The 72089-nt window shown below is 45.0% G+C and overlaps 1 protein-coding gene across 1 annotated transcript; it reads right to left on the reverse strand.

Moving 5' to 3' along the window:
- Window positions 1-960: 960 nt before the first annotated feature.
- Window positions 961-37270, reverse strand: LOC146834933 (prolactin receptor-like). Its single transcript, XM_085600151.1, has 6 exons — window positions 37109-37270; window positions 35094-35172; window positions 30177-30294; window positions 23742-23914; window positions 19846-19994; window positions 961-1187 (listed from the first exon to the last, which is right to left on the reverse strand). Exons 2-6 carry the CDS (start codon window positions 35170-35172, stop codon window positions 1026-1028), a joined length of 681 nt encoding a protein of 226 aa, XP_085456277.1. The 5' UTR covers window positions 37109-37270; the 3' UTR covers window positions 961-1025.
- Window positions 37271-72089: the final 34819 nt, after the last annotated feature.

A 72089-nucleotide genomic window follows, 5' to 3' on the forward strand; every position in this document is an offset into this window, starting at 1 on the left:
CGAGTTCAGCGCGGGGCTGGCCGCCTCTCCCCAAGGCCCCGCTCCAGTGCCACTGCGGCCCGCTCCAGCCCCAGAGAGCAGAGTCTGAGAAAGTCGGGGGTGGGGAAGGCCGTCTGACCTCCATGGCACGCTTCATCCCCCGGCAGGCGGTCTTGTCAGTGTGCGGGTATGGGCGCCGGTGGCGTGGCGGGCAGACTGCGGGCACCATCGACCGGTGGATCTCACTGCTCTGTTTGGGCCCTCTGGTCGCATAGAAATGCCTCAAGCTCACCACGTTAGTGAGCGATCGCCTCTTCCCCTCAATGGCAGCACCAATGCAGGAATAATGGAGCCCCCGTCGTCCCCCAGGCCGCTCGTGCAACGTGGGGAGCCCCCGTACCTCTCTGCAGCAGTTGCCGAGAACGCACGCCCGCCTGGTACACTCACAGCAAATGGTGTCAGGCCCCAGGGGAATCGCTCAGGGGGCGCCCTCTGCATGTATCGGTGTCCTCATCGCACTATCATGTCCCACGGCGTTGCGGGTGTGCATCTGTATCTCCCCCGCACCCGGATGGCTGGGGATGCCGATTCCTGACAGGATAAACGAGGGCTTTGGTGCGGAGCTCTAACGGCTCACGTCCACAATGTTCGGCTTTTTAGCCATGCCCCTATCTGCAGACTTCCTTTAAGGTATATTTCAGCAGCGTCCCTGACACCTACAGCGCCACCCGTCCTTTTAAGCAGCACCCCGGTCATCCTGGTGCACTGAGGAGAAGCCTGGATCATTATCAAGGGAATCAATCAATCAGTCAAGCAATCAATCAATCAGGTTGAACCTTTCCTGGCAACTGATTAGGGCCCTATATCATGTATGTTCTTGCCCAATTAATACCCATTGCCGCTGAAAAGCACATGCAAAACCGACCTCGATTTTCTTTTAAATTGAAATCTGTTTATTTGAGACTATGACACGCTGTTTTCACACAGAGTAAAGCTGGCAGTCCATGGGCCTTGGCATCCTTTCACATGAGGAGACCGGTGTTCTTTCACTTTCGTTTCCTGGCTGAGGTCAGTGTCAACGGCCGGCTCCAGTCACTCCAGAACCCTTTGTGGTTGGCGTTTTTGCATCGAACCTGTACCGTGTACGTCAGTTCTGGGGCCACGTCATAGATGCTGTAGCTTGTTTCCTCCCCCACATCCAAGTCGAGCTACGAAAAGAATATAGTAAATATTACACTCTGAATTAGATATGTGATGTATGTATAATGCATTGAAATTTAAAATATATTTGCTATTTAAAAGTGCACAACAGTGGCCTAATTTCACCCAAATCATCGAGATAGTGGAAGTGATGGTACATGCATTGTGGTGGCATCAATAGAGCTGGCATCGAACAATAATCCCTGAACTCAGATGTGGCACACCGGGAGCACCCCTGGTGGAACATTTTGCCACTATGAACCACAGTCCTGATGATATACGTTGGGTAGTAATAGAGAAAGCATCCCGAGGGCCTAGGGGTGGGAACATTGGTGCCATCCTTAACCTCAGGGAATGTAAGTGGATGTCTCAGCTTGACTCTATTAGAAATGGCTTGAACGAATCTGAAATTAGCCATGCTCAGTTTGCTTGTTTGACAATTGACTAATTCCTCTTCTGTAATCCTTTGCCTTTTAACTTTACAACGTACACTAGATTGATGTAACAGCCAGTCATCCAATGTATGTTTTTCCTACACACTATGACAATGCATTGTCTCAATATTAATACTCCATCCTGGCAAATATCCTTCCTTTGAACTATTTCATACGGACATTGCTATTTATTGCCTTATCCTTGTGTCAAGGATTGTACCAGACACAGTGTGATAACGTTACAATCATGTCCCTTCAGCCCACTTCACAAATATTCTGCGTATGATGTCACTTTTGTTAATCCTATAACTGTGAATGCTGTACACATTACTATACTGAGCCTACTGCTTAATTACTGCACCTGTGTAAATATCGATAAAGACGTCACTGTATCCATGCGTTACCCATCTGCACTTAATGTTTATGTCTGTCTTAGAATGTTTTTAATATTGCATCAGAATCGGTTTATATACATACATGTGTGTGCCAGATTTGGGTCTCTTTCTTTTTGAGAGGCTGTATTTACTATAACATGACGGGAGTCTTTCTTCTATGACTCCACCTGTCAATCTTCAGTTACGAGGCATTCAGCGCCTGCACGCGCGCTGTCAGCACGCTTAATCTCCATGCATTTAAGCAGCTGCCTCTGCAACGTCTGGATCCGCTTTATTCGAACTGATTTATTCAGAGATACTCCAACATCCACGAGGGTGAGTCTCTGCTCGACAACCATCCCGCCCATAATTATCGGTCTTCATAATCCACTGATCATTGTAATTTCCCATTTAATATATTTTCCCCCATCTCTTTTTACAGTAATTTACCATTTACTGGAGGCATGTACGCATACGAAGCCCGTTATTCACTGAAACTGCCGGCTTACTATGTCCAGACCTGCTGGTCTGTCTTCCGTAAATTTTGTTTGGCCTTGAAAAAGTCCATAGGACGAAACACGTGTCGGCTGACAGTGTTTTTGTACTACTTCAAGAAGAAGGAAAGCAGAAAATAAAGAGAAAAGAAAAATTGAAATGGACTTTATTGTGATTACTAATATGGTCACTGCCTTTTAAACAGTATGGACTGCCTTTTGTGTAGTGGCATTTGTGTATACATGTGTATCTCTATAGAGTAGCTTCTCTTTAGAGTTTGTCTCCTCCAAGGTGGCAGGAGGATTATTGCCTCCATTCATCTGGCAACCGTCCCATCGTCCTGGAAGCACGCCATGGTCAGCCCTCTGCTGAAAAAGCCGTCGGCTGATCCAGAGGTACTGGCCAATTATCGCCCGATTTCCCTGCTGCCAGCATTCTCAAAAATACTGGAGAAGCACATCCATGGTGTACTTTCAACTTACACAGAGAATAACAACCTACTCCATTTTTCCCAATCGGGTTTCAGGGCAGGCCACTCCACCGAATCTGCCCTCCTGGGAGTCACGGAGAAGATCAGGGGACTCTTGGACGACGGGCAAACGGTTGCTCTTGTTTTGCTTGATTTAAGCGCAGCCTTCGACACCATCTCACACAACAGACTGCTTGTCAGGCTGAGTGAGGATGGTGTCGGAGGAGCAGCGCTGGACTGGATTAGATCTTACTTGAGCAACAGGACGTTTCAGATCTCGTCCTCACAGGCCCAGTCGGACATTTTTCTGTCACCCCATGGTGTGCCTCAGGGCTCAATTTTGAGCCCGTTATTTTTCAATCTGTATCTCCGCCCCCTCGCCGACTTGGCAGAACGGGTAGGTCTAGAACTTATGACCTATGCGGACGATTCGCAGATTATTTTTTCCCTTACCAACTCAGAATCTTCATCCCCCTCTGTGCTGAAACTAGGCCTCCAGGAAATCTTCAGCTGGATGTCCACGAACCAGCTAAAGTTAAATGGGGAGAAGACAGAGATTCTTCTCCTGGGGAAAAATAAAGATCTGTGGCAGGACACCCACTGGCCAACATCTTTGGGCGCCTTCCCCACCCCGGCTACCCAAGCTAGAAATTTGGGGGTGTGCATTGATGATTCATTATCAATGAAACAGCAGGCCAACAAAGTCGCTGGTGTCTGCTTCACGATCCTTAAATGGCTGAGGAAGATTATCTGGATGCTGCCTGTGGATACCCAGAAGACCGTAGTCAATGCACTAATTACATCTAGGCTTGACTACGGTAACATCTTATACCTGGGTTCCAATCTAGCCGTGATCAGGAGATTGCAGCTGGTCCAGAACTCCGCAGCCAGGTTGCTGTGCAAGATTCCTAGGACAGCAAGGATCTCGAAGCATCTGAGGAACCTGCATTGGTTGAGGGTAGAGAACCGAGTTCGGTTCAAAGCCCTGACATACATGTTTAAGATCAGGGCAGGAACTGCACCAAAATACCTGCAAAAATTGGTTAGGCCTCATGTTCCTGCACGCAATCTCCGTTCTTTAAATGGAGCAACTTTCGTGGTTCCCAGATTCAAACTGGCCCGAATGGGGGGGAAATCTTTCTCCCATCTGGGACCAGTTCTTTGGAATTCCCTCCCCTTAGCCTTACGGAAGGAGGAGAATTTTGCCAGTTTTAAGAAAATCGTTAAAACTTGGCTTTTTAATAAATAATTGTGGCCCTTGACAGTTACTGCCTCTATGTTTTGCCCTCTTAGCCCTGGCGCCGGGAAACCCTTTGTGGGTATCTGTGCGCATTACAAATGCAAAAAATAAATAAATAAATAAATAAATTGCCTGGAGGGCACCAGACTACATGGTAGAATTTTGTCATACTATGATCCGGATGACCCTATAGATAGATGTGCATTCGTAATTAGACATTGGCATCATATGTGCGTGTGATAACCGCAGTAGCTTCCAGTGCTTGTTTGAGTTTGAGTGAAAAGCAGTGATTTACGATTTATTTGTTGAATAATTTATATCTCCGGAACCCTCAGGTGGACTTAGTTCATTTTGGTGTCATAAAATTCATAAAAATAAGGTCTATTTTTATAAATTGGTGTTGGATCCTCTTTGTGACTTGTTTCTTTCTTATTCAATTGTTTTGGTACTTCAAGATGATTTGCACTTGTTCTTTTGTTAAAGCTTTACTGCTCGAAGCACAGCTACCCAGGGTTGAGCTGAGGTTTTGCAAACAAACCTGACTGCACGATCCCATCATAAATAAGCCACATTTCCTCACAAAATCAATTTTGTTGACATCCCCACATGACACCTTAAAGAGACTGACAAAAATGCATGATTTCACTATTCTCCTCTTAGCCTCCTGTGATTTTCTCCCAAAACCTGCCACTGTATAACCAGTAATATTTCCCACAACCCCAACATACATGTACCCTTGGATAATGGTGAGATTGCTGCTGGAGAGCTGGGACAGTTCCCACTCAAGGACCCCCTCATGGTACCCCAGTCATGTGATTCCTCAAGACATCCATGTCAGATAACAGAGGGAAAATCACAGATCAAAAGGCCATCACGGAATTATAATCAACTACAAAGAATAAGGACATGCACGTATAAGCCTACTTCTCCTACAGGTATGTGTTAATGTGCTTGCTGGACCTCTGCAACTTTAGCAGATGTACTGACAGCTGCAGAGCCTAAAGCAAGACTGTTTGGATGCCTGATGCAAGTGGTAGTATTGTGGTGTATTTCTTGATGACTCACAGGGAATTTGCTGAGAACTGTCTGGATAACAGTGCAGGCATGGAAGTGAAGGATGTTACATCTCGCAGGAGGATGCAGTGGCAGTGATCCAGAGATGCAAGTCTGGCTCGCCAGAAGACCCATGCCCCCTAAATTGTGGGAAGAGTTGGCCAATCCGACGAGCCATGTGCTGTCTACAATTTGGAATACCTCTCTTTCCTCCGGCACATTCCCTGATTTATGGAAGCATGCCACTCTACTTCCCCTAAAAAAGAAACCAAATATGGATTCAGGGGAACTGAACAAACTACAGACCTATCTCTGTTACCTGCCCCTGCAAAAATGCTAGAAAAGGTAGTGTAGCGGCAATTGACCAACTTCATTGAAAATAACAATATCCTGCACGTTACTCAATCCGGCTTTCATACAGGGTTCAGTACAGAGACTGCATTACTGGAGGTAGCTGATTCAGTTAGAATGGCATTGGACTCAGGAGCCTCAGCTATGCTTGTGCTACTGGATCTCTCTGCAGCATCCAATACTGTGGACCATGCTATACTGACTCAGCGCCTTCTAGCCAGCGGGGTTACTGGCTCCGCTTTGGCTTGGCTGAAGTCCTTCCTCGACTGGCGCTCTCAAAGGGTGGCCTTACAACCACATCAGTCCACTCGCAAGCCTTTGTGGTGCGGGGTGCCGCAAGGGTCAGCCCTTAGCCCGCTCCTATTTAACATATACTATTACTATACTATTTACTTTGATATCCAACTGGGGACTGAAGGCGATTTCTTACGCCGACGACACCCAGCTGGTCTTCCCATTTAAGGATCAGACTGAAGACTCGTTTAAGTGCTTTCAAAGGCTGCTTAAAGGACATTGCAGGCTGGATGAATAACAATAAGCTTAAGTTGAATGCCGACAAAACCGAAGTGATGTTTTTTTGGCAAATCCCAGCCACCGCCGGCCGCCCTCTGGTGACCTGAGGAAATGGGTCCGCCACCTGCGGGCCAGGCATAAAATCTGGGTGTAAAATGGCAGGTTGACCTATCCTTCTCGGCTCAAATTCAGCAGGTCACAGCTACCTGTTTTCATAGCATGAGAAACCTGCGGAAATTCATACATTTGCTGCCAGAGAGCTGTCACAGGACTGTAATCCACGCTACAGTAACTGCCCGCCTGAACTATGCTAACGGCCTTTACACTGGCTTACCGGCCTACCTTGTAAAGAAACTCCAGATGGTCCAAAATGCGGCTGCGAGATTAATCAAACATGTTCCTTTTCGGCAACACATCTCTCTGCATATTATAGACCTACACTGGCTACCTGTAGCCAAGAGAATAAGATTTAAGGCCCTGACACTCGCCTTTCGGGCATTTCACGGATCATGCCCTGCCTATCTGAAACAGAGGTTGGGTGTTTACACGCAGTCACGTGTTTTGAGATCTGGCTCCCAGAATTTACTCTGCACCTCTCGAGTGAAGAAAACCAGGCTGGGCTGCAGATCATTTACGTTTGAGGCGTCTAAATTGTGGAATTCCCTCCCCATCTCCTTACAACAGATATCCTCTGAAATTCAATTCAGGAAGGCAGTCAAAACCTGGCTTTTCAACCTAGCTTAATCTATTCACTCTTTGTTTACCTGTTGCTACAGCGCTGGGACACCTCTTCGGAGGTAGCTGTTTCGCGCTTAATAAATGGCAGTATTATGATTATTTTCCTGACTGTTAGTGGAGCCAAGAGTTGGTCAGATGTGGGTGCTAGCCTGCCATCCACGGTCAGACATAATATCTTGCAAGATGAAACCTTAGGGGTGTGCTGTTTGTCCTCAGCTGGCTGTTTGGTGTTTCCTGCTCTACCGGGGCTGGGCTTTGCTCCACCGGACCACAACCCCCAGCATTCCTAGGGGCAGGACGCCTCACAATCCCGCGCCAGGAGGCGCTTAAAGGCGGGCTCGGTGCTGAGTCCCTTGGTGTGCTGTTTGTCCTCAGCTGGCTGTTTGGTGTTTCCTGCTCTACCGGGGCTGGGCTTTGCTCCACCGGACCACAACCCCCAGCATTCCTAAGGGCAGGACGCCTCACAATCCCGCGCCAGGAGGCGCTTAAAGGCGGGCTCGGTGCTGAGTCCCTCGGTGTGCTGTTTGTCCTCAGCTGACTGTTTGGTGTTTCCTGCTCTACCGGGGCTGGGCTTTGCTCCACCGGACCACAACCCCCAGCATTCCTAGGGGCAGGACGCCTCACAATCCCGCGCCAGGAGGCGCTTAAAGGCGGGCTCGGTCCCTCGTCCGGCGAGGACCCGCGCGGGCGGCGCCGGGCTATGCCCGGGCAAAGGGCGGGCCCTCTGTGGCCCTCAGAGGACCGATTGAGGCCGGGCTGGGCCATCCCCTTTGGTCGTCGCTCCCAGAATCCAGTAAGCTCTTTGTGATTGTTTGATAGTTCCTGTGAGCTGTGTGTGCCTCCAGTTTCAGGGGATTGGCGTATATCAGTTTAACAGCCCTGCAACACATAGCCTGTTGTTGCGCAGTAGTTGTGTAATCCAATTAATGCCACTATGACCAAACAAAAGTCAACCATGGATAACTATCTGGTCAAAGTTGTAAGCAAGATAAACAGTGACCGCAGAAAATCCTTAGGGCGAGATAATTTGCCTGCTCTGCCCCTGTCCTTGGAACCCCGTGAAGAAGAAATAACTGACACTGTTGAGTCCGTGGTCACCCATTGTGATTCCGAAGTTCTACCTGTAGCAGTTTCTGATCCCCCAGCGGTTTCTGCCTTGATTGAAGATCTATTGGTAGTACCGGAGCTTGTCCCACAGCAATGCCCGTTGGCCCCGCGTGCAGTGAGGGCATGCAGAAAAGTAACTAACAAACGGGGAGGAAATTCTACTAGAAGAAAAGCTGAACCTGCATCCAAGAACTTTGTTTGTGAAAAAGGGACCTTGGCTAAGGACAATTCAGTTACCATTAATACCGAGCAATTTAATCTACTAGTTGGTAATATCGAGAGTAAATTTGAGCTGATTGTTGAGCCATTAACCACCAAAATAGACGAACTTACAGCCGAAGTGTCTAGATTGGGGAGTGCCCTAGATAGGCTTATGACTAAGATGGAACACCATGGGCCTTCAGTGAAGGATGGTAGTAGAGCTGAACCTGCCATAAAACCGACTAATAAAAGCACCTGTTCTGTGCAAGTAGCCACACTAGGTACACGAGCAGGTGGTCGGACAAAGCAGGTCCAAGTAGTACCTGCACCGGCAAGTCGGAGTGAACTACAGGCTTGTAATACAAGCACTACTGTGCAGGAGCCTGTTATGACTGCTATACCAGTTAGGGAAGCTGCACCCAACAACAACCGATCTGTAGACCTCCCACCTGAGTGTGCACCTTATGTTGCTGTCCTATCCAATGTCCCCTGCTTAGATCTTGGCCGGACTAGATTCTCTTTAGAGTCGCAGGACTCACTAAAAAATAAAACAACCTTCTGGCTAAATAAGCATTGTGGGTTCCCGGTAAAGTTCTTTGATCAAATTATAACTACAAGAAGGGTTAGCTGGATAGGAAACACAAGGAAGTCATGTAGGGGGATTGTGTTATTGTTAATTTTCAACACCCTCAGCATGTTGCGACGGTCCTGCTAAGAGCAGCCTCTATATCACAGAATGAGACTGACATAACTGTACGACCTTTGGGTTATTTTTACAACCATCTTAGTAAGCCGCCCCATGCTAGTAACAGGGATAGAGTCCCCCCTCCTAATCATACCATAAACAGAAATAGATTATTATCCCCCAATCACGGGTTAGTTTTTGAAATCCCTGTTCAGAATAGATACCAATGCCTGAGCTCCTTAGATCAGAATGACTGACATCAGAAGACATTCAGGTCTCAGGCGACCGTTATTCCTAGCGGTCTGTCTAAACATTCTGATGTGTTTAAGTTAGCTCATGAGGATCCCCAGTTTAATGATAACCTGGGAACTATTAACAGTGGATCAGTAGTAGCAAATGTTATTGGGGGTAATTTGGAATCGATAAATGATGTAGCTAGCAGCTTGGGTGTGCCTGTGATTGATCTATGCTGCGATGGAGACATCCCCAATACTGTTCAAGATTAGCTTAATAACTGCTCACATAGGGGTATCTCTATTGCTAGCTGGAATATTGCCGGTTGGGCCTCTAAGGAAAACAATCCGGGATGGGAGGTCCTGATTAGATCACATGATATTCTTTGTCTTCAAGAATCCTGGTGTACTGCTCAACCTTGCTTTGATGGTTATATATGTTATAGCTTGGATGCTACTGAGTCTAGACATGGAAGAGCAAAGGGGGGACTGCTTTTTCTTATATCAGTAGACCTTAAGTTGACGGTTGTTAAACATCTAACAGTTGGTACCCATTCCCAAATTCTCTGGGTGCGACTAACAGAAGGTTCTGAAGTGCTTTTAATAAATTTCTATAATAATATTTTTAACAATTCCCGGCACAAAGTAATAGCTGAGCTTGATAGTGCCCTCATGAAGCTTGTAGCAGAAGCAAAATGCATTCTTACTCTTATTTGGTTAGGTGATTTTAATTCTACAATATGCAGTTTGTCCTCCTCTAGGGCTTGTGGGGTACAAAACAATAGTGGCGAAAATACGCCTCATTTCCCACATAACACCTATGGGGAGGCCATTAAGAATATAATGGCAACCTATGATTTAGAGCTGGTGAGGCCTGATGTAGAGGCTAGTGGTTATTTTATCCCTACATTTACTGGGAGGAACGCTAGTTCTAGCATTGATCATATTCTGGTTTCATCTAGTCTAATGCCCCAGTGTTCGATCATGATAAAGGATGTTTCCAGCATGAGTGATCACAATTGCATTACCATGCGAATTGAGTCATGGAATTGCAGAGACCAGAAAGCGCCAAGAACCATAGCTAATATTGAACCGCATAGAGCTAACGGAACTAGGCTTAGGTGGAAAGGGGAAACATCTGCAGTAGTAGTGCCTATAATCATATCTAAAAGTTTGGAAGATATAAATACCATTCTAACACCAGGGTGTTCAGCTATCTCCGTTGTGACTAATTTTATTAATATCAATTTGATTATTAATAATATATTTACGGGAAATAAGCCTGGTATGAGAGGTAAGGGTAAGGGTTGGTTTGATCATGCTTGTACAGCCCTTTTTTCCCAACTTAAAAAAGCGCTAGCCCTTACCCCAAGGGACAAGAATCTAGTCGCACTCTTACGATATGATTGCAAAATGGCACTAACTAGAAGGAAAAAAGAACTACAGCAGGAAGCCTGGGATAACTTAACTCAGGCGGCAGAAACTTTGGACAGCCGCTTATTCTGGTCTACTATTAATTCCCACTTCCTACTTGATGATACAATTCCCCAACTCTCTTCTCATGTGGGAAGTGAGGCCTGGGTGTCACATTTCTCATCTATTTTTCAAGATAGTGTCTCGACTGATAATGAGCAAAGGCATTGGCCCATGCTTCCACTAGACATCTCCCTCGGTGAGGTGGAATGCAGTATTAAGGCTAGCAAGGGGGGAAAGGCCCAGGGGCCCGACGGAGTCCCTATTGATGTCTATAAGGCCGAACCGCGGATTTGGGGACCGATACTTACTTTGGTCCTCAATGCAGCGGTAACCACTTTGATTCCGCCCACATGGGGAGACTCAATTATTGTCCCTATCTATAAAAAGGGGGATAAGGCTTTAGCTTGTAATTATCGACCGATTAGCCTGTTGGATTCATCGGTGAAGATTATGAGCAGGGTGTTGCTGTTTAGATTGGAAGCGTGGGCAGAGGAGAATGGGATTCTTGCCAACTCCCAATATGGTTTTAGAAAGGGCCGTGGGACCTTGGACCAGTGCCTCAACTTAGAACTATTAATCGGCAAGTATACCAAGGCTATGCGTGGCAATTTGTATCTTTGCTTTGCCGATTTAAGTAGCGCTTTTGATCTAGTTAATCATCCGCTTCTCTGGTCAGTCTTGTTAGAATTAGGTGCCCCCAAGGAAATTATTTTCTTCCTTGCTAGATTATATAACAAGATGCAAGCAAGCGTTCGATATGGGGTCAATGGGGAGTGCACCCCGAATTTTAGTGTGAAACGGGGAATTAGACAGGACTGTGTCCTTGCTCCTTTGTTGTTTATTTTATTTATTAATGGGGTGGAAACCATCCTGAAAACAGTTAAGGCTGATGCTCCTCAGGTTACCGGGATAGGTGTGCCGGTTCTGCTTTATGCGGATGATGCTGTGCTCCTATCTCGGACACCTATTGGTTTGCAGCGCCTGATGGATCGGTTTTCCGAATTTATAGGGGAGAGGAAGCTATTGATAAATAAAAGTAAAACTCATACTATGATTTGCGGGCCTAAGCCCAGTAAGAACCACGCCTTTTTTATAGAAGGAGTGAAAGTGCAGCAAGTAAGAAATTTCTGCTATTTGGGTGTCACTTTCTCGGACGATGGTAGCTGGGCCCAGGATTTAATAAATGTAAGAACTAAAATGACCAAAAGTTCCTACGGCATATTTAAATTTGCCGCAAAAATAGGGGATAGACGAATAAGAGACATGATGGAGATATATAAGGCCAAAAGTGTCTCCATTGCCCTATATGGGGCAGGGTTGTGGGGTTATTCTAACGTTGGTTGTCTTCAGAGGGAAGAAAACACCTTCCTCAAGAAACTAATGTATCTTCCCGCTTCTGCCTCAACAGAGCTAATTCATAAAGAGGTCGGGGCTGCCTATTTGAGTGACCTTGTTTCCCTTAGACCCCTGTCACTTTACAAAGCAATTTGGCTTAAGGAAGAGACTGAGTTCAACCAACTTGTTATCAAGGACTGTTTTAAATTAGATAACTGTATGAAAATCCCTTGGCTTAAGTATGTTGTCGAGAGCTATCAGGCTATTTTTGGGTTGAACTTGTTATTAGATTGTTATTCCCCACGAGTTCTAGTCAAACATGATATGAAAAAATCCTTTTTGTTGTCTAGAACCCAAAAACGTTTAGTTGAGTCTGGTCCCTCTATTACTGTTGAACTATATAATAAATTCACTGAAAATGAGGGTTTTCAGCAGTACCTGAACATGGTAACCCGCCCAGCGCATAGATTTGTCCTAACCAGATTAAGGCTAGGAATGGTGCATGTCTTGGTGGCCTTCCCCCAACAAAAAAGATACCCTGTTGGCCCTTGCCCGTGCGACGGACACTCCAAACAAAGCAGTATGCACTTTATGCTTTTTTTGCACTCTGTTCTTGAATGTAAGGATTACATTTTTAAAACCCATGTTTTTAAAATATGGTATTTTTAATACAGAAGATGCAATGAGGTTGCTTTTTAATATGAATTCCCCTGATATATGTTTTTATACTGCAAGGTTTATTTGTAAAGCTATTTATTATAGGAAAAGTATGATTTTTTAAATGTGTTTCTTTTTAGTCTGTATCTTTGTATCTCTGTGTTTTGCTGTGTGCTTTTATGGTCATCACATGTTATGAAACGAATAAAGCTTCATGAATTGAATTGAATTGAAACCTTAGGGTTGGGCCTCGACTTAGTATTAAGCACTGTACACGAGTTTGCCCAGTGAATTCACAACTAGGTCCAAGTCCTTGTTGACCCACTGGTGAGCAGATTCCCTCATCCTGTGTATGTCGTTCAGCCCTTCCTTGCAAGGCATACCAAGGCACAGAGGACAGAGAGGAATTCTAAGATCTGGACCCAACAATTCCATGTGTAGGTTGCAGTAGGGTATGTGTAGAAACTAACAATTGGTACCACTAAGGGCTGCTGAAGACATGTGTTAGTTCAGAGCACCACATGGGGACCTTAGTTGAGAGAGAGGAAACTGGCATTTTCTGGCAGGGACTTAGGCATAGTCTGACATACTGGTGGACCCATAAAGGACAGCGGGAGGCATCATGCCACACATGCTCACAAGATTAGTTGCTGCCTTAAAGTTGAATGAGCTACAACCCAGAGTAGGTGGGGAACACATATGAGTAAGGGAACATTAAGGAGTAAGGAGGTGGCTCTGTCAATGATGGGGGCATGGGCAGGGATAGGTGGGCACTCACCACCACACTAGTGTGTGTTTTAGCCATTAGGGTTTGCAAGATCCATACGCAGATTGAAGGTTTATGTGTACCCATATCCGTAGCTGTACTTCTCTTCCAAGAGCACCATAGTTGTTCCTTATATATCTAGTTTAATTTAATTAGTATGCATTTTGTAAATATATGTTTAAGAGGAAACCAATTTAAAGAGCGGACTACCTTATGCACCAGGCAGACACATGGACTTGACCGTAAACTCCTCCTTCACGGGTTGCTAGTGTAAATGTGACAAGGCCAGGGCTAGTGACATATGCACTCTTCTGTGGAAGCCTAGTGCTACTGTCGCTGCATTATTGTAACTTCTGGATCAGGTAGGCTGGGAGGTCCAGATAGATAGCATTGCATAATTAAAACAAGCTGAGATAAAATAATGCAAAATTAACACTCTTAGCTTATCATTGAGGAAATCTGAGAGTCTAAGATCAATCGAAAGTTGATATTTACACCCAAATTGTCCACAATTCTTGTTGGGGTGAGTCAGAACTTAAAGAGTTGGGGCAAACATGTAGTTCCCAGAAAAAAAGAAGGGTTAAATGGGCAGAGGATTTCCATCTTGTCACCCTTAAGCTTCAGTTGATAAGAAGTCATCCAAAAATGGGTTTCAGAGAAACAATCCTACAAATGAGACACCCCTGACTGAAGATCTTCTTCTAACTTGATGATAATTTAAATATCATCAGTATAAAGAAAGAAATCAAACCCCAAGACTGAATCAGGTGAACCAGAGGAAATTGTGCAACGACTGGACCATAACAGTGACAAGATGGAGCCCAGGGTGATAACACAAGTGTACAATGTGGTGGGTGATTCAAACGGTGGAAGAAAAATTCAATTTGCTCTGTCAGTGAAAAAAATTGGCAAAACAGGAGAGGGCAAGATTTTGAAACTCGAGCACAAGTTTAGACAGAAGAAATGAGTGACTTCTGGCCTCAAACGCTGCCAACAGATCAAAAGAATCAAAACATTGAGCTCCATGGCAATGTAAATCATAAGGAAGGGAGACAAACGTAAACTTCTTACAGTGTCCAGAGCAAAAGCGCATCTGGGCTGGATGAAGAAAATAATTGCTTTCCAAGATTGATTTCTGAGAGCCAGTGAAAAATCTGCCTTTCCAAGTAACTTTGTAGGATACGGCAGATGAAAGACAGGCCAATAGTTTGACTAATTGTTGGGGTTCAGCAAGGGCATTTTTAGGAAGGGGCTACACATGCCAATTTGAGAGGAGCTGAAACCACACTTTCAGTAATTGAGGCATTTGTTATGGCTCCAGGCCTAGTGGGATCTAGCAGTTCATATTTCTTGGGGAGCTGAGTAAGTGCAGCGCCCACGGGGAACCCGAAGTTTTAATTGAGGCAACCAACGTAACAAAAACGCATTCATTCAAGAAGGGAAAACTGGATAGGGTGAGACCGCTTAGTACCCATAGATAAAATTACAGTGGTGGAGAAAGGTAAATGGGATAAGTAGGCTATTTAGTTATAATCTTTCCTGTAAAAAAGTCAGCTATCTATTTATTTCTCAGCAGGTCCATCTTAGGTGACTCAGGCAGCCCCTTGTTAATAGAGGTTATTCAGGAAGATGGATTAGGCGCATTCAGAAGTTTGTTTGAGTAAAAAACAAGCTTAACTTGCCAACTGGCATGTTTATTTGTATCATTAGCTTTTTCCCATCAGTTCAGGTGGCAGAAGCACAATCCAGTTGCCAGTGGTGGCCAGTGGCACGAAGGACAAGTCTAAAAGCCCTTAGTTCTAGAGAGAACCTCCTACTAGATTCACTGAGCTTTAACCTGGGTACCCGGTTTAAGGGTCCTAGGCAGTCTGCAACTGAATTCAGTAAAACAGAACAGGAGTATGTGAAATTAGGTTGTTGGTTGAGAGGGAGAAACCTTACTCAAGCAACAGCCACAATCCTTGTCAGAGTGAACAACAAAAAGTCACTAAATTAATCTGTGCTTAGCCCTATGGTAGCTTGGCACAAAAGCAGTCAGGTTTACATTACAGACAATGTGTAAAGTATGTATGCAGCACTTAAACAGTAATAAAGTAATAAAAAAACACAATTAAACATCCTACACTAGTTTAGAAAAATAGATTATGATTTAATAAACTATTTGAGACCAAAAGGACAAAAAACCAATCAGTAGAACTGGAGATATGCAATATTAAAGATTTTCATAAAAGTAGTGGCAAAAGGTGAAAAGTGCCAACTCAGGATATCAGGTCGTGCAGGACTGGGACAAAGTTACAAATTCAGGCCGACCGCGATGGAGCGCAGGCCAAAAACATTGTAACTTATTTACTTGGTGCGCAATCTGTTTGCTATTGTTTTGCGAGGCTTTGCATTGTCTGGTTTTGATTCTGATGAAGCTATGCGTTAAGTCTTTGCGGGGCTTTGCGTTGCTCTGCATCAGTTCCGATGAAGCTGGCAGCTGTGCGGAGAAACTTTGCAGAGCTTCATATCGTCCGGAGTTGGTTCAGGTGAAGCTTGCATCTGTGCGGCAAGGCTTTTCGGGCTTTATATCATGCTGGTTTCGGTGGGACCTTCAGTTAGGCCAGCAGGAGTTCTCTCTGATGTCAGCCAAGGACCCAGGACCTGAAGAGGCACCACTTGGGGATCAGGAACTTACTTCAGCAGAGGCCAGCAGAGCTCAGGCAGGCCCAGTAGTAGGTCCATTCAGGTCCAATGCAGCAGATCAGCTGGTCAGTTGCAGGGAGACCTCAGGCGCTTGTTGTGTCCCTGTATTTCAGAACAGGAAGTCCATCAGCTGACCCTTGGAGTCACTCAGTCTGAGATGAAGGGAGTAGGTCTAGGCTTCCTTCTCAGCGAGCAGGGCAGGCCTCAAGCACCAGGGCAGGAGAGGGTTCTTCTTCTGTCGTATCCACAGATCTGAAGAGAGGGTCTGAGTGCCACTTTTTTTATACCTGGGACCCCCTTTAAAGTGGGAGAAACTTCTGGAGGCTTCTTGCCTCCCTGCCACGGCCCTAGTCTGTCTGCAGGCACAATAGACTAGTGTGAAGTGTTTTGTGTGAGAGCTGGGTCTCAGTCTATTGAAGTGTTAGTGGGGCTGTGCACAGGTCCACCCACCACATCCTCCCTGAGATGACCCATCCAAGAACACCTACGTCCTCTATTGTGTGGCTGTCTGGGATTAATACACAAAGGCCAACTGCCAACTACACCTAGTCACGTGACCAAAGAACAGGATGCAGGCACCAAATTGTTAGGACAAGAAAATGGCAACACTCTAAAAATGAAACAACATAAGGGGGGGGGGGAACAGAGGGCCTTTTTCCACTCAACAGGGAGTAGAGAGGTCCAGCATAAAAAGGGAGGGCCCAGAAACTGAATATGAAAATGGATTTATGCTGTTCCTCAGTAAGAGATTAGTTAACAGAGTCATGATACTCTCAGTTCCACTATTGCCCTGAAAGGATCAATAGGTGGGAATCCATATGTTGGATTCGAATGCCCTCACACACCTTTGCAGGTGTCATGCTTCATCATATGGGCTGCTCCTCGTGGAATCGGCGGTGTAATACCCCACGGGCTCCCTATAGGTGGGGCTCTTTGTCGGATTGGGAGTACCTAGAAGGGCAATTTTATTCTGGGGGTCTCCTACCCTAAGTAAAAACAGTGAACGAGGCACTCGTTTGAGTATTAAATCTCAACCTGGCTTATGTGTTTCTGCTTCAACAATGTTTGTCCACAGGGGCTTATAGTCACATTAGCTCACTGTGGAAACCCACCACTTGTTTTAATTTATTGTTATTAGTTGTCCTCTCAACGCCGTTGCGTTCACCGCATAGTTTTATAGCTTAGTTTCGATCAGTCACGATGTTACCTTGTTATAAACTTGTGATGCATTGCATCCCCATAAATGATACCTCTACAATGTTTTTTGTCTCCCAAACAGGTAGTTCCAGGTTACCAACAGGTACATTTAGTAAGAAACACTAATGTCATGAGCAAAACCTGATGCCACTAACAATAGATGTAGATAGTTCACTTAATTTTGGTCCTGAAGAATCGCAAGTTGATTAAGACACATAGCGAGAAACATGTTGACCATCAAGCTTTGAAAAAACGAGGACACGATCACTTGAGATTTATTACTCAAACGAGTGCCTCGTTCACTGTTTTTACTTAGGGTAGGAGACCCCCAGAATAAAATTGCCCTTCTAGGTACTCCCAATCCTATTTTAAACACCACACTACGTCTACACAGCCTTGTCCCCATACCAGCGCTTCACCATACGGCTGTTGGATAAAAGATCTCCGACAAAGAGCCCCTACTATAGGGAGCCCGTGGGGTATTGCACCGCCGACCCCACGAGGAGCAGCCCATATGATGAAGCATGACACCTGCAAAGGTGTGTGAGGGCATTGATTCCCACCTATTGATCCTTTCAGGGCAATAGTGGGACTGAGAGTATCGTGACTCTGTTAACTAATCTCTTACTGAGGAACAGCATAAATCCATTTTCATAAACGCTCTAAAAGTGCCATTTTTCAGAACTGTGACTTACAATCCAACTTTACCACTAAAAAGGATTTAAAATTACAATTCCTCAGACACCTAACATGGCTTCCAGCCTGCTCCCAATCAAATGTTATCACTTATTAAATGTAATAAGGTAACCCAGTGTTATCCTATGGGAGAGGTAGGCCTCACAATAGTGAAAAATGAATTTGTGAGTTATTCACTACCAGGCGATGTAAAACATAAAAGTACATGTCCAACTTTCTAATTACAATGCACCCTGACCTATGGTCTGTCTTGAGCCTACCTAACAGGGTATTTTGCCAAGTCAAATGTACAGTTTAAAACTGCCATCAGTCTGAAATGGCAAGCCTCAGACATGTTTAAAGGGCTACTTAAGTGAGTCACACAATCAGTGCTGCAGGCCCACTAGTAGCATTTAATGTATAGGCCCTGGGTACACGTGGTACCACTTTACTAGGCACTTACAAGTAAATTAAATATGTCAATTGGGTGTGAGCCTATTTTACCTTGTTTAAAGGAAAGAGCGCAGGCCCTTTAGCACTGGTTAGCCAACAAAAACGGGTTCAAGAAAATAAGAGGGGTGAAGGCAAAACATTTGGGAGGTGACCCTGAAGAGAGGGCTAAGTCCAACAGAGTCCATTGGGTATAATTGAACCAGATATGCAACAACCAGTAAGACCACCAGAGGGAAACCAATTTCCAAGTTGCCCAACTTTGGCACAGGTTTGTAAAACATTTTCGATTATGGCACCCAGCTTGTTTTGTGCATGTATATATTATTGAGATGATATACAAAGGGGTGTTTCCTGGACCCACAATCAAGCTGGAGGAACTATGACCATTTAAATAACGACTGTTATATTCCTACAGCACATTCTACATACAGACTAGTAAGTGTAGCGCCAATTAGAACCCACGACCCCCTTCTCTGGTGGCTAATAGTTGCTAAGGGGCTACTGATAACACAACACCTGCCTTCCTGCCATTGTCTTCCAGTAGGTGGGTCATTAACAAGTCAGCCAAGAATGTGTATGCAGTGTCTGGTGCAGTGCTGAGAGACAAATCAGTTCTCAACCTGTTCATTATCAGGCATCACAAAGTGCACTTTTCTAAAGATACTTTTCCAATGTCAATAATACCACATTTTTATATATTAAGCACTTAGGCTTTTGGGCTTATCAGGCCCACTTTACCAGTGAATTAGTTTAAACATAAAAGTAGTTTTTCTACCTGGAAAGGCAAGTTTCATTGCCACGTGACACTGCAGTGCTTTTTTAAGCCGCAGCCTAGTCAGTGCATAAAGGTGCTCTTTGGAGCCATATATTTTGTTATATATGCTCACTGCTCTTTCATGACATTTAATTTTTATGCCACTGATTAAATTCCTGCACCAATTTATTATGCCTTTAACTTGAAACTTTAATAACCCAACAGTGTGAAAACAATTTCACACAAAAGTTTAAGGGGTACAGCACACATTATGTGGCACTGAATGACGGCGTCACAGTGCATAGCGTCATAATACCAGCACAAAAAGGGTCCATAAAAAAGGCATAAAATCTGGGGTGATCATGCAGAAAAGGCAAAACTCCTGCAGTGCCCCATCTCAGTTTATCTTATTTTAACAGACAAACTGGCCTCTATTGTTTCATGGGCACTATTAACACACAGGCAATACTGTTTATTGTAATCTTCGACTTGTCAATTTGTGTCTGCCGCCCGCTGACATGGAGCAGCTTGCTTACGACATATGTAAACCAATAATCACACCTTGTTTATGTCAACTGTCCGGTTTGCCTTATGCAGCACCACTATTCTTATGTACAGAATTTCTGCTGTTAGTGTTAAACCTATTGTTTTGCTCAATAAGTTTGCTAAACAAAAAATCCTTTATGTCACATTGTGTTGTTTTTGATATGCCCAAAGGACAGTGCTTTAGACAAACGTTACCAGTGTAAAATGGAATGATAATCGAGTGACTCACCAGCCATTCGTCAGTCCCATGCTCCAGATAGCGGAGTTCAAACATCAGTGGGAAATAGGAGCTATGAATACCCTCAGGGTACCCCCATTCCACCTGGAGATGGTCAATGAAGTCGGTGCCAGTCAGATTCAGGGGTGGTTCCGTTTTGGCTAAAATAAAAAGTATTTTAATCAACATACGTAATAGATACTGATATTATCATGCAGCAGCCTCCCACCATATATATTTCTCCAGCACCTGGCCAGACTTCTCCAAAAAGTACTAAATTATCTCCCTAGTGTGCTTATTCATTATAACACCCTCCGCCCCCCCAGTATTTTCCTAAGCACAACACACTTAATTGTGGAAGAACATATTGTCTGTCTGTCTATCGTCTGTCTGTCTGTCCATCTATCACTGTTTTAGGCTTGTATGACAGTAATTTAGGGTTACTGAGTGATTGGTCGTGCTGTGCGTTCTTTCTGGTGTATTTATGAGGCTTCAGGCTATGCTGGGTGGCAGTACCAATGGTAAGGGGCTGACCCAGGGCTCTTCACAGGGCTCTCATCCGAGCACATGGGAGAGGCCCAGCTGCCATTAGGTTAAGTTTCCATGAATCCAACATAGCAGAACTGCAGTATTCATTACATCAATAGGGTTACAAATAAGATCAAAACAAGCAAAAGCTTGCAATATAGTAGGATTTTTGCAGAGCTACTCACAGGTAGCTAGAGAGCTGCCAGTCGCAGACGAGCTTCTCGTTGGAGAAGCCTGCTCTAGTGATAAAATTGTCAAATATCTCAAGCATACTTGGAATTACCTCTTGAACAGTCCTACCTTAATAAAGCTCAAACCCTTAATTGACTTTTCTGTGTTATTCCTGTCCTATCAGACTTTCTAGACCCTTGTATTGGAAAGACCTGGCATTCCCTCGGCAGGCATCAAAGCTTGGTTAAACACAAACAACACAGCTCTGAGACAGACCTGCAAGAGCCTGCAAGGCCCAGGCACATTGACTTTGAGTCATTGTCATCCATACTGAAAGACGCCTCCGCGGGTATCGTTTACTCTATCTGCCTGCTCTATTTTGATTTGAACTGAGACCCCTGAATACTTAACTCTTGTTCATGTCCAGCCTCATTGAATAACTTCCAATAATTTAGAAGCTTTTTGTTTTAAAGAGCATGCTTTCCAATTTACCATCACAAACCCCTTTGGACAATGTTCTCTATCCCCCCTCAATCCAAAGGAGTTTCAAAGTTGTAATGGTAAAATGGAAAGTATGCCCTTTAAAACTGTTTTATCTTTTTTTGCTTAAGCCTGGTGTGGACCTTTATACTTTTCATTTCTTAACTGTATTGTTGTCTGGTTGAGCCTTTTAAATACAACAGCTCAGTCATGTTTCCCAGCTGGGGGTGCTGGTCTCCTAGCCTAGGTAGCCAACAGACCCTTAGAGACTTCTGTTCATATTATCTGCATTCTGTGCTGGACCAAATACTGTTAAGCCCAGTGTCTGCACATCTAATCTGAAAGTAGCCAAAGGCCTGCTGAGACGAACTCTAAGACTTGTGAAGAATTGACAACTGTATCTCAGACATGCAATACAAAAGGAGGTAGTAGTGTCTAAGGGGTCGCACCTCAGAAAAGTATGCAATTAGACTGGGCAATCGCGAATGTGGTTAACTCTCGTCATAACTCTAAGCAATGGAACAATTAGTTACGGTGCCACTAAGGGTAAGGACTGTACCCTACTACCTTGGGTGCACAAATACACAGGTACTGCCAACAGTCACTGTGCGATACAATGCAACATAGTTATACACCGGCACTCTAAAAGTTATATTCCTTCTAATGTAGAACCTTAATACGTTGACTTCACAAAAATATATCACCAATATGTCACAGGCAAACAACAGAGATGAGTTTGTACAAAATACTTTCCTTTCTTTAATTTATGCAGATATCTTGAAACATAACAATTTCAGTCAAGACTGTAAAAACACCAGTTTCAAAAAACATACAAGTGGGGAGATATTATACAAAGAATTCAATGCTACACAGTCTTGATCAAGATGCGCGAGAACAGCCGACATGTGTTTCATCACATCCAGTGATTTCCTCAAGGCTTTCTAGAAAAGATTTAGTACTCGTAATAGTGGCCAACCCTACTTCTTCATGGACTTTGCAGGACGCGACTACAGTGTGAAACACAACAGTGTTTTTCGTATATTTCCCAAAGAAACTTCGACCTGTTTCACAAGCTGGAGTTCCGGAGATCAACCTAATTAGTTGTCTCAAATACTTATATCGTAGATCCTAAATGTATCTGATATCAGGACGCAACGTATATAACAATTGTCCAGACCGTGTTGATAATTGGAAGCCCAAATACAAATTCCAAAGTATGTTTGTCCCTGTGCGCTTGTCGTAGTTCTAATGTTCAGTACTAAAAGGCATGTGTATCCTCCAAATTTTGTTTGTGAAACCGCATCAGTATTCAGAATTCCAGATCGGGCTATAATAGGCCCCTCATAGTTGCTCGAGCGATTGGACAGCATGGGCTTCCAAATTCGTATTCAGACATGTTTGCCCCTCCCGAAAGGCCTCCCCAAGCAGGACGTGGCTGCGTGGTAGTGTCTTCCCAAGCTGCTCCCCCCCTCAAGCCTCACCATGGTTCATGAGTATCACATAAGGCCCCAGGGCTGGTGGGGGGAGGGGAAGGCGAGGTGTGGATTATGAGGAGAAAGGGCTCCTGTGGAAATAACTTGTTTTATTTTCATATATTGAGTCAATGATTTCACAACTTCCACAACTGTTCTGTGCTCCAGTTTGTGGCATTAAATATTATGCAATTTACAGGGAGCTGAACTTTCAACCTCAAAATGATAAAAGGCTGATTTTGCCACACAGAGTTATGGCAATTTTACTCACAGCTGTGCAGAATGTGGCTGTGACTCTTTTTTCTTTGTGTCCTCTCCCATTGGACCGAGCGCCAGTGGAACAGTCTACTGCTCATACTGATGCCTTTCAAAGCCTTCACATCCCTGGCATATGTGACATTTTAAAGAAGACTTTTTGGCTTGTTTGGTAGCCGGTTGTTTATTTATTTAGTTCTGTGGAAGGAGCCCATATGTTGAGTGTTTGATGGGGAAGGAGTGATCACTCAAACCTGCAAGGCACGCTCAGTATTTTACAATCATTTTTCAACCAATCCTCTTCTGCGTTATGCAACCTCCATTAAACTCCATACAATGCATTTTTTTTTACATAAAAAAGTGTAAGGCCAGACTTATTTTTAGTTTTAAAAAAAATACAACTTTCTGTCTATTCTCCATTTTTTGCTTTAATCCAACACATATTTCCCCCCAAAATTATTTTGATTTAAGATATCAAACATGTATCGGTATATGACATTCTTTTACCAACACATTACATTATAAAGTGAGTGAGAGAGGGCGACCTCTAAATCTTTGAAAGGTTGTGAACCAGGCAGCAGAAGGGGCACCTGTGAGGAGTGCTTTGAGGGGGCTGGTGGTTTGGGGGGGGCAGGAGGAAATTAAAGTGGCTGGAGGCCTAGTGTTGCTGCTGGGTGGCTAGCTAGTTGGGGTATCTGTTGGGTTGCTCTGTCTTTTAAAATGCGTATTCTGTATTATGGGCGTAGCTTGTCAAATGTTTAACTGGCAATGGCTCTGTAAATAAGTGTAGTGTATTTAATCAAGCAACTTTGGGAAAAGAAACACGACACTTGTAAACTTCTCTTAGGGTACTAATCCCTTAGTGGCATAGGCTACCTTGGTTACTAGTGGCATTTCATAGGACATGATCCCATATGAATATTCTTTTCTGAAGTTTTCCCCTCCCTACCCCCTTAAGGCACTAGTTATAGGTACAGCAAGAGAGAGGTGTGAACTACTCACAGATGTCTTCAGTGTTAACCACAAGCTTCCTAGATTCCTCGGATCCGAACTGGTTGGAGGTTTCAATCCATATCACATAGGTCCAGTACAGACAAAGATTCTCCCGGCTGAAATAGCAGGAGTTTGGTCCAGCAGTGATGTAATCTTTGCACTCGTTGACTTGCATTTCCTTCCTAAAGCAGTTCAAAGAAACAGGGATATAAAATAATAGAAAATCATGTTACTAAAGCCGAGCATGTGCTTTTATTTGAAAATAAACCGCCTTGGGAATGAATCGGTCATAATGACGGAGGGTGGCTGAGCACAGGTTTCTACAGGCCCCTCCACCCAGACAGACCATGAGGAGCATTTTTGCCACAAAATAAATACTACATGTTCAGAATCAACGGTATGTATTTTTTTCCCAATGCTCACTCAATAGGTGTGCATTCATAATTTATATTTCACTTTATTATAGGTCCTGCACGGAGTGGTACACAAAGGGCTGGTCCCTTTGTTGTCGTGAAGAAGAGGTTTAGGGGATGTCGACACAATACTAGGGATTGTAATTACATAACAGTTACTTTTCCCTTTTATTAACCCCTTTTTATCCTTACCAAGTAGGAGCAGGAATAAAACATTAGCTCACTAGTTAGGTAAATTTTAAACATCACTTACACCACTCCCCCTACACTGCATTACACATATCCTCACAACGTAAGTGCTCCTACGTAACTCCGCAAGTCGCAGCACGCCCCAAGCAGTAGATGTTTGGGATGGCCCCAATGATGAAGCATGTCACCTAGGGGCAACCCAGGGTGAGTGAGGGGACTCAAGAAAATACATTTTTCTTTTCTACCAGTAGAGGTGGTCTTTCACCCAACTGGTGAATCCCTTGTTTTTTGGCTAGGTTCTTTTGATCCGTCATCTACGGATTCTTTTTGCTGTACTCTGATCACACAGGTGGGTGAACCTAGCCCAATCCTCCTCCTCCCCCTAATTTTGATTGGTTTATTCGAAAATGCACAAAAGTTTACCTGACTGGAAACGTTTTGGTTTTATGTTGCTAAACATAGAGCAACTCAGTGAAAAAGAAATTCTTCAAAGACACAGGCCAGACGTCCTTTTCAGCTCTGGAGATATCCAGCACGTTTGGTCATGAAGTAGATCAGACAGGGACTTGGGCCTGTCCACTTCAGCTCGAAGTGATTTTCGACTAGCTAACAAGAGAATTGTGCAAGTTTATCAAATCTGTTAGAAATTATGGGCCAGATGTATTAAGTCATTTTCCGTTCGCAAATGAGCCGATTCTGCAAATCACCCATTTATGAACGGAGAAAGGCCATTTCTAATGTATCACAGGCTTGACATTCGCAATTTAGGTAATCCCAATTTTTTGCGATTACCTAAATTGCGTATGCAAATAGGGAATCGCAATTTGTGATTCCCTAATGCACATGCAGAAAGCCTTTCCTAAATGCGAACTGTGCATTTAGGAAATGCTAATTACCATCCACTTCAAGTTGATGGTAACCATGTGCATACTATGTAAAATGCACAGATAGAAAGTGCCATGTAGCGCACACATGCATCTAGGGCATGCGTGTGCTTTACATGTGCACACTTTCCTTTTTGGGGGTGATTCAGGGGGGGCCTTAGGCCCCCAGGCACCCATGGTTTTGCATTCGACCAATTTGGTAATCGCAAATTAGCAAATGCATAACCATTAATTCCTGAAGGAATGAATGGGGTCATATTACCTAATAGCGATTCGCTATTTACCGAAACGCTATTAGGTAATGTTAAGGAATTGCAAAATATTTTGCGATTCCTACATGCATTGCATTTTGCGATTCCAAAAATAGTGCTTCTGTAAAAATGTCTATTTTAGAATGGCAAAATGTATGCTTGCTGCATGTGCCCCTGCATACCTATGCAAAGGGGTCAGTTGTTTTCGAATACAGAATTATACGTTTTGTGCAAATATTCAGCTCTCTGTACCAAAGAAACCCGAGCCATTCCTTCCAGAAAGAAACTTCAGAACTGCTGTTCAAAACCTTGTACTCTTCCATTAGGATAGTGGCAACCATCTGTTCCACAGCCTCACAAACTCAACATTGACCTCAATTAAGGGCATCCTACATGCCACAGTGTACCCCATCAAGGGCTTGAGGAAATAGGACTAGATGACTCGCACCCGGATGAGACTTCACTGGCCCTCATTAAAAACCTGCACCATACTCAACACCAACCACAAAGTACTCATGACTTATTCCCCGCCTAAGTGGCTGACAAGCTCACAACTTCTGGTGGCCAGTGCAACACCTTCAGCCAGGAAACTATCAGTCCAGAGGCAAAGATTAGCAAAAAAGGAAAAACAAGAAAAACAGACTTTCTCCATTTATGCATCCAAGATCTCGAACGACATATCTGCATCTATTAGGACCATCCCAAGCCTTCTAAAATTTAGGAAGCAGCTGAAGACACTTCTTGAAAGAACATTATTTCACAACAAAGTAGCAGTCCACCTCCACTCTGAGAAACCAGCTTCTACTCCACTAATGCTTGCCTGTATCTTTACCTCAGGCTCTACTGAGGTATTTTGCTGCCTTTTGGTTAGGTTTGTGCTGTACAAATACCACCTATATGCATACGTAATCTATAATATTTGAGGATTATTGCCTTCTCATTTGCATGTCAACAATAAAGTAACACCCTCCTCCGGGGTGCTAGCTGATGCTAATTACATGCCAACAATTATGGGCCTGAGCCAAAGGCGAGGACACTTGATATGATTAAGGACAATTAACAATTCTTACGTCCTAACAGAATGCTGGAAACAAATCATATTATTTGAACCTATACCCCAGTCTCACTCAACAGAGGCAGACCCTAATTATTTCAATTAGAGTATCGACTTCTTGGCCAAAAGAAATATGATCAGAAGCTTTGGACCAATACCCAACACCTACCTTGAAGGTAACAATTCTTGGAATTTAGATGCACCATGAATTGTCCATGAAGGACCTAATCTTATCAGTAATGGGGCTAGGCTTTTAGCACCAGAAATCAATCAAACAAACAGGTCAGAACCCCCTTTTAGCTCTGGCGATATCCAGCACCTTTTGCCCTGAAGTAGATCTGATGAAGAAAATGTATATATTCTTACATTTTCCACCAAAGTGCAGGTAATTCTGACAGTGATTGCTTTGCCGTTAGATTTTGCTAAGTGCCTATGTGGAAATCAGTGACTTTCTTGTAACAAAAAGGCAATATCTTCAAAATACTGCAGTGGATGTGCTCTGTGGCTTTCACTAGTACAACCATGTGGCCAGTGGTGTACCCATAGCCCCCGCGGTGCGGGGGGTGGGCCCCGAGCTCCAGGGGGCCCCTCTGGCACTGTGCAGAGATGGCGAGCCCCTGGCTTGAGAGCCCCTGACTGGGTCCGGAGTGTGGGGGGCCCCCTCCATGTACTTTGCAGGAGGGCCCCCTCAAATTTCGTTACGCTACTGCATGTGACTCCAATTTGCAAGAGTCACCATTGGCCCCGGTGAAGGAAAATAACCAGTACAAGTGGCGCTACACCCCTCACAATACTCTCTGGCCCAGATGGCTCTCTTTTACTCAAGAACGTTTAATAAAATATCCCCCCGCTAGGATTCTACATTCTATACATCAACTCCTTCTTCAGGTCCCTTCATTTAAACATGCTGGATGTGGTGGATGCTCTTTTTCAGTGAGTGCAGCAAAGCTGCAGAGCTCTCTTTCAGCTCCACTTCAAACAAATATATAATCGTCAGCATTGTAGACATGATCTTAAAGCACACCTGTTTCATCTAGTTCGGAAAGGTCTTCACTAAATATCCTACTGATCTTCTCAGTCTGACATGTGTGAACCTGTCAAGACCTGTGAGACTGCCTTTGGGGTGTTTGTGTTTAACACAATTATTTTTTCAACATGACATGGTCCGACGTCACACTCTTGCTGCACTTAAAATGCAGGCAAACAACACTAAAGGCATGGGGCCAGATGTACGACCCACCAATTTGGGACTCGCAAATTGCATCGCATTTGTGACTCGCAATTTGCGACTCACAAATTGGGATGTATAACAGTGTCTCAGACACTGTTTGCGATTCCCAATGGGGTAGCAAATTTCATGAAACATGAATATTAATGAGGCTGTCGCAATTTGCGACCCCATTAGGAATGGCTAGCACTCCCAGGGATGGTGGCCTGCTGGGGTCAGCAGACCACCATGGCTGAGTCTGCTTTTAAATAAAGCAGTCTTTTTTTTTAAATGCACCCCATTTTGCTTAAAGGAAAACAGGATGCATTTAAAAAGGAAAATGAAACTTTACAGTTTCATTTTATTAAGGGCAGGCAGTGGTCCCTGGGATCACTGCCTGCTCTTAAAAATATTTTCTCACATACTCAAAAGGGTAAGGGGTTCCATGGGGACCCCTTCCCATTTGTGAGTAGTTTACCATCTAATTGAAGTAGGTGGTAAACTGCGAGTGTTTTGCGGTCGCAAAACAATTGTACATGGCTTGGTGACTCGCTCTTAGGACGAGATGCCCCTTCCTCATAGAGGGAGTCGCAAATGCTATTTTGCAAGTCAGTGACTCGCAAAATAGCATTTGTACATGCCATTCCCCTTTATTGCGGTCGCAAACGGGAGGATCTCCAGTTTTCAGCCGCAAAAAAGGGTCATGCATCTGGCCCTAGATGTAGTAACACACTGGTCTCTAAAAACTGGATGTAATTTGCAAACAGTACATTTGCAACCAATTTTGTGTACTGTACAATTTAGCAATAGGTCGATTTCCAAAAGTTAGAATCAGAGTGGGTCGAAATCTGACCTATCTCAATTAATATTCATATGGTAGTAGGTCGTAAAATGCGACTTGCTCCGATTGGTGGCGGTCACAGGGGTAGGAGCCTGCAAGGACCAGCAGACCACAATGTCTGTGAATGCATTTCAATAAAGATAGGTTTTTTTAAGTAGCCTGTTTTCCTTAGAGGAACCAAGGCTGCTTTAAAAAAAGTTTTCTTTTTCAAAAGTTTCTTTGAGATTTGGAAGTAGTCCCCTGATCTACTGCCTCCTCTCCCAGAAACGTTTTTCAATGTTCACAAAGGGGGAGCCGTCTAATAGGGATCTCTTCCCTTTTGCAAATAGGTTATCTCCCTAACTTGGGGGTCAGTCACTATTCACTGGTTTGCGACTTGAATTATGCTTGCAAACCATTGATAAGTTGCATACCGAACGGTATTTGGAATGTATGTCCACAACATGCCCCTTCCAAATAGCAAATCAGTATCCAGTCGCAATCCAATTTTAGGAGTCGAATATTTCACTGACTCCTAAAATGGGATTTGTCTCAAATTGCGACTCAGATTGTTTGCGCCCGAAAAAATGGTTTGTACATCTGACCCAAGATTTGTCAACCTTCTGAGGATTCCGATTGGCTGAACCAGTCTCACCATATGGGATGCTGAGTTATTCAGGCAGCCTCCCTGCAGAAAGCTCCATTAGTGATGAAGAATATACCTAGAAAGGTTTAGGATTGAGATCAGGAGAGAGGACATTAGCTTCGAACTGAAAAGTGGCCTTTAATTTATGCGCTGCAGCACATACCCGAAGTCGTGGTGTTTAAACGTGACAGTTCAAGCAACGCACTTTTTTTGGATGCAGAGAATCCTGCCTTCCTTGTACAACGAGCACCTGCATTTATCGCCAGACGCAGGGCTCCTGCACCCACATAACCTTGCGGCCGGGGCAGACAGCTCACTGCTTTGGTGACTTGACTGGATTGTGACTATAGTTGTATACTTTGTACTTCTGTGCAAGATGTTGCTTTTTAATGCTATTTAATGCTATTTAATGTTTTATGTGAGTCTGAAACAACTATATAAATGATTGATTATTTCTTTCTTTTGAAGAAGTGTTTTATTTTGTGTCATGGATCCAACCATTAAGGCAGTTAAAAGCATAACAAAAATAAAAAAATAAATCAAGTATGCCTTTGAGGCCACCCATATTCACGAAGAACACTTTCTCTATGACTGTTAGGTGCTTTAAAATTATTATATGTAATTTTGTAAAGAGCTGCTGTCCAGTGACTGAGGGTCTTTTTTGCTAATGTTTTGCATGGCGCAAAGAGATGCAACGCTTTATGCGTTGATTTACTCATTAGAGAGGTCCACAGACGCAGCACCGTTGGAGCGCCCACACTACCCTTAGTAAAATCCAGGCGAAATCAGGCAATATGGATCAATGAGACTGTCCATTAAAATCCTAGCCTCCATACTAGATCACATTGTGTGATCCTGGGAAAGTCACTCATTCACCTTATCGGTCTTAGCTGGGAGTGTTTCAAACTAGTCGATCCTGACATTAAGCTCCACCCAGATTACTGGACATTTCTGTGGCCAGGTGCATTCACATTACTCACTTCAACTGATACATGAGCCGGTAGCTTGTATTGAGTGGATGGTCAACCAGTGGTCTCCAATGGCATGTCATGCTCTTAGGGTGAAGTACCAGGCACTGCAGGTCGGGAAATGTTCCTTCTGGAAGTGAAGGTAAGAACAGAAGGGTGTCACACACAGCTAAAAAGGTGGCTACTTGACCTACACCCATTAGTTAGATCAATGTCTGCATTTACTTGGAAGAGTAAAACCAATGTGGAAATGGTAACAATGGTAAGGCTTTGAGCACAACCTACTGAGACTGCTGATTAGCACATTATCATGGTAGGCTGGTATGTGGCAAAGCAGCATTACTAAACCCTTACATTACAACGTGACAGATACACTAGGTCTACATCCATCCAAATGTACAGTATACATGCCCCTTTAATTCTATTTCATGTTTGTGGAGGTGAGATCTGAAAATCATTATGAGTCACATTTAACAATAGTGTGATCAATTGATCTAGCATGGAAGGCCCAATAGTGCAGTCCTCAAAGATAAGCCAGTTTCAATGAGTGCAACCTTGGCTCACCTTTGATAGCTTGGTCTGATTGTGAAGGCAACTTTTATTCTGGCTGACTGAGGTCAAGCCCTGGTAAAGTAATAACCACAATCGTAGTTAGGGAAAAAGGCAGGCAAACCCTAAATTAACCTGTGCTCGCCCTCTGGTTGACTGGCACAGAGCAGTCAGGCTTAACTTTGGAGACAATGTGTAAAGTAGTTGTGCAATACTTCAAACAGTAAAACATGAAAACACAACTCAAAAAAGATACCACACCAAGATAGAAAAATAAGTGTGATCTTAATATGTAAAACAAGACCAGAATGATAAAAATCCAAAAAGTAGATCTTCAGATATTGAATTTCAAAGTTTTTAGGTACAAATGGTGCCTAGAAGCAAAAAGTTGTATTCGGTATAGCTGGTTACACCAGACCGGGACAAAGTCAAATGTTGAGGCCGACCATGAAGGAGCACGGTCCGGCTACAGAGACCCAGTAAGGCCTGCTGAACAAAAGTACCGTAATCCTGATGTTGAGGATGCTTAGTACCGCAGAGGTGATGCATCAGTGCCGATTCATGCAGCAGCAACGATGCACTGGTCCTGATCCATGCAGCAGCAGCGATGCATTGGCTCTGATGAGTGGTAAACTTCGATGTAGAGGTTCGGCGTCGTCGATGGAGTTGAGAGGACCTTGCACCAGGAAGAGCACTGCATAGTGGTGGATGCGAAGGCAATGCATCAGGTCCAATCCACACCAGGGGTAGTGATGCATTGGTGCTGATCCACGCAGCAGAGGTGATGCGTTGGTTCTAATCCATGCAGCAGAGGCGATGTGTCAATTCAACAATGGTTACATCGGTTCTGCTGGAATAAGCACCTTAGACCCACTTCCACGGGCCCAGGACTGGGGTGGCAACACTTGGCAGGACAGACTAGCAGATGGCGGAGTCCAGCTTCAGAAGCAGGGTGGTTGGAAGTCTTTTATGTCCCTGAGACTTCAGATCAAGAGGCCAGCCAGCTAGCCCTTGGAGTCACTCCAAGTTTACCCGATGCAAGTCCTGTCTTTCTCACCCAGGCAGGTGAACAGCAGACAGCAGGACAGCACAGCAGAGCTGGAGTCCAGCAAAGAGCAGTCCAGCAAACTGGCACTCCTTTCAATAGCACAACTGTTTTTCTTCGGTGCAGAGTCTTCACAGGTCCACAAGTGTTCTGAAGTGGTGGTGGGTGAGGTCCAGTACTTATACCCAGTTGGGCCTTTGAAGTGTGGGAGACCTCAAAGACAGGTCTTTGAAGTGCACAGAGACTTCATGCCTTGGCTCATGACCACAGTGGGGGATGCAGCCTTTTATGCGGGGACAGGACACAGCCTATTCAGGTGCAAGTAAGGCTGGGTCCAGATCCTCCCTCTCATCCTCCCAGTCCCCAAGTCACATCTAAGCTACCATTCTATGTGGCTGTCTAGGAGGAAAGCACAAAGGCCAGCTGTCACCCATCCCAGATTCATGAGAGACAGGCATCAGGCACCAAATGGCTAAAGTACGAAAATGCCAACTTTCTAAAAGTTACAAAACAAACAAGGAGTTGGGCAAATTTTAAGTCAGCAAGGCTAAGCTACTTTAAATATCAAATATAAAACAAGATCAAATGCTGATGTTGCTTCAAACAAACATTATTTCATGTTTGTGACAATGAACCTCAACTAGTGCGGTCACCATTTATTTCATGATTCTTTTTCACCAGGTTATTATTCGTTTTTTTAGTATCTATCATAAATGTAGGAACAAACAAACCATACTTTTAAACTTCAAACCACAACAATTTCCTACAGAATAGTTATGCATCAAAGAAGTTCGAGCACATGTGATTGAAGCCCATTTGTTAGCAGTTCTCAGTCCTTAGGAGAACCCATAACTTGGTCCGGGTTAAAATGCGTCGACAGCAGAACACTACAGGGGGATTGCAGCCAAAAAACAAAAAGGTCTGCATGACACAGGGCACAATATATAGGAACAATGTGTAATTTCATGGCCCCTGTTGTCTAACCTTGGTGACACTTTGTTACTTCCATCCCCTGGTTTGTCCATTGAGTAGGGGCCGCACTTATTTTGAAATTACACATAAGCTCCTTTTTGGTGTTAAAATTCAGAACTGTGGTATACAGTTTTGTTTATATTTTTGTTCATATTTATTCCAAGTACATGTGCCACAATTTGCGTTCATTCACTGTTTAATGTATTGTGTTGTTTGCTTTTATGTCACATTAGCTACAACTAAGTAGTCTTTGAAGTTAAAAAAGTATTGTTTGCTTGTTCCTACGTCTATGACAGACACCAAGAAAACTAATAATGATCTGTTGAAAAAAGAATGATGAAATAAATGGTGACGACGCTAATTGAGTTCCATGAGTTAGCATGGTGCAGCTCTAGTCTCATCGTCAGTACATTAGTCACAGAAATGTCTAATAAAAGAGAAGAAAAGAGCTAATCAAAACTACCTTTACCCAGTGAGAACCAAATCAATCATTGCCTTTGAAAATAAATGAATATTAAATCAGTAATTTATACCCTGCGGGGTTTACATATTACTACAAAATTAAAACAGAAAATATTTCTATCACTGATCAGACCTTCTTCCCTTATGTGCATAACTTAGAATATACCAGCTAGTAGTTTAACATGCACGTAGTATTGACCTAGAGCCTTGACCCAGACCAGTCCCACAGCAATAGTGCTGTACTCACGGTGTGGGGGTCCAGTAATTGTCAAAAACAGTGTCTGAAGCTATGTTGGATGTCCTCAGGAGACGTCAAATTCTAAGGTTCAAAAAAGCAAACAAGCTGGGGGTTGTACCAGGTCAGAAAATATTTCCTACAAGTATGGAATGTCCAGTTCCTGGCTCTGACACTCATCAGGGTCTGTGATTGTAAATTGATACTTGTATAGCGCACTACTCACCCGCAAGGGTCTCAAGGCGCTTGTACGAATACCGCTGTGGAACCCATCCTGGCTTTCCCTGTGAGGCATCCACTCCTGGGCACCCCCAAGGTGGAGGCCAGGCATCCTTAGCGTTGTGGGGGCCGTTGTGGTGATTAAGCAAGCTATTGCCCAGAGTTGCAGAGTGGGACTCCATGATTGGAATGGCACCGAGGCGAGAATTATCAGGTCCGTGGAATCTTTTGAGCCCAAGACCCACCGAGGCGGGGAATTGAACCCTGGGTCCCGGGCTAGACCTCTGCATCAGGGTCTGCCGCTCTAATCATTGAGCCACACTTCTCCACTGTGATTGGTGTCATCAGACATGGCTTAGTTTGTGAAATGTAAATGCATGTTGGTAAAGTAATTCCATAATAAAAGCATAAAGTTCAGAGTAAATGTTACAACACATTCGTTCCTAGCCATTGCTGTAGCAGATGAAATGCAAAGTCACTATGCCCTACTGTGAAGAATGTTTTAGCCTAATGCAGTTTAATGCCATTTAGCTTTCTACCTTTTGACATTGGTGAAGTCAGGAACAGTGTATTCTTCACAGGTGTCTACATTTTCATGTCTGTCCCTTAAGAATGTATCTTCAGTGCCAAGAGTTTGAAACGCTCAGAGAGGTGGCCGAGCTATCTCCTAAATAGCCACTGGAAATACATGTTGGCCAAAGCTGTATTCCAGAGGTGGATTGTATTGTACAAGCAAAGAATACTCCATCTCCACGCTGATAGAAAAATGGATGAATCATGTCGTTTCTAGGATTTATTAACGATTCCTGAGAAGACATCATGAGTTTTCTCATCAACCACATCAAACAATATGGATACATCTGAAGGTGCTGACGCCACCCAAGTCCCACCAGCTGTAATTTCTAGGAAGATGCCACATTATCAAGGAGCATAGTTTCTGTGTCAGGGCCAGAATAGGATCCTGAAAGGAGGCTACTGACAGTTTGTATTTGTTTGAGATACTAAGTAACTCATTCCTAGGTCAGGGAATCTCCAGAAGAGGAATAATTATAATATCAAATGCAGTGCTAGGCCTCTGAACTATTAAAAAATGTTAAGAGGGATCAGATGGAGTTGCATCCTTACGAATTTGGTAATCAAGGTTGCAAAGAATCAATGGAACAGATACAAAAATTAAGTTATTTGGTTATACAAAGAGCAGGTGGCCCATCTGCACCTGTACTTTGAAAAATGTTCAAACACCCTCTCAACTTCCGTCAACATGTTTCAGCTCATTGTCGCGCTACCTAAAAAATGAATCATTCATGCGCTAACCGTTCAGTGGTTTATGTTCAACTTCCAACATGGAGGTTGGTCATCTCAGGGTAGTTCTCTTTTTCCCCTGTTGAACATTACGGTGCAGAGCAATTGAATGAAAATGATCCTGAAGCACGTGTACACATTTTACCTTCAAGGTTGGTAGGCCTGCTGGAGATCCTCGCGATGGAAGACCAGAGAACGAAGAGGAAGGTGGGTAGTCCATCCATCTGGAAAAACAAAAACACATAACAAGAGAGCAAAACAGCACCTCCAAATGTTTTAAAATATTTTATTTATATTTTAGTACAGCTCTGACAAAAGGAGTTCTGTTAAACAGAAGTTTACAAAGTGAAAGAATGTACAGCTCCCTATAATATAAGTGACCAATTAGTTGCATGGTAATGAGTAGGTATAAGCAAGTAAGTACAATAATTAAATAATTAAGCAGCACTAGAGCAGCGTCACAATAACACAGAAACACAAAGAACAGCCACAAAGGTATCAGCTGATACTGTGTCAGAATATGCCCACGTAGGGTTTACACAAAGACAGACATACATATCTAGAGCATTATAATTGAAAGTAATAGAAGTGCATGTACTGTCAAGTTTAAATATAGTGTATCTGCGGGAAATGCTGGTAGTGCCCATTAGAAGGATATGAAACTGATGTGTTGGTACCATCGACCACTTGTGCAGCGGGCCTGCTGAGGAGTTCCAGCCCTGTGCATTACTACTATGGGGACACGACTGAGAGGTGCTAGTGCTGTCAGGGGCTCTTCTGCAAAGGGCTGGCACTGTCCACTGCAGGTGTAGCAGCCTGCTGACATGTTCTAGTGGTACTGCCCACTTAGTAAGGGACCCCGTATACCAGTTCTGCTGAAATGGACTCATCCCGTTCATTACTAGCACCACAGCGCTGCTGCAGGGTGCTGCCATTGTCCATTATTAGTGCAGGAGCCATGCTCAGAAGGGATGATATTTTGCAATAATACCACAACAACATTGCTGACAAATGTTGATAAGGGGACAGTAGAAATATGACAGCCGTGGTGAAATTCTGCCACGACCTATGGTGTGTATGTATGTGCACACGCGACGCCTGTAACTTTCTTGCTCATTCTGCGTGTGTAAAGGTTTATGAACGTGTGTACTTGACTGCATGCGCTCCTTTAGAAGGACTTGTCAGTATCGGTGAAGACCCGGCAACTGAGAGGCATCCGCCGCGACCTGCCGCCAAGCTCTTGTCTCATGCTTTACCGCAAAATGACAACAGCTTAACAAAGCACAGTTTATCATGTTATCGGGTAAAGAAAAGACAGTAGATTCCTGTCCTCCCATCTCAGCAAACAAAGCCAGCGGTACATAAAAGAACCCCCCCACACTCCCAATATGGACTCATCTGACTGCTGCTCCCATGAAATGGATGTATGCCCTATGGCAAGGCAAGCCCCCAGAAGCAATGAATGCCAGCCACCACCAGACACTGGCTGATGAGTGTGACTAATGAAAGACTCAACAACAACATGCGTTCCCCCATTGTGCCCCTCAGTATGGATCACACCAGCTCTGGCCGGCACCAAGTACCCATCATGTGCTGCCACAATCTGGATCCTCTCAGCTTAAGAGGAGATCAAAAACAAGGGAATCAAAAACGGAGATTGGTGATTTCGAGGCTCTATTTTTTATAAGTACAATAGCAAAGCAATTAGATATTAAAGGAGAGAAGTCTCCCCTATCGCTCCTAAAAAAACAAATAACCCACAGTTTGTTTTTTGATTCGTGTTTTTACAAACTTTGTTTTCTTTCTTGAGTTTGTCTTTAAAAAAACACGGGCACGCGTTCTTGATATGCCTCAAATAAGTTGCTGAATGTTTTAGTTTTTCCTCAGTGCAGAACAGTGAGACCTGTAATGGGCAATGAATGTCACTATCTTAGAATAAACAAACCAATCGGATCGAATGTGTCCCAATAGCTGTAATTCACTTGAAGAGAGTGAGGAAATCTAAAGAACTGCCTGGTGAAAACCCATCAGCCAACTTCTGCCCCGTCCGTATAAATATGACCTAAAATGATGGAAGTGGCCGTGCTGCGACGGGCGGGCGAGAAGATGTTCTCACAGCTGGGCCAGTAGATGGACAACAGGACAGAGCATGTTACTCACCTCAGCAGATCCCCTCCTGGACTTGGAGCAGTGCCTTTTCCTTGACCTGGTGATGTTGGTGATGCAGGCCTGTCCAGCATGGCTGCTGTGCGGTGTTTATATACTGTCTCCTCTGTGTGTAGGGGCCAAGCTCACAGGGAAAGTGCTTTCCTGGGTTGCAAGAAGGCAGTTTTCTTGAAAAAAGAAAAGAGAAGGGAGTTTGTGGTTTTTCAAGTGAAATGCTAGAATGGTGATTCATGCATTTTTTGTGAGTTGACAACGTCAATCCTTCGGAGGTTTATGGAAAGTCCAAGGCCTTCTTTTTGCAAATTAGAGTGAGCTCATCCAAACCTTAGCACACATATGCATGACGCTATTTTGTTTCCAACCTGCCACTCAAGGTTCCCTGTCTGTTTTTAGCAGCGCCAGCATTTTATTTTAGTCGAGTCACAGTCTCTTACTATAAGTTAACAGGCTGGAGCCCGTCAGGCTCGGTCAGTGCACGGTTTTATAGTAAGGAGACATACCTGCGCCAGACCTTACTGCAAGACGTTGATCCTGTCCAAGGTATTTGGTAGGCCTCAGACCTATCATCCTAACCACCAGCATCCAGCAGCTGTGGAGGTTAAAAGGGAAACAATCCTATGAACTGAAGACCACACTCAAACGTCGAACCACAGGAAACTTGTGAAGGACCCCAGCAGCAAAAATACTAAGATGACGCATTTGAGAACAGACCCTGTTTGAGCTCAATAACAATTTGGAACCCAAGAAGAAGATCCATTAATACCTCCATCGGGCATCGATTCCCTAAATACCAGAGATAGTGGAAGTGACATCACATAACCTTTGGCCCTCAAATAACATCACAGGAAGTGACATTGTATGACCTGTGACCCAAGCAATATAATATCACATGACATTTTTTAACAGGCACAAGAACTATAGTAAGAGCAAAATTAACTCACAAATGTTTCTAAAGATGGCAAAAGTCTATTTAATTCATGTGTGAACGAGAATTCAGCATGATACTCTAGGAGCGAGCCATCACATCTCCAGGTATAGTGAGTGCACTGCTAATTACAATATTATAGAGTATGTCCACTTATGGATATTCCCTGCACGGCCATCAGACACCAAACTATAACCCTTATAAATCCATGCACAGTCCCATAAGCCAAAACACAGGCCAGATGCCCAGGGCCCATGTTCAAAACCTCAACAGAGCACCAAAACTGCAGAGTGTACAACCGCAGATACACAACCACCAGACGAAAAAGACATAGCTCCGGATACTAAGGCCAGTTTTAAACACCCAGGGCCATATGTACAACCATGTCATTTTGCGAGTTGCAAATTGCGCTCAATTGCGAGTCGCAATTTGCAACTCACAAAATGACATGTACAACAGTGTCAGAGACACTGTTTGTGATTCTCAATGGAGTCGCAAATTGCATGTCTCATCAATATTCATGAGGCACTCGCAATTTGCGACCCCATTGAGAATGGCTGGCCCTCCCAGGTATGATGGCCTGCTGGGCTCAGCAGACCTCCATGACTGGGACTAGTTTTAAATAAAGCATTTTTTTTATGCAGCCCGTTTTCCTTAAAGGAAAATGGGATGCATTTAAAAAAAGAAAAATGAAACGTTTTCGTTTCATTTTTTAAGGGACCACTGCCTGCCCCTAAAACATATTTTTCCTTACATTTGCAAAGGGAAAGGGGTCCCCTGAGGACTCCTTCCCTTTTGTGATTGCATTACCATCCTCTTGAAGGGGGCGGTAAATTGCAAGTATTTTGCGACCGAATTTGCGGTTGCAAAACATTCTTACATGGCTCGTGGGGGGCGTTCCCTTCCTAATAGCGAGTCGCAAAACACTATTTTGCGAGTCGCAAATTATTTGCGACTCGCAAATTAGTGTCAGTACCTGGCCCAGAGGATTTTTGCATGCGCAAACGGGTTACAACCCCGTTTGAACATGCAATTTTCCATCGTACATCTGGCCCCCAATCCCAGGTTCTAATGCAGAGGCAAGTGAGCGATGCCCAGGCAACACTCCTTTCTCTTATGTCCAAACACAACCTCAAAAGTTCTGGAACACCTTAAAAGGTCGAGGCTGAGACAACACATCACAAGCATAACCACCATTCCCTGCATATAACCATAGAAGGAGAGTGCAGCCTAAAAAACTCAGGGTTAGTCCCTCTGCTCTGGTAAAGTCTCACATGCTGATTTCAGTTTTGCAATACAAAGTTGTTGACTCAAATGTCAAGTGAAGCCTCCCTAGTAGCAGATAACGTCCCCTAATACTCAGTACCAGTGGAAAAGCTCATCAAATTGGACGTCCCTTCTCACTTCGACCAGGTTGCGGAGGGGAATTGGATCTGTGTACACAAATAAACACACTGCAGGAATACGCAGTGTCTGTTGATGCAGTCTATTGTTATGGATTACGCACCTATTGCTTCTCTTTTTTCTCTCTTTTGCTGCCCCGGCATATAGCATATGGACGCGCCTAATCAGTTACTTGCCAAGACACTTACCTGCATCATTGCCGTGAGGGGAACGGCCGACCAGCACTCCCGCCGTGAGGGGAACGGCTAACTAGCATGAACTACACTGCCCCACGGCGCCTGCCAATCGAGTCAGCAGGCAGGGTGTTCATAACCGGTGAGGGTGCCTTGCAGCGCGGGACGCGCGCGGGCGGCCCCTGGCAAAGCCCGGGACAAGAGCGGGACCGTCTGTGGCCGTCAGGGGCGGAGGGAGGCCGGGCTGGGCCACCCCCCTAACCTCTAACTTTTCAGTAAGACGTTTTATGCTAATGAGTCATTGCTAATCCTTTGCAGTCTATTACCTCTTGGCAAGTATATTGGTGTGTATTATTCTAAATGGCAGGGAAAGGGAAGCGTACAGGGGTGGGTGGGACAGTAACCGGTACCTTAGACCAGTTCATAACTAGGACTGTTTCGGTCTTAGAACATGAAATTGTTATAACTGAGCGGCGCCTTTCCACCGAGCCATTGTATGCCAAACGTTCATCTATCGGATCGTTAGCAGTAGTAAAATCCCCTATCAGGCCAGTAGGGCATGGTATCAGTGATCCGCTCCTGTATGGGGATGTTGAGGCTAGCCCTATTACTTTACAGGACAGTACGAAGAACACGGAGGCCTTTGGTGAGGCTGCCTCAGAATTCGAGGGTTCTTTAAGATCCGAAGCAGCCTATCCCCAGACAAGGGCTAGTAAAAAAGTAAAAAGATCTACTAACCCGAAGAGGAAAAGAGGAGGGGATACCCAAAGTGGGAGGCAGTCGAAAATACCAAACATTTTGAACAATATATCCATAGTGCCTGGTGTTTCACTAGCTGATGATCGTCTGGTTCTGGACGAGGCAAATAAATGTCTTTCTGATCAACCACAATTAGGAGAAATGATCCCCCAGATTGGACAGGTGGTGCGATCATTAATACTCCCCCTCTTAGAAACGGTAAAACTGGTTAATGAAAGAATTGAACGCCTAGAACAAACGATCCTTGATAACTTTTGCTCATTACAATTTTTTATAAAATTAGCAACAAAAGACAGAGCAAAATTTAACTCTATGCCTTCTGACGCATCCACGATTCCTGCGCCTATTCCCACTGTTGATCCTGGTGTGATAACTAAGGTTATTTTAGGAACTGATCCACAAAAGGTTTTAGCTAAAGCCAACCAAATCAATCCAGGGGTAGGCCAAAGAAGAAATGAATCTGGGGGTAACAAGGGAGTGAGAGAGGACGCAAACAGAGAGAACCATGATAAATCCACTAAATCTTCCATGGCCCATATCCATCTTCCTCCAGACTCCCTTCCTTATGTTGCCGTACTAACTGGTGTCCCCGAGATAAAAGGTGGCAAATCTGAATCCTATCAAGAACTTAAAAATAGGGGGAGGAGCCTAGCGCGCAACCAAGATGGCCGCGTAGGTGCGAGGCTCCCGAGGACCTCCGCGACCTCCTGAATTAATCCTGGCGATATCCTGTCCTTGTTGAGGGGACTGTGTCGGTGAACCCGTTTTTTGGGCTCGAATCGGACCCCGAACACCGGTGGGAGCATCGATTGAAGGTTGCGGCCTTCTCGTCGCCGGCCCCCCGGATTGGAGTAGTGGGGCGATCCGGGGACGAAGTGAATAACAGCGGCGAGCGGGGCTGGGCGACTCGCGTACCCCGCACTTTCACTTTCGCTTTTGCGCCCTCCTTGCCTCAGGCGGGGTCGGGCTGCGGAGCGGGGTGCGGTGGTGTTGCCTTGTCCAGGTGCCCGGCTGACCCGCCGGCGGTGGGTTGACCCGCGGCCCGGTGGTCGCCCCCGCCCCCCCCCCTGACACCCGTGATTTGGTGTGGCGGCCCGTTTGGAGATCTTGGCACGACGGTGGAAGGGCCAGCATGTCCACCAAACAAGATGGCGACCGGGCGAAGATGAAGACAACCCGCCGTGGCACGGCGCACCAGGCCAATAGTATGGATCGCTACACGCTCCAGAAGGGTTCTCCGGAGACATCGCGGTCATCCCTGGTGGGCCCGACGGAGGCGCCTGCCCAACCGGTGGATCTGACCCTCCGGGACGTCATGGGCGCCATCGCAGAGATGAAGGCCTCAGTGGACCAGCGTTTCGATACCTTGGCGCAAAAAATTGACTCGGTCCTGGTGGATGTGGGCCTTGTGAGGGCAGACTTGTCAAAAACGAACGACCGAGTTGACTCCCTGGCCCACACCACAACGAGCCTCACTACGGACGTGGTGGCCCTCCAGAAGGAGGTGCGCCGGCTTGGCCAGGCGAGCGCCCTGATGGACCGGCGACTGGAGGATTCCGAGGGTCGGGCCCGGAGGAATAATGTTCGCATTATTGGTGTGCCGGAGGGCCGAGAGGCGGAGGCGGCAGATCTCTTCGTGGAAGAACTGATCCTGACCCATCTCCAGCCCCGGGGGCTGAGTAAGCTTTTTGCGGTGGAGCGTGCCCACCGGGTCCCTGGGGGCCGCCCTAAGACCGGTGCACCGCCGCGGCCTATGATTGCCCGGATTTTTAATTTCCGGGACAGAGACGCCATCCTCCAGACCTCCAGGCAACAGGGACCGGTCAGGCTGGATAACATGGATGTACACTTCTACCCAGACTTTACTCCGGCGGTCCAGAAGCAGCGACAGAGCTTTCTTGGTATTAAACGTCGCCTAAGGGACCTAAACCTCAAGTACTCAATGCTCTTTCCGGCTAAGCTGAGGGTGGAGGTGGATGGCCGTACGCACTTTTTCGACCGGCCCGAGGCGGCTGGGGACTGGTTAGATACTTTGCCTGGAGATCGGGGTGGGGGGGGCGCGGCTGGCGGGGAGGGCCCGCCGGATCAGAATTGAGGGGTGACTGTATAGGCCTTGCTCTGGATATTGTTCCTTTACCATATATTGCTTTCGTATGTTCCCCTCCCATGGAGGTCGGGTGGGGTCTGCTGGGGGCTTCCCTCCTCCTCGGGGGGACTAGTTAGTACTTAGCTATGGGGCGACAGGCACACTGCACTTTGGGGGGGCTGTCTGGGCTCATGCAGGGGTGCAGGGAGGGGGGAGTTCTGTTGGGACCGGGGGGTGGGGGGGGTGTGTTGTTTGTTAGCACCGCAAGGCAAACCCGCAACTGTTTTGTTGTTTTTAAGATGCTCGGTGGGGGGCGACCGATTGTTTTGACGTATGATGGGGGGTAGGGATTTGATTGTGTTGTCATGGAATGTTAACGGCCTGGGGGATAGGATTAAGCGTGGTGTGGTCCTGCAGTATTTAAAACGTATTTCTCCAGATGTTGTCTTCCTGCAGGAGACACACCTTATAGGTAACACCTTTCATGCAATGAATCGGCGGGGATATCGTTTGGCGGCCCACTCCGGCTTCACTTCGGGCTCGCGGGGGGTGGGTATTATGGTCAAGAACTCGCTCCCGTTGGAGATTGACGAGGTGCGCCATGATGAGAGAGGACGCTACACTGTTCTGGTGGGGCGAATGGAGGGTAGAGTGTTTATCTTTATATCAGTGTACGTCCCGCCTGGGTTACAAGCCACTACATTTGCGGACCTGGGGCGCCTCCTTCTGGACCTTCCGGGTGGCCTGTTGGTGGTTGGAGGGGACTTTAACGCGGTTGCCTCTGGGTCTATGGATCGCCATCCCCCTAGGGACCTCCCCCGGGCACAGGCGTGGCTGCCCGGCCTTTTAGACACGCTGGGCCTGGTGGATTGCTGGCGCTTAAAGCATCCCGTATTGCAACAGTACACCTTCCACTCGGGGGCCCATGGTAGCCTCTCGCGGCTTGATTACATCCTTGTCCCGGCGGCCCAGGCAGGGAGGGTGGGGGAGGTGCGCCATCTGGCACGGGGTATCTCAGACCACTCCCCATTGTTGTTGCATTTCGATGTCTTCCCGAGGGGGGATGGCAGGGTGGCCCCGATCAATGCATGGTATTTGCGCGACCCCACCATTCGTGCCGACTTGATCAAATCCTTACAGCGCTATTTCGATGAGAATGTGGGGTCGGTCCCGTCTGCCATCTCCCTGTGGGAGGCTTTCAAGGTGGTTCTTAGAGGGGAGGCCCTCTCCTTTATTTCCAATGCCCGGCGGCGCGAGCGGGAGGAGGTGACCCGGGTTGAGGCCGAGATTGCAGAACTGGAGGGTGACCTGGGGAGCGGGGTAACAGACGCCAAGTTGCATGCTTTGCACTTAAAGCAGGCGGCCTATCGGGCCCTCGTCACGGAGGCGGCCAGGGGCCTCAGTAGAGAGCAGCAGGGGCGATTGTATGATGTGGGTGACAAGGCTGGCAAATTGATTGCGTGGTTGGACAAGAGGGAAAGAGCGAGCCGCGTGGTGCCTCTGATTGAGAGCGTGGATGGTGTGTGCGTCACTGAGCCGGAAGCCATTGTCTCCTGCTTCGCGGATTATTTCCGCGAAGTCTACTCCCCGGTTTCTCCCTGCTCGGAGGAAGATTCCCATGCCTTGCTTCGGGACATCGCACTGCCCTCCCTTACGGTGGAGGACAGGGATTCGCTGGATGCCCCGCCCACCTCGGACGAAATTGCCTCGGCTATTCGCTCGGTTGCATCCGGCAAGGCCATGGGCCCCAATGGTATTCCCATTGAGCTATACAAGCTACGCCCGGATGTGTTGGCGCCCCACCTGCGCGCGATGTTCCTTGCGGCCCACTCGCAGGGCTCCCTCCCGCCGGACCAGCGTCTGGCTACAATTGTGGTGATCCATAAGGAGGGGAAGCCCCGTGAGCGGGTCACATCCTATAGGCCGATTTCGCTTCTGAACGCGGAGCCCAAAATCCTCGCCAAGGTGTTGGCCAACCGGTTGGTTGGCGTGGTGGGCGATTTGGTCCACCAAGACCAATCGGGCTTTATACCACACCGCAACACGGCGCTTAATCTGCGGCGCTTACACGGGGTGCTCGCGCGTGTCCCATTTGTGCGGGAGCCGGCCATCTTGGCGTCCTTGGACGCCACCATGGCGTTTGATACGCTCGAATGGCCATATATTTGGGCGATGCTGGCGAAGTTTGGGTTCGGCCCGGGTTTCGTCAGCTGGGTCAAATTGCTATATTCGGGCCCGTTGGCGCAGGTGGTGGTGAATGGGCGAGTATCTGCCCCATTTGCGCTGGGGCGGGGCACGCGACAGGGTTGTCCCCTGTCGCCTCTCCTGTTCGCCCTGGCCATGGAGCCCCTGGCGGAGTGGTTGCGGTGGCACCCTTCTATCCGTGGTCTCCGCTGGACCCCCGAGCATGAGGACCGCGTGTCCCTCTATGCTGATGATATCCTTTTGTATCTCGCCTCCCCGCGCAAGTCACTGATCGTCCTGGTTGATGTTTTGCGCTCCTTCGGTCGCAACTCAGGCCTGGTCATCAACTGGGCGAAATCCTGTGTCTATGTGCTCTCCGGGGAGGCCCCGGTCTTGCCACGGGACTGTCCGATCCAGATTGCCTCCCAGGGTTTCCGGTACCTGGGTATATATATCACTCTTGACCCGGAGGCCCGCTATGAGCGGAACTTGCTGCCCCCCCTCCAGCGTCTGAGGGAGGACGTGGTGCGCTGGCGGCGTCTGCCGCTCTCGCCGCTCGGCCGAGCGGCCTTATTTAAAATGATGTCCCTGCCGCGCTTCCTCTACGCCCTCCAGAATACCATGGACCTGGTCCCGGCACGCTACTTTCGCGAGGTGGAGGGCCTCCAGCGGCGCCTGTTCTGGGACGGGAGGCCGCGTATTGCTCTGGCTAAATTGACGCTCCCGTGGTACGATGGAGGGGTCGCCCTCCCGGACATCAAACGGTATTACTGGGCCTCCCAACTAGCTGCAATTAATCATGGCCTTTACGGGCCCGCCTTGAACCCGGCATTTGAGATGGACAGGACGCTTCTGCCCGGTGGCGATTATAATCGAGCGCTCTACTCTGGCGCGCCCGACTCCCGTTTGACGGGACCGACGCGTGTCATGGTGCGTGTCTGGCACGCGGCCAATGCAGCTATGGGGTGGAAGGGCCGTTTGACCCGAGCGTCTCCGCTGTATGCATCTGAGAGGTTGGGCTCCCTGTGGACGTCGAAGGGCTTCGAGAAGTGGGACACGATCGGAATCAGCACGGTGGGAGATCTCTGGACGAGGGGGGGATTCAAAACTTTTGAGACGCTGCAGGCGGAGTTTCAGCTGCAGGGCAGTGAGTACTTTCGGTACCTACAGGTCCGCCATGCGCTGGGCTCCGTCTTCCCGGATGTTGCATCCATTCCGGAGTCTTCCCCCCTGGAGGACAGAGTGCTAGATGGCCATGTCCCGGACAGCACGATCTCCCTCATATACAAAAAATTGATTAACGATAGATCGTGTCTGCTGACTAGTCTCCGCGAGGCTTGGGTTGCCGACGGGCTGGAGCTGGACGACGAGGATTGGATCTCCGCGGTGGCCTCTCCGAAAGAGGTGGCCATCCCGGCTCGCCTTCGTTTCGTCCAGCTCAAGATCCTTCACCGGGTCTACGTGACGGGGCCAAGGCTTTTACGTATGGGTTTTGCCGGTGATGGAATGTGTAAGCGTGGCTGTGGTGCGTTGGCGACTTTCATGCATATACTGTGGGAGTGCCCGAGGGTGGAGCGATTCTGGCGTGGTGTGCATGAGGTTCTACGAATGGTTACGCGTGTCGCGCTGCTGCCTGAAGCGAGGAGATGCTTGCTGAATGTCTGGGAACCAAATGACTACTCGGTCCCGCAGGCGCGGTGGGTGACTCTGGGATACATGATAGCCAAGCGTGATATTGCCCAATTGTGGGGATCCCAGAGGCCCCCTGCGGTGTCGGCCTAGAAAGAGCATATGGATTGGTGTATGTTTCGTGAAAAGGTGGTGTATGTGGCGAGGGGTAAGCCTGGGGCGTGGATGAAACTCTGGGGCCCCTGGAACGCCTACCGCGGGGGTATTTGTGAGCCGCCGCTGCTACCGGCGGCCTCGCCGGCTCCGTCTCCCTAGATGGCGCCCCTCCCTTGGCCGCGGGCGCGCGGTCCCCCAGTCCCTGATCTACTCCCGTCCCCCTCTTCAGAATTTTGCTGCTGGTTTGGATCCCCCACTTATGGAGCACGTGTTGTCACTTTGGATCGAGGGTTGCCTTGCGGTTGTGGTTTGTTTACGTTGTTTTGCGTTAAGAAAATGGAACCGTACTGTGGGCATGGAGCTGTGAGGCCTGCACCATTGATCACTCCTGTCTTCCTACTGTGCACCGCTGAGACAGCTTTTTGCTGTATGTATGTAATATGCTTTTGATGCTCTAGCGGCCGGCCGTGTGGTTGTAGGCCCATACCTGTAACTTCTATAAACTGCAATAAACGGTTTCAAAAAAAAAAAAAAAAGAACTTAAAAATAAAGTGACATTCTGGTTAAATAAGAACAGACCAATTCCCAGCAACATGAACGGGAAGATCCTATTCGTTAGAAGGGTCAGCTGAGTTGGATGTAGACCAAAAGATGTTTTGGGTGACTCCATTATTGTCAATTTTAAAGATAGGCGCATAGCGCGCTTTATCTGTGATTGTGCATTCCCTGGGGATTGGTCGGGGATTGGGGTGCATGATTTAAGCTATTTTTATAATCTAGCCCCTAATCCAGATGGAAGAACTAGACAGGACTGGGTAGGGAGAGGAAAGAATTATGGGCGTATCATTGTCTCCTATGATTATTACAATGGTTTGTGTAATCTAGATGACCTGAACTGACCGGAGATAGAAGGGCTGAATTTAATAGTTTCTAGGGATGCCACTGCAGATGGAGATGCGCTCATGGGTGGAGCAGATGTAGCCCAATCTGCATCACCCAGGACGTCTAATTTAAATAGGGTCCCAAATTTAAATCTGAAAAGGGAGAACCAGAGGCAATATGAAGTAAGCTCCAATATTACCCATCAGGCTAAAAAGTTAGGATCAGGGGTGGGCACATTGATCTCTTGGAACGTTGCTGGCCTGAAGTTAAAAATGGATTCTCCCGAATGGGTTGAATTTATTGGTAATTTCGATGTCTGCCTTTTTCAGGAGACCTGGTCCTGTGAGTCACAGCTCTTGCTGGGATATTTGAATTTTCATGTTCCAGCAACAAAGGGACCCAAAGGGCGCCCTATGGGAGGCTTAACAACTTGGGCACGACAAGATTTATTTTCGACGGCTAGCGAGATATCAACGGGGTCTCCTGACATTCAACTAGTCAGGTTATCTCTGGGACCCTTGGGCGATTTGGATATCTATAATCTGTATCTCAGGGGGACCAAGAGGACAAGGTCACGGGTCTTGGCTAAATTGGATTCCCTTATAGATCAGCACTCGAGTGAGAGGGGAGTGATCGTCGTGGGGGATTTGAATATAACTTTTGAACCCCTTCTGGATCAAGACTCTGATTGGGGTCTTGAACCTGAGGAAGATCAGTTTTGGGGTATACCCGGAGTTGACCTTGAACCAATTAAAAGGTGGTCAGAGGCTGTGGTCCAGGTCAATGCTCTCTGCTATGAGAGAGGATTGAGGGCACTGAACGGCAGGACGCCGGGTGACAAGACAGGGGCCAATACATTTGATAACGGTCGGTACAAAAGTAGGATCGACTATGTGCTTTGTAGCATGAAGTTATGGCAATTTGTAAAAGATATGGTGGTCGAATTAAGAGTCGAGAGCGATCATAATCCTATATGTGTCACGCACTTGTGGTGGAAGAGTGGTCAAACAGAAGAAGAGGTGACGGAATTTAAGCCACCTGAAGTTGTCCCCACTAATGACATGCGTAAGCTCAAGTGGCGTGAGGTTAAGATTAACGATAAGGCCACTGCTAATATTGTTAAGGAGTTAGCCAAAGTTACATTGGAACTCGAGGGTGCTATGGCCATTGAGGCAGGTAGTGTACTAGCCACTGGATTTCATGAAACCTTTTTCGAGGGAATACGATGGCATTTTCTGAAACCAGTAAGAAAAGGCAAAAAGGCACCACCTAAGCGGTTATGATGGTATGATGGTGAATGTCGGAGAGCCAGAGCTGACTTGGCTGTAGCCCTTTCTAGTGGATATAATGATCGCGTCCGAAAGGCTAGGCAAACATACAAAAAATGTGTAGGGCAGGCTAAAAAGAAATGGGATGAGCTTTATTGGCTAGATCTGAAGGGAGCATGCAATGCCAGGGATGCAGGATTATTTTGGAATATCATTAAGTGGGACAGAGGAGGTCTGCCTGATAGACCCTCAAACCATGTTACTCAAGAGGAATGGTTAAAATATTTCAAACCGCAATATGCATGTAATTTTAAATATAATCCCACTTGGGAGACACCTTATGTTTTCTATTCCCATGGTCCTTTTAGTAGCGAAGATGCCTTAATGGCTTTGGGATCTGTAGCAAGTGGGCGAGCTCCGGGACCAGATGGGGTCCCACCTGATGTCTTTCTCCACAACAAAGTCTGTTGGAGCAAGTATATTACATTATTGGCAAATGCTGTGGCCGAAGGCGCGCCAGTCCCTAAATCATGGGGGGGTGCAGTTATAATCCCAGTGTTTAAGAAGGGAGACAAGGCACTACCAGGTAATTACAGGCCAATTAGCCTGATAGACACAATCCAGAAGGTCATATGGAGGATGGTCTTGAACCAGATATTAGAGTGGACTGAAGACAATAAGATCTTGTCCCCTTTCCAAGCTGGCTTTTGTAAGATAATTAGTACAGTGGATCAGGTTTTTCGTTTTGTTCAACTTCATTGGATGGTAGTTACCTTGGGAAAAGGCAGTCTCTGTGCCGCTTTTGTGGACTTAAGAGCTGCCTTTGATCTTGTGCCTCGGCCACGGTTGTGGGCAGTGCTAGAAAAGTTAGGTATGCCCGCAGAAATTTTGACCCTGGTAATGAGGCTACATGAGACTAACTTTGCTAAAATACAGTGGGGAGGCCCTGGAGATGTTACTCCTGAGTTCCCGGTAGAGCGTGGTGTGCGCCAAGGTTGTACCATGGCCCCCACACTCTTTTCATTATATATTAACGGGATAGTAGAATGTATGCTTAGCGTCAATGCAGATGCCCCAAAGTTGGCCGGAGTTATTACTCCGATATTGATGTTTGCGGATGATACGCTTATCGTATCAAAAACACTGAGTGGCCTGCAAAGAGCTCTGCTAGTGTTTGAAGATTTTTGTCTTGGTCATGGTCTGGAGGTGAACGTGGCCAAAATGAAACTCATGGTTGTTAACCCACATCCAAGCTACAGAGGGAAAAAGTTCTTTATGAACGGGCAACCATTAGAAATGGTTAATAATTTTGTTTATCTAGGTATGCACGTAGCAAAAGACAACAAATGGAGTAAGCACATAGAGATGGCTGCTCTGAAATTTAGACAAATATCGGGAGCCCTAATTAGAGAGCATAAAAAATCTTTTACTAAACCAATAAAACCAGTGCTCCAAGTCTATGAGGCCAAGGCCCTAAGTTCTGCGTTGTATGGGGCAGAGCTATGGGGGTTTGACCAGCTAACATCTTTAACTGTAGTTGAAAATAAATTTTTTCGTAGCATAACTGGTCTTCCCCAGAGTACCCCTTTGGTACCTTTAAGATACGAACTAGGTAGGAGGGCCATTATGGATATAGCTAAACTGCGTCCGGTTTTATACTGGCGGAGGCTCTGGACCACTCCGGAGCTCTTCCCTTAGGCCAAAGGGCTCATGGATGTTCTAAAATTAGATGTGTTCTATAAGATCGGATGGTTGAGGAACCTCCATGAGACCTTGATTGACCTGGGTATGGAGGGGCTGTGGAGTGACCCAGTGGCTGCTCTGTTCCCTTCAAAGAAATCCTTGAAAATGATATACTGGGAACGAGTTGCATATCCTGTATGGAGCAGAGCAAATTCCTCTGGGATGACCGGTTGTTATCTGGAGGTAAAAACTATACCTGCTCTAGAACCGTACTGGGACTTGGTTACCAAACCTGGTGATAGGAAACTTTATTTTCAGTTCAGAGCTGGTTCTTTACCACTTAGGTCTCTCACAGGAAGATGGGCTAGTGCATGCGAGGAAATATGTCACGCTTGTGGGCTACAAGCAGAATCAACCGCCCATTTCCTGTTTGTTTGCCCTGTATTTGCTACCCCAAGACGAGTTTGGTTGACTCCAATGCGCAAAACTCTAGGCACTAGGAGCAGTGCTGTTGCACTAAGAATTCTACACACAAGCACTTTACCAATTATCTCTATAGCATTAGCTAAATTTTTGGGGTGGGCATGGATCCTAAGGAAAAAAGCCTCTAAGTAAACATCTGAAGTGCTCTTATTAAAACATATAAATAACGGGATGTGGGTTTTCTTTTTTTAATTGATATTCTTTTACTTTGTAGTAGATGTAGTTGATTCTTAACTATGTAGATTTTATTTCTGTAGTCTTTTCGACTTGTTTAATGCTCTTTTTAAGTATTTATTGTTGGATTTTATTAATTGTATTGGGCACTAGATGTAATGTCTTGTTCTATGTTTGTGTCTTTTATGATCTTTTAAAATCGAATAAAGACTGATGATGATGATGCATAGGGGATGTGTTTTCTGATTGTACTCATGGGGCCACCGTCTTTAATGGTTTATGTTGCGACTTCTAGCTCTAAGAGAAGTTGTCTGCTGACTAAAGCTTGCCTTGTGTACTCTGTTTGTTCTCACTTTCCTTTACTTCCTCTGAACATCGTTTACTAATCCTTTCAGTAATAGGTGAAGGCACTTAGCCACTCGTTTGAAGTGTCCTTATAAACTGGCAGTCTGCTCGAACAGAGCTTGTTGCCAGATCAGATATTCCACGTGTTGCTTGTTTTCCACACTCACAAAATGTTTCCTCTTGGTGATAGCTTGATGAATTTATGCTGGAAGGAAAATTATGCAGGAGGTGGGTGTAAAAAATTGACAATACATTTTTAGAAAAGTTCATATAAATGTTCAAGAATATAGTACAGAATTCGCTTTTAACAATGGCACACTTTTTTCACAATACTACTATGTATTCTCAATGTCCTCCAGTTCAAATCCTTAGACAGTATGTCTTCCCAATGAAAATCTGAGATCTGTTTATCAAGGTGCTGGCTACAGCAAGTCTGCATCATGACCGCCTAGTAAATGATGCCATGATCCAGGAAAGATCTTATAATAAGATGGCTGTTGTCCCTCCAGAATCCACTAGAGTACATGGCTTGCTGGGAATCCTAGTTCATTGTCAGCACGCACTGCTATGAAGTGTGTTCTTCCCCACCGTGCAACCTCCGTTCCTGGTAACCACCAACCTTACCTTCACTGAAAGGAAATTAGAGTGAGCGGTCGGGAGTTCTGTACCATAAGGACCGGTAAGCAAGATCTCGTCCTGTGAGTGGTCCCTCCAATGGGGAACCTTATTCCAAGTGGTAGGTTCCGAGATAAAGAATCCAAAAGCAAAAAGGCACTACGTAACTTATCTATTAAGTATTTGTTCACTAGTCCTGACAAAAAGAAGGACTACAAGTTGAGTTCTAAACTGATAGTTGGACTCCAGTGATTTGAGGCTTTGTGGGCTGTGTCCCCACCAGGCTCTGGTGACTAGGTAGCAGTTCACCGCCAGGAGCAATGATGCACCTGAGACTGTGCTGTTTGCAGTCCAATTTATTTGATAGGTGTTTTTTGTGTTATACATTTTTCAGGTGACATGTTTCATCCTAGTTATGCACTACTTTTAAGTGTCACAGACTTTATTCCAGGCTTAAAATCAGCATGGTATTCACGCTTTCACTAAAACCCCAAGACACAAGGAGACCCAAATATTCAAAGTGAACCCCAACCAAACTCCATAGAATAACACTGCCCATGTGGCCAATGTTAAAGAGAAATCTACAACTAATGCTACGATGCTAAAAGAGCATTTTGGGTCATATCTCGGTCCTAAAAGTTGTTATCACCTTATGTTTTGTGGTGTCTACCTTTTCTTTAACTGAAGTATTTTTTTACAAATCAAATAAATTATTTTTCTGACAAAATGTTTTGACTGGTGATTGGTGCTATTGAGTGTTAATTAATGTGTCTTACGTAATTTGAGGTTCTGTCTCCTGCAGTTATCCTTCCATGACTGCTTAAACTCACTACCATGAGAGAGACACCAATGATAAATATTGGCATTGGATATTTACTACCCAGCCACCAGTGGCTGCCGAGGACCACAAGAAGACGACTCAAAAATGACCACGCGAGGACCAGGTAGTGCTACCAGAGAGTCATCTGGGACCAATTTAATGCTCATATCATCACTTATTACACACAGATTCACTCATAGGACCATGTAGGGGTGTGAAGGGTCCTGGGAATAAAAGGATCTGGACTTTAGTCCATGTGTTACAAATTCCATTTCACCCTCAACGTTGCAAACAGCACAACTTTTTTGTTCGCAACATTTGGTATTTTTTTTACATAAAACCCAACCTTAGAAGTGAATTTAATTTTCCATGCTAAAAGATATTTGGCTGCTTCGTTTATCTGAGGGAATCAGAAGGGAGAACATTTTTAAAAAATCTGGATAAGATGGTTTTCTGTTAGTTTATACTATATCAATCCTCTGTTCTATATAGAATGGGTCTTTATTACTTACATGTTGTTTATTGTATCCAATGGCTGTATTGCAGATTAAGAGGTGTGGGATAGCTAAGTTCTTGGTGAGTGTGCTAGCAGTGAAATAAACCTATACCACCAGTGCTTGTAACAATATTACCACCACTGTCAACCCCACCACCACACACACACACCACATTTATCAAAAGGAGCACATTTGTCCTGTAATTTGGGTTGAGACTTAAGAAAACACAGCACTTGAAAGTAAAACAGATCTTGGCATTACAGTCCTAACCAAATCATTATGTATGTCTTTCCTTTTAAAAGTAGACGGTATCTTGCAAGTCGGTGAATTTTTGCTGAAGACCGTTTTTCTATTCTGATATCCTTTCACTTCCTTTTCCAAAGTATTAATGTTAGATCTGGCATCCTTGGCGTGGTTCCCCCCTAAATCTTTTGCAATCAGATGTCCTGTTTTTGTTGGCTTTGTTTTTGCTAGCCAAAGGACTCTGCACACTTTACCACTGCTGACCAGTGCTAAAGTGTTTGTGCTCTCTCCTTAAAACATGGTAGATTGGCTTATACCCAATTGGCCTAATTAATTTACTTCCAAGTCTCTAGTAAATTGGTACTCTGTGTGCTAGAGCCTGAAAATTAAATGCTACTAGTGGGCCTGCAGCACTGATTGTGCCAGCCACTAAAGTAGCACGTTAAACATTCCTCAGGCCTGCCATTGCAGTCTGTGTATATGCAGTTTTAAACTGGCATTTCGACCTGGCAAAGTAAACCTTTTGCCAGGCTCAAACCTTCCTTACTAATACATGTAAGTCACCCCTAGGGTAGGCCCTGGACTGTACGGAAGGCAGGGTGCAATGTATTGAAAAATTAGGACATGTTCTCTTTTGTTTTACATTTCTTAGTAGTGAAAAACTCTTAAATTCGTTTTTCACTACTGCAAGGCCTACCTCTACTACAGTATAACACTGGAGTTACTTTATTAACTTTTATAAGTGTAACTTGCAAATGGGAACAGGTGACCGGTTTATGTTTGGTGTCTCTGGAATTGTAATGAAAAATCCTAACTTATGGGGAAGTCAGATTTTTACTTACAATTTAAAAATGGCACTTTTAGAAAGTTGGCATTTTTCAGCCTTAGTATTTTGGTGCCTTCAGACTGTCACTGGGTCACATGACTGAGTGTAGTTGACAGTTGGGCTTTGTGTATGCCTTCTAGACAACCACACACAATGGGGACCTTAGGTGTGACTGGATGGAAGGTAAGAGCTGGACCCAGCCTCACTTACACCTATGTCCTGTCTCTACACAAAGGGCTACATACCCACTGTAGATAGTCTGGAGCCAGGGCCAGGAAGGCAGGACACCTGTGCACTTCAAAGACATGCCTCCAGACGTTTCTCCCCACTTCAAAGGCACAACTGGTTATAAATATTGGACCTCAGATACCAACTCTTCAGTACACTTCTGGATCTGTGTATACTCTGCCAGGAAGAAGGACTGCTGTGCTGCTGAAACGACTTCCACTCCGCTGGACTGCTGCTCTGAAGGACTGCTGCCCTGCTGTGCTGACCTGTGCCTTCTGCCCTCTTGCCTGGGTGAGAAGGACTGGACCTGCATCTTTTGAACCCAGCACCCAGAGTGACTCCAATGGATAGATAGACGGCCTCCTGATCTGAAGCCTCAGGGGCATAACAGGCTACCAACAACCTTGCATCTGCACCTAGACTCTGCCATATGTGGATTTACCCTGCTAAGTGGTGCCACCCCAGTCCTGGACCTTTGGAAATGTGGTTAGGGTACTCTGTCGGCCTCTGTGGATCCAGCATTGCTCTCGCAGCCTCATCTGAACCGCCACTTCTCAACACATCCCTGCCGCAAGCCCTCACATCTTTTGTCGATGGCAGCCTTGACAATGACACCGGACTCCATATCGCAGCCTTGCATCTCCTCGAAACCGATGCATCGCCTCAACTGCGCGCCAAATCCTCGATGTTGAACTTCACATTGCAAGCCATGTCGATGGGATACTCCACAATGACACAGGCCCTCGCATCCCAACCTCACTGCATCTTGGAACCGGCGCATTGCTTCGGCTGCACAACACATCTTCGACACAGATCTTCGCAATGCTCTGCAAACCAGCATTTAAGGTTCTCTGTTCAGCAGATCTAACTGGGTCTCTGTATCCCACACGCTTCATCATGGTCAGTCTGAACTTGTGAATTTGTACCGGTCTGACACAACCAGATATCCACACTTTGTGCTTTTTTGTGCTATTTTAACTAAAATCGTTCAAATTAAATATCTCGGATTCTACTGACTGGATTTTTGTTGTTTTGGTCTTTTTGTATTTATTAAAGAAAGTTAAGTTCTATTTTTCTAAACTGATGTGGGATCCTTTTGGTGTGATGTTTTCACTATACTACTGTTTGAAGTGTTGCACAAATATTTTACACATTGCCTCTAAGTTAAGCCTGACTGCTCTGTAACAAGCTACCAGAAGGTTGAGCACAGATTAATATAGGGTTGGTTTGTGCCTCATCCTGACAAGGATTGTGGTTGCTGCTTGACCAGGGTTCACATCCCAGTCAACCAACTCAATTTCTTATAATTAGTTTAAAAAATCTTATTTGGAAAACAAGCGAGTCAGGTATTTGTAAAAGACTAAACACTGCAAGCAGACAGAAGCACTGAGCTTGATCAAAGACTACCCATTTTGTGAAACAATGTACATTTTATGGCATAATCTATCCTAGATGCTAACATTAGGAACTCTGAATGTGTTAGGAAAGTCTGATTGTGTAATAACAATTTAGCAACGCTCACATGAATTAGTAGAATTGTGTGCTGTTTGTGTTTAGATTCAGTGAACTGCTTTAGCAGCCGACTCGTCAGATACACCCAAAATTATGTTTAATTATATTTGAAAATAAAGAGTGGAGTGTTCACTAAATAGCCTCCTAGTGGAGGCGAGGATAATAACATTCATTGAACTGAAGGTGGCTCGCACCAAGCAGAGCAACTAGTAGGGTCTGTAGTTACGATAACAGATGTTACGTTATGTTATGTTATTTATGCTTATAGAGCGCACGGTTACCCTAGGGTGTCCTGGCGCTAAGCACTGGTTACCTGAGGAGCATAGGCCTAGTGGTGAGAAAAGAACCATGTCTTCAAGCCCTTCTGGAAAGAAATAAGATCTGGTGCATTTCTGAGTTGGAACGGGAGTTTATTCCATGCCTTAGAGGTGCAGTGAACAAAGCTTCTGCCTCCCCAGTTAGTTTTCTTAAAAGGGGGGGCACTTATACATAAAATGTTGCTTTCTGATTGATGTAAGGCGCAAACGTTTCTAGTGGGCTTTCCAAACCTGGGCCCAGATTTGCAAACATTGTGCGTCATGATTGCATCACAAAAGTGACACAAACAGAGTGCAAAACGTTTTTTTTTTAATTTACTGTCCAGTGCAAAACCAATTGTGTACTGGAAAACTGCTTGAAAGTAACAAAAGCAGTGCAAAATGCTTCTTTGCGTTACTCTGCATCAAAGGGGCGTGCCATGGGTGATACATGGGTGTTTTTACATGCAACCAGCCATGTGTTTTGGTGCAAACCCCTATCTACTACCAATAATAGACAGGGTTTTGCACCAAAAAATACCACCACTTTGAAACAGGTGTTAAAAGAAGAAATGCTTTTATTTCTCTTAACTTTTCCCACTTTGCATGTGTGCTGAAATATACAGCACACAAACGAAGTGGGAAGCATTTTAAAGTTAGTCTAAGCATAGTATTCTGTACTGGAAGGGTGCCCTTTCAGTACAAAACCTATATAAGACTCATACAGACACACTTGCACCATGGTGCAAAAGTGTGCGATAGGGAGAGAGCAGGATAGTGCCATAACTCTGTAGATATGGAGTTTTCTTGCTCTCTCCCTGGCGCACAACGCATCACAGCAACTTTGGGTGCTGCACCGCATTCCGTGAGATCTTTGTAAATATGGGCCTTGGAATGAAAGGGCTTTAACACGTGTCAGTGCAAACAGCATACGCCACTATGTAGGCAACAATCTTTCAAAGCATCCGATCACCAAAATTGAAAAGATTTCATCAACCTAATGTCCATAATCCTTCCAGTACTAAGATAAGCAATGGCATCAAAAAAGTCCCAGACATATACTGAAATAATCAAAATGCCAGAATATCTGGAGCAACTCATGATGACGTCCTACCTAACATTTTCAGTGATGTAATCAACTTTCCTTCTACCTCTGAACACTTCTGTACCCTTTTCGACATTCCTAGCAGAGAGCAAAATTTCAGAAGAAGTAAATAAGTAAAGCAAGAACAGGTCAAGCTACTTCTATCATGTTACGTTATGTGTATTTGTAAAGCGTTTTATCACCTATGAGGGCATCCTAGTGCTGAGCAGTTGTGTGTGCCCAGTCCTGCCTATGGTAGGTTGGTTAACTGAAAAGCTAGGTCTTCAGCTTCTGGCAGAATTAAAAATAGAGGATGAGGCTCTGATGTGGAGTGGGAGGTCGTTCCAAAGTAGATGTGGAGTGGGAGGTCCCCAGTGGCGGTTGGTAGGGAACGGTGCCAGGGGGCAGGGGGAGGTGGGGGGTGATTAGAAAATAAAAATGAAAGAAAGCTTACCTGCTGGTCGCTAGTCACCAGCCACTGCCTCTCCTCCATCGCAGTAAGCACCCAGGCTCCCAGACTGTCCCAGCCAATTACGACACTGCCTTACAGCAGCGTTGTGTTAGGTCTGAGCGCCGTGGTTCGCCGCTCAGAGAGGGCCTGTGAAGCTGGGCATGTTCTCCACCGAGGCTGTGTAATACAGCCGGTGGAGAACATGCAAAGTGCGCATGACTGTTTGGCTGGCCCACGCCGGCTGGCGAAACCATCATTCGCACTTTAGAGTGTGCTCACCACTCCTCCCCCTGGCCCCTGCTTTGGCCAGCCCACCCGCATCTAAGCAGGAAGGGAAAAATGGAATGATAATAACGGTCCCGGGGCGATGCTCATCTGCCTTAGCGGAGCTGCGGAGGTGCTGCCACTGGAGATCGCTACCAAAAATGCATAGGCAATAGCAGGAACACTAATGTTCTTAACTTCCTAGACACATCCGCAGGCCTCCACAAAGTAAAGCACCCCAACCTACTCACCAGACCAAAGTACATGGGAATCTATGGGTCTGCCAATGTCGGGATCATAGCCATCCTTGTATTTATAATAATACTCAAGGAAGTGTCCTGAGGAAAGACCAGCCAGGAAACATAGAGAGACATCCAAGCCCCAACACAGTCTATATTAACAGTGAGCAATGTAGCTGATCTACTTGTTTGCCCAGGTACAGCACAACATTACGATGACAGATCATTGTTAAAAGAAACTGTCCAGAATCCTCCCTCACCCCAAATCTTCTAGAATCTCTCAGGAGGTCAGTCGCTGGATTGACATAATCCACCTGAAACTCATGTTACCAAAATTGACATTTTCGCTATGGCAAACATTGCAGAGCCCAATTTCTATCCCCACCCTTGTTGCCCAAGGCAAGTCACTTGAAAGCTTAGGAGTGATCTCTCACATTAGAGTGTTACACCAACTGCATTCTCAAAACATACTTTTTTATAGATACTCACTTTATTGAATTATGTACCCGCATGCATGATAGACTGAGATCTTATTTGATACTCCGGTGCCCAGACTGCACAAATGCATGTTTCTATGTCTCTTGGCTTATCACACAGGAATAATCCAACAGGTTCAAATCACACCAGAATAACTAAAAATCCAACAAAAAGCAAAATTTTCCATCTAGATGTTGATTATTCAATTAATCAGCTTCAATGTTGTAATGTTGTGTAGTTCCTATAAAACTATACAGGATCTGCACGTTCGGACAGCATACACTGTAGGATTGGTGTCAGACTGATTCTGAACACCCTCACTGTGTATGTTGGCCTCTTGTATCAGCTAACTCACAGTGCCACTGAAACCTCCTCTTACCAAGGAAAGAATAGTTCTTGGCATCCATCGAACATGACAACCCTGATCCCTCAGGATCGTGGAAACAATGTACTACTTTTTGCTCAGTCACTTGTGCTTACTTAGTCTGTCTTAGAGAGATACACAGAATAAACAGGCTGGGCGTTGAAGTATTTATTGAACAGTTGTTATTCTGGTATAAAATAGATGAGCTGCAACAACCATTAGACAGTAAAAGATATAAATGATTAGCAGTACTATAAAAGTAAATGGATGGTAAAGTTCTACCATCTTGCAGTAATCATGAATACAAACAAGTATATGAAATACATGATAATTAAAAGATGCGTACTCCTACTATGCTTCCCTAACTAGAGGTACCTAAGTGTACCTAGCATTTGTGTGGGTGTCTAAAGCCAAGAATCCCTCTAGGATAAAGTCACCCCCATTACCTGAAGTGAGAGACTGTGGGTCCCCGTCCTAGTTTCGAGTTGGACACCCCGCGAGGGATGTTTTTTAGACCACTGCAAGCTAGAGTGTCTGAATGCAGGAACCTCAGCGTCTCTGGTCAGTGTGTCGGCCGGGAAGTCCTGGTGTCCTCTGCCTATCTTAGCAAGATGTGTTGTGTATATACCCATAGGTCTCCCCAGGGGTCCTACCTCGCTGTATTACTGTGTTGGACTTAGGATGACATTGGGCATGAACTTTATACATAGATATTATAAAGGAGAAGGTAGTCCTGCTGCACTTCCAAGAATCCTCATGCATAATGTATGAGATTTTGAACTGGGGAAAACCCGCGTTTTCAAAGCAGTGTCGTATCTAGGTAAAAGTTATATAAGTGTAATGTAGGGAAGAATATAGGTAAAGGGTCACAATGTTACCTGGGCCTATATCAGGGTACCTATATGGAAGATAACGCCCACTCCTCTTCCGAATGGATGACATAGTTACATTCTAAACGTACTACTAGGCTGACTAGTTTCTTGTGTTTTGCTAAAAAGAATGTTTAAAAGGTTCTAAAAAATCTATTAAAAGGTGCAGTGGAAATTGTCACTTAAGCCATAGCTCCGTAGGTATAGTTCGAACTATTACAAGAATTTTGAAAGCCATTCATGCCCAAAAAGAATGCCAATTTTGTTTTGGAGGCCAATTTTAGTTTGTTTTTTAAAAAGTCGAATTTCTCCCAGCACACGACGGGCCAAATTAGTCAAATGTTTATGTGTCCTGGCTGGTAGACACATTATCATTGCCTGCCTCCACAGACGACGGTCCCTGTAACACCTCGCAGATTATGTCAATTGAGCACAAATGAACTTTCGCACTGTCCACAGCCGATGCTGCGGAAGCCTGTGCGCCATCCAAGGCCTGGGTGTCCTTACCAACAGGAGCCGGTACTACCTGTGGTGGCTCTAGGAGTGCCTCCATCAACATTGGAATACGCTGGGGACACTGTAGAACATGGGCCGTTATCGGATCCAGTAAAGCATCAACGTCCGGTTGTGCACATGATGGGAGTGTCAGACAGAGATCCAACATGCATTCTTCTCCGCAATATAGGCATCGGAGGACAGGTAAGATGCAGTCCATCCAGACTGGACTAAATAACAGGAACCAAGACGCACTTCGTTCTCTTAGGAGAGGTGTGCCTAGAGGTTGTACCACGCGATCACAGTATTTTCGCTCCAGGAATACTGTTTCCATCTCCTTGGTGACTGAGACGTCCATTGTGTAACAGAAAAATAACAATTAGGATACCTGCTATTAGAAATAGGATCAGCGGCTGTCCTCCAAAAATGCTTCCAAATACGGAGTGTATAAAGTTTGGTACAACTCCAAGGATCGTCTGAAAGGTGCTTAATAGTCCAGTACCTATGGTCTTAAATAGGTGGAAAATGCCTGACGTATCAGACATGTTAAAGGTACGATTTACCATTTCTGTGAAATGGAAGGGCAGTTTGTACGTATGAGTGCCTGCATCTCTGTCGAAGACCTTACGATCTGGAGATCAAAAGTCTCTCGAGCAGAGGTCAAGGGCACGGACTTTCATTCTGCTCAAAGCATCAAACTGTATTAATGAAACATTTAGCAAAGTCCATAACGGCACCTCCCTGACTGTATGTGTTGGTGGAAACAATACTTGCATACAGCAAGTAACCCTGGAACTGACGGTCACCAGATATGCGATGCCCGGAAGCATCCCACAGCAACCTTGATCGTTCAGCATCAAGTAACTCCCTTTCGAAAGTAGCCTGAACACTGGAGTGATCACGGCAGCTGGGGCACCCCTCAAGTGACAGGATATGTTAGCTACTGAACCATTACAGGCCCCATGCAGCATTATATCCTGACATATGAGCGATCCACAGTTTGTACCACTTATAAACACTTCGCTATCCCCACTCCGGCATCGAAATCTATACAGTAATTTCCAAGATTCCTTACCTATTTCTTAATATCTGTCTGCTTGCTTTTGTTCTAGGCAATATTGAAGTTGGAAAGTAGTGACCGGTAGAGTTATGTGGCCATGGATTAACCATTCTGTGGACAGTGACTCTGCCACTGTAAAAGCTAATCTGCCCAGTTTTTCAATATGCATTATTGTATATTTTGCTCCCCTTTGTGCCATTTCTATCTGTTTTCTGTTAGATTGTATGAAGAAAACAGAGATGTACTGTTGATGAAATGCCAAGGCACATAGCCTGCGTGCAAAAATTGCAGCGTACAGCTTAATAACATAATAGAACGCAATTGTGATTGTCCGTGCTGTAAAATGGACAAATCTTGTTCTAATATCTCTACTGCAGAAGATACAATGTTGCTCAGTGAATATATCCTGGAGGTTAGTGTAGTTAAACCATTATCATCCACGGCTAGAGCTTTCTCTAAGTTTAAACGATCTGATCTATTGCACGTAATCTTTCTGCGGCCTCTTGTTGTGATATTTTCCAAATCTGACTATAGACAGCATAATAGAAACGTTTTTGAAGTGGCTTTCTAGGACCTAATAAAAAATCCTGTAGGTCCACATCCTGTGTAAGTAAGGATAAGTGTTGTTTCACCAGTGTAAGTGATGAGGTTTATTTAGCCAATCGAGGCATAACTTCCCAACACTGTATGATGTCACTACCCCTGGATGTTCTCTCTGTACATAGCATGGATCCGGCCTGTGGATATTAAACCCTTTGGTTTTACCCATGAATCTTTCCTGACTTCTATTGGTGTCTGTGGGCCAAATCAACCATCCCTTCCAATCGGGTTCTGATCTATTGTATTGCATGATCTCATCTAACGTAATCCCTTCTTTTTGATGTTATGTTCCCCTCGGTGTGTGATGGTGTGGGCATCCGAGGTGTATTCAAGTCTTTGTTCTTGGCTATTCTAAGACAGGACGTTTGTTGCACGGTGTCATTCAAAAACATGATTTGCTGAGGAATGATGCATGCTCTAAATAGTGCTTCTTTTCCCTGGACCTGCCAGTCTCTAGTACCCCAGACAGATTTTAAGTCTATAGTGTCCTACCATAAGTCGAAACCTTGTTCAGACATCTGGGTAGTAAAAGAAGCAGAGTAAATCTGTTTGGTGTTTGTCAAAATATTTTTCTGTGCTGGTGTTGGTGCAAAGCAAACACAAGGAGATGATGGACGGAGCGCTGAAACTTTTCAGATACTCATCCCCAGTCACAGATCTGGGTTAAATCCATCATTGTTCTTTAGCTCACTTCGCCACCCCAGTTCAGACACAGTTATATGCAAATCGGTCTTGGCCCTTTGCCTCATGGGAACAGTCCAACCCGAACTGCCAAGCCATATCTTCCCTGGACCGAAAACAAGCATCCTGGGACTGGTTTCGGGCTAACAGCCCTCATCAGCCAGGCTAGCTTGAATCCAGTGGCAAAGTGAGCAAGGGACCCATGTCTGGGCATACCCTGCCAATTTAGGGCAAACAAAGCAAACACAAGGAGATGATGGACGGAGCGCTGAAACTTTTCAGACACTCACCAACAGTCACAGATCTGGGTTAAATTCATCATCGTTCTGGTGTTGATGCAACCTTATATGAGGCTGGGTCTTACATGTTAAACCCTGAAAAATTTGGAAATTTCTTTGGAAATGTCTTTGAACTGCTTTTCGGCAGTGTAGGGCAATTTTCCCATTGGTGGTTGTAAAAACATTTCTGGGATTAGCAGATTTATGCAGAAAATGATGACCATAATGTTGATAGCAATACATTGTTTCAAAATCTGATGTGTCTTTCAACATTTCTCTATTAGAAAAGGCAGCAGATTTTTCTAAATCGGACAACATATTATTTACAGTTTCATAATCCCAATCATCGGAAAATGTACTGGAGGTAATAATATCACTCAATGATATTTTAAATAAATGTGGAATTTTTAAAAGTTCGGCTGGACCAAATATATCATAATCAACCTTGTCCCACGCTATACCATCAGGTATAGCAACTGCTGTAATGTTCACTGATGACAAGTCTCTTTGTTCTCAATGTGATGATAGGTGAGGTTATAGAATCAAATTTACTTTTTGTGCTGCAGAGCTTTGTCAAAGGTAAGTTCCATTTATAAGCATGCTAAAAACAGTTACTAAGCCTATCCAGAAAAGAAAGAAAAGTATCCCAGTAATTACCCAGAGTTCTATCCAAGGTGATACCAGGTAAGTTGTTCTAAGAAAGTTCAGAAAGTCTTTGATTTGCTTGTTGCGTGTTTCTTGGGCTGGCATCATTTCAGGTTCACTTGGATCCAATGAAAACTTGATGCAGTTCGATCAATTTTCGGTATTTCCGTAGGTCTTGTGGAAACTGTAGCTTGCTCTTGTTGAGGCATGTTGATGTAGATATCTTCATTTGGTCAAATTGAAATGTCTTTCATTTTGGTTTTGAATTTTAACTTCAGTTTCAAGAGGAACAAGTTCCACGGCATTGTTGCATAGTCCATCATTTAGTGCAGGTGACTCTTCAAATGTGATGAGTCTTTCTGTTTGAACTTCTAGTATGGTAGCGAGAGGAGGGCGTTGGTTACTCCGGAGTCCACGCGGCCTACTACTCAATATCCCCCACATAGTGTGGTTTGATCAGATCAATTGAGAAAAATCTTTTCTCCTTTTTACCAGCAAAAGGCAGCAGAAGTACAGTTCTTGTTCCTTCAATTGCTAGGACAGGTACGGGTTTCCTATACGATGGCCCAAATTCTCTTTTGTCCGCTATTTTTTCTCTGACCAGATCCCTGACTTTCGGGATGCAGACAGGTCTTGCTGTTACTGACTTGACTTTCCCAGTGGCGGTCCCCTTCACTTGGGCATTGCTTTGTAGTGCCCGGGACTCATTTCGATCCTGTAAAACAGACAAAAGTTTATGGATGTCAAAAGGTTTCTCATCCTCCACTGTGCCTTCACAATCAAGATCAGGTACCCACATTCTCGTCCCAAATAGGACCTCATAAGGAGTGACACCCACTAGAGAACTTCTTGGCATATTGTTCAATGCTCTTTGAACTCCATACAAATGTTTTACCCAACTCTCACCCAGGCCTAATGCTCTGGCTTTTAAAGACTGCTTTAAGCCCCAGTGTTTCCTCTCCACAACCGACTTTCCCTCGAGATAGTATGGAGAATAGTACCGCAATGCTACACCCAAACTCCCATGGCTTCCTTGTGAGCCCTAGAGCTAAACGCGGGGCCACGGTCAGAATGTAATGTGCCAATTGCGTATGTCCCTATAAAGACTCGCAAATCTTTTATAACAGTTTGAGTGTCAGCCGAGTGCTGGGGCCACACCCATAGGAATCTAGAGCAGGAATCCACTGTAACCATGATATACCTATAAGCCCCATCTGTTTGTAAGGGGCCGCAGTGGTCCAAATAAACACACGAGTGGTTTGTCTGATATTAGCAATGGTGTCTGCACTGGACGTGTTACGGTGGAGCCTTTCGTTTGCTGACATATGTCGCATTTCAAGACATAATCTTTAGTCTGCTTTGTTAATCCTGGCCACCAGTAGCGTTGTTTCAGTAGGGAAACAGTCGCCGTTACTTCAGCGTGTGCAGAACTTATACCCTCGTGTGCTGCTAGAAATAAAACTAACCTGCGATCCATATTTGGTATTACTCTACCCCCAGCCCCCCACTCCAGGAATCTGAGCAAATGGTACGTTATTTGCATATAACTTGTAGGAGTAATTGAGTGGAAATCTTTTTGGTACTGACGATTTATTGCATGTAGCAATAATCGCAACCATAATCTCACCGTCTATTCTCATTTTTGAATGATTGATTGCAGCTACGGAAGCCGTGCGTACAGCCCTTCGCACCTTCGTCAGCCAATGAATTCCCTTCAAAGTGAACGCCATCACTTTGATGACTCAGTGTGTGTATCACTTGAGCCCTTGGAAGTTCGTTTTTCAACTCCACTACCTATTCCCATAGCGTTTTTGCTTAATTGTGCCACCTTTTGCATCCTTAAACCCATTTTGTCCCCAGTGGTGTAAGTACTCATTGTATGACTGTACACAGTAAAAGGAATCACACACAATTAGTGTGGGGAATTCTCGAGCCGTATTTACCAGTGCCAGTAACAGGGCTTTTAATTTTGCCAGCTGCGCTGTGCAGTCTCCAAGAGACTGAGTTCTTGTACAACTCGGATGAAATTTTCCATCCTGCATGCGTCCTTTAACTATTGCGCATGTGGCGCTGTATTGCTGTTTACTGCCAATGGCCGGCTCTGCAGATCCGTCAGTGTAAATTATATATTCATACTGATCTAGAGGCATTATTTAATTAGGGAGAGGATATTCATGTTCGTATTGCAAAAATGCTTGTGTTTTTAGACTTGGTTCATACCTATATTCTACACCTGTTGCAGTAAGAGAATTTAGCCCATTGTATCCATCTCGGATGCAAGGCTTTAGCAGTAGGAATGCTTGCCTTTGTAGCAGCCTCTCAGGCTGGTACCGGGATTGCGACAATTATTTGTTTCCCCTGAGTCAGTGCTCTTTCTCTCAGAATAAGGCGTAATTGCACCCGCAAAGAGGACTTTATGGTTCACGCAGAAGTCCTGTGTGAACAGCTAAAAGAAAGAGGGTACCCTTGTTGCGGGGATTCTGCTCATGCACAGAACTATGCACAGGAAACCAGGACCTCAGTGAATTGTGGTGTACCAAAAAACTCACCTCAGTACCCAGAACCCTTATCCAATTAGCATCAGTGTCTCATTCGTTCTCTGTATCGTCTCGAAGCTACCAATGATTAGATAACCCAGAACAAGCAACTTAGGGTACGCTCAGGAATGGTGGGAATCAGAAACACTTTTTCATTATTATTCTCGTATCAGTCCACAACAAGAGTAATCAGAGACACGGAAAAGTTTAAAATGTTTATTTTTAACTACGTGCTCTAAGGTGCAGTACTTTGGCTAATACAAGCAGGCAAATGATTACAAATAAAACCATCAGCATTGTTACAATACCATAGAAAATGAAGGGAGAAATCATATTACAAATGATAGTGGAAAACAAGTCCTATAGTACTTTGTGAACCACCCTCCCTTCACTAGCAAACTCATTTTATAAACTAATAGAAGGTCTCTAGGTTTGATTGGGGAACCCCATACCTCAAAGATCAGCTTAGGTGATTGACATCACAGGGTCAGCTCTGCTCTCTGTGTCTGGAAAGGTTTTCTCCAAGTGTCTGAATTATGCATGCAAATGCAATATTAAAGGCACCCGAGTTTCAGATATTTGCAGCTGTGTGCGTGTTGTGTCTAGAGCGTGGGCTGATCAACCTGAATTCAACAGCATACATTGTTATTTGACCTTGACGGCTTCTGCACACAGTGTTCAGACTAAGGTCACGGTGCACGTCTTGGGATGTGAACAACAGACCGTTCTCATGTGAAGAAAAAGCAAGCAAGCAGTTTTACTTGTAATAACAGCTACCTGTAGTGTCGTGTGCAAAAGCAGCAAAGTGGCAAGATGGCGTTTTACTTCTAAAGCGCTTATGCTAACATAGCAATGTGTGCACATAAAACCCCGCCTCCACTACACCCTCCCTTGATCGGACCACAAACAAAATGGGGAAGAAATGTAGAAACCCAGAGTTCAAGTTCGAGCGAAACAGAACCAAGTTCATGTATTGCCAAGCCATATAATTGGTAGTGAAAGTTCGAAAATGTTGTTAGGAAAAGGGAAAAAAAAAATTAAAACATCTCTCAGGGGCAGCATACAGCACAAAGTGGAGTAAAAAAAGAAAAGTTAAATTATCTGGATTAGGATGTGCAGAAGATGGACAACTGCCAATTCAATCCATCAACGTGTAGGCACAATAAGTTGCAACTGCCTCCAAGAGGAAGTCATTATAATGTTCAGTAAAAGAGTCAGCCATCCAGTCAAGTAAAGTAAATAAACATACATGTTCTTCGATAACCAGAGCCTCTAGCACAATCAGAGGACAACTTGTGTGTTCTTCAAGATAGCTTCTCGCCAAGAAGTCATATGCTGCCGCATATTTATCCCAATTCCCTAGGACTCCATGTGCCGCTCCACAGGCCATAATCCCAATACCAGAACAGTCCAACTCATGAGTCACTAAGGGACTCATTAGTCGATCATAATCCGGGACAGGAGACGCCGTGTTCGACAGGCACAAATCCAGAGCCCATTCGAATGGACAATCTAGGCAATGGAAAACAGGTTGCACGCAAGTAAAGTATGAGAACTGGAAGGATAATCCATAGGCTACGCTCAAAGTGGCCAGTGGTAATGTTCCACAGTAATCAAGCATCCGGTTGCGCAGTTGAAGCAGCCGGGGCAGGATTTCGTGTGATACAGATCGTGCAGCCATTGTGGAGCAAGCAAACCAACAGGAGCACGCCAGCAGTCATGGCGAGAATCACCGGAAGCCCGCGAAGACGCTGGGAAAAAAATAGAATGAAAAAATGCCAGTATCACACCAAATATTGTTTGGAAGGAGGTCACAAGGCCAGAGCCCACAATTTTGAAAAAATGCACCAAGCCAGTTGTTGACGAGGCAATAAATATAGTATGAATTAGAGCACTGAAATGAAGGGGGAGATCTGTATTTAAAAGTGCATGCACCTCGGTGCGGGTATTTGCCACGAGAAGGACACATGTTTCACGGGAGGAAGTCAGGGCGACTTCTTTTTGAGACAATAGAGCTCTTATTCTGCTCATCTTGTTGAACTCTGCTTTCAAGGTTGGTATGGAAGGCCAGATAGATATATCTAGTCTCCCATGCGGGGGTGGGAAAAGGACATTCTTACAACAGATAACTCGTTGTGAGACAGTTACAATGTACGGAATCCCCGCAAGCATCCCGCAGCATGGTTCATTATTTAAAAGCAAATAACTACCGTTAGCTAACAACATGAAAGTGGGTGTAATTGCTGACACAGGATTTCCTTTCAGAATGCAAGCTAAATTCGGTGCGTGAATGTTGCAAGTTGAAGGCGCCATGCAATTGGATGTTTCTACAGACTACTGAGTGATCAGGTGTGGAAGTGCAATCCTCTCCTTTTAAGTAAACCTCTTTACCCTCTCGCAGGTACCTGTATGTAAATGGGAGTGACCAAACTTCATGCAGGAAAGCGGTACCCAATGGTTCGTACCTGCCTAAGGCATAGTGTTTCATACATGAACTGAACTTAAACAATGGAAATGGTAAAGTGATCAATCCATGGATAAGCCACACAGCCGAGTTTGATTCGGCCACAGAGAAAGGTAAAGGTTCCAACTTTTCAATATGCAATAATGAGTATGTTGCATCCTTCATGGACATGAACTGTTGTTTAGTAGTCAAATTAAACGGCAGGAATAAGGATGAAGTGTTCATGTAGTCCCAGGGAACTTTCCCAGCCTTCAAGGTTTGTAAAGTCCATGCAAACTGCGTTATAGAGCGCAATTGATTTTGACCATGGTATAAAACAGACATATCATCCTGTACAATATCCACAACAGATTAAACAATATTATCTAATGTGTAAATTCTGGAAGAAAGGGTGTTAATGCTATTATCAATGACAGCAATCACTTTTTCAAAATGTGCTTGATCAATAGCCTCAACTTTGTTGTAAACAGCATACACCCATCTTTTGGACCTGCCACCCACAGGGCCCTTAACAAAATCATTCAAATCTACCTTGTCATTCAAATTGGATAAATGAAGTTTAACAGATGCCAAGGTGGAATGTTGGAGCCAGGTTTGACATAACTTCCCTATAGAATAGGTAGTAACAGAATGGGAACATTCAAATCAGGGGTCCACCCTAACCTGTGTACAGACCCAGAAAAACGATGTTGACAGGAATCTGAACTTTGCTGCCATATTAACCATCCTTCAGGATCTAAGTTGGAAATGTTGAAGGATGTATTAGTAATGAAGGACTGCAATTCATCCATGGACAGATCTGTGTGATTATCCCATTTTGGATAAGAGCCCAGATCAGGAATAGTAGGGGAATTCATCTTTTTAGAAGTAGCCAATCCAAAGCAGGTGGTTTGAAAAATGGTAAAATTCAAAATCAACATGTGGTTTGGGATAAGGCAAGCATGATGCAGAGCTTCTGTACCTTGTACCTGCCATGCTTAAGAACCCCAAACAGATTTAAGATCAATGGTATCTTTCCACAGCTCATAGCCCCCTATAGCTAATTCATCCATAAAGGACTTGGAATACAATAATTTAGTGTGGGTCAGTCTAACTTTGGAAGCTGACTCAGCAGCCATTTTAAAATAAAACGCTTCAGGTACAGATACACTGAAATCAGTAAAATATGTAATTTTTTTCACTAGAGTTTTGGAGCTACCTTCCATTGGTACTGGACAATGTTTCCATTGTGTATAATTGACGAAATTTCTAAATGTATTTGCTTTATGCAGGAAATGATTGCCATAGTGTTGGTAGCAAAACAACTCTCCATAATTGGCTGTGTCTAAATACAAATCTTCAGCATCAAAAGCAGCATAATATTTCAAATCAGAAAAAAGAGCCTCTACGGCTTGGACATCCCAATCATCAGAGCTTATATTTTGTTTCACAACATCCCCCATAGAAACACGAAGTACTTTGGGGACATTTATCACCTCTGTGGGACCATGAATTTGAAATTTGACAGCATCCCATACAATCCTATCCAACACAGGCCAGGCAGTAATATTCACAAAAGTCTGGTCCCTTTTCATGATGTGTGATGAGGAGTGGGGTGCCAAAGTTCCATCAATTAATCTAATTGCAGCTCTTTCAGTGAGATAGTGTCCATTTACTAGACGAAAAAATACAACCACAAATCAAATTGACATAAACAAAAAAATAGTTATAAGCACCAGCCAAATGTAAGTCCAAGGGGGAATTAAAAATTGTCTCTTAAACCAAATGGCAAAAATAGAAATTTTCGATGGGGCGTCCGAAGTTATAGAGTTAGTGTCAAATGAAAAACGTGACTGGTCAACTGCACTTGATTGTAAACCAGGCAACGACACATCTGTGGGATAAGTATACTCAGTGTCTTCAACTGGACCACCAGCCGGTGGAGTTAATAAAGGATTAGTAACCGTATGCATCTCAATGGCAATGTCAGGCCTGTTGGTATTTGCCGGAGCCAAAACAGAATTTATTAGCATTGCTGGACAAGAGACCGCTGGAGTCATACTAAGAAGAATCGGTCACTCATTGTAGTTTGACATTGTCAATGGAGATGTACCTGTAATCCTTGCGACCAGGAAGTGGAGGTAAAATGACTGTTCTTGTACCCTGCACGCCAAGCACTGGAGGCAGTGCACAATAAGAGGGGCAAAACCCCTTCTTGTTCTTCACCTTCTCACGGATCAGGTCACCAACTCGAGGTAGCCAGCTGACTACCGGAATCTGAAGCGCAGCATCAGTTGTGGAGGGCAAGTGTTCCTTTGCAAGACTGTCTCTGGTCTCTTGTAGATTCTGTAATACAGCAGAATGATCATCTACGTCAAAGGGTGCGGCCGATGCCGCCATGTCTAGACCATCAAGGTCCGGGACAAACATCTTTATGCCAAAGAGCATTTCATATGGGGTCCGCCCACCCAGAGACCTTCTAGGGAGATTATTAAGTGCATGTTGAACGCTATACCAGTTCCTGCCAGTATCTAAAACCCTAGCTGTCAGGGATTGCTTTAAGTCACGGTTCATTTGCTCCACAACACTATTGCCCTCAGGCCGGCAGGGCCGGACTGGGAACCAAAACCGGCCCTGGCAAAGAGCTCGGCCAGCCCCCCGGTTGTTGGGGGTGTGGCCGAGCTGTTTGCCAGGGCTGGTTTTGGCCGATTTTGGTACAGGGGCCGATTTTGCAGCTATGCTGCAAAAATGGCCCTGTAACAAAAACGGCCCCCCAGGGGCCCAAAACCGGCCCCCACCCTTGCGGCTCACTGGGGGAATACCCGGTGCTGGCTATGGCCAGTCCGGCCCTGCAGGCCGTTATGGAGACGAAAATTTGACTTGGACCCCCAAAGATCTCATGGCATCCTTGTACGCTTTAGAGGCGAATGCTGGACCTTGGTCTGAATGAAGGGTACCACATGCAAAAATTCCCACAAAGACATGCAAATCTCTGATGACAGTTCGAGCATCAGCACTCCGTTGTGGCCAGACCCATATAAAAAGTGTGCATGAATCCACTGCAACTAAGATGTACTTATACGCAGTATCAGAGGAGAAAGGACCGCAGTGATCTAAATAAACACACCCAAGTGGTTTATTAGATATGTACAACTGTGTTTGTGGTGGACGTGCAGCAGTCGAAGGTTTAATCTGCTGGCAAATGTCACAATTAAGGTCATAAGCACGAGTCTGTTTATACAATCCGCGCCACCAGTAACGTTGTTGTAAGATAGTAACAGTCGCTGAAACGCCGGCATG

Source organism: Triturus cristatus, chromosome 4_2 (assembly GCF_964204655.1).
Source record: "Triturus cristatus chromosome 4_2, aTriCri1.1, whole genome shotgun sequence".
NCBI lineage: Eukaryota > Metazoa > Chordata > Amphibia > Caudata > Salamandridae > Triturus > Triturus cristatus.

Excerpts from the sequence above, each read along its gene's own strand:
- LOC146834933 (XM_085600151.1), bottom strand. The coding sequence starts at position 35,172 with ATGGATGGACTACCCACCTTCCTCTTCGTTCTCTGGTCTTCCATCGCG. Across the intron at positions 30,295-35,093 it reads CAGGCCTACCAACCTTGAAG|AAGGAACATTTCCCGACCTG; the intron begins GTAAAATGTGTA and ends CTTCACTTCCAG. Across the intron at positions 1,188-19,845 it reads ATGGGACTGACGAATGGCTG|CTCGACTTGGATGTGGGGGA; the intron begins GTGAGTCACTCG and ends TTCTTTTCGTAG.